The 72089-nt window shown below is 38.9% G+C and overlaps 1 non-coding gene across 1 annotated transcript; it reads right to left on the bottom strand.

Annotated features, from left to right (window-relative positions):
* Positions 1-38886: 38886 nt before the first annotated feature.
* Positions 38887-39017, bottom strand: LOC115031816 (small nucleolar RNA SNORA17). The gene has a single exon (XR_003837476.1). It is a non-coding gene; the product is annotated as a small nucleolar RNA SNORA17 (small nucleolar RNA).
* Between the last annotated feature and the right edge of the window lie 33072 nt (positions 39018-72089).

The following is a 72089-nucleotide window of genomic DNA, read 5'->3' on the forward strand; positions in this document are numbered from 1 at the left end:
AAAGACTCTACAGCAAAACCCTTTTAGCAAGGTAGTGTTTTATAGTGAAATGTGCTCTCCAAAGAGAGGTGGCCTCTCATCCTTGTCACTTTGTTAGACACAAATCACTGTTTCTGCCCATCATCACCTGGAAGGACTTATGTCAAGGTATGAATGCTAGTAGATAGGGGTTGTAGGTTGTGTCCTTGTTATAGTCTGTATACCACCGGGATTATGTTTGGGCCTGTCACAGAGAGCACTAGGATATATACATATGTATGTATATATCATATGTATGTGTGTATATACATTCTAGTTTCCCACTGTTGTGTGGCAAAACTTTCCTGGGAGGAAAAAACCCATACATATATCCACATCAGATAGGAAACCCACAACAAGTCAAAGTCCACTTTACTGAGCCAGTGAATTTTACTGGAGTTACTTAATGGATGAGAGGTTATTTATTAGAGCAGGCATGGCCCAAAGACAACTGTATCACCAAAGCCCACCCTAACATGAGTGACAGCTCACAAAAGCTGGCAAACCTGGAACTCACTGCCCAGCCTACAGGCAGCACAGCAGGTAATGTTGTAGCCCCTAATTACTGAGGCTAACTTTCTGCTGTTAATTGTTCTGTTTCTTGGAAGCCTCACCAAAGAGACTTTAATGTTGTGTGCAGACAGTTTGTCTCTGCGCTTTTCCCGAGGAAGCTCCTAATTTTCCCTCCTGTCTGTGACAAGCACAGTGAGTATGCAGGCAGGCTGTTGGCTTCTGCACTGCGCCCTCCTGCAGCAAGCACAGAGCTCCCTCCCCTTCCCTGGCCACTTTGAGGGAACCCAGTCTGTCATTAGAATGGCACTGCCCATAAAGCCCCTCTAATGAAAACACCCCGAGGAGCCACAAATGTTAGCTTGAGACAGCCTCCCTCGCCTCTGCTGCACGATAAACTAGCACTCTCTCTAATAAATGGCCAAAATCTCCAGGTGCGGCTGCTGCCTGTCCTTGGCACTTTGAGAAAGAAATAACAAACTCAAAAAAGATTAGGGTCCCACGATTGAAACATAAAAAGGAGGTGATCAGAGGTCACAGATAGTCATAAAACTGGACTCTGATAGCGCCATAAAGATAACCCTTAAGATCAGGAGTATTCCCCTCTCAGCTGCGCCATTCTGCCTGAACAAATGATATCCTGTTAAAATTATGGCTTGCTTTATCCACCTGATATTCAAAGAATTCCTAACTGTGCTGTATAGAAACACAATGCTTTCTGGACTCAGGGTCGCACTCCATCTTGCATTGTGGGAAGGTTTGCAATCCACTCTGACTCGTTTTCAACAAAAAGACTTTCATGCCCACTTGCCGCAGACTTTGCACTTCCTGAGCTCTCTCCTAGACTTCCTGCAGGACTAGGGTATAACAGTTGGAGAGTGTCCTTTCCAGGTGCCTAAGTTGGTCTAAACTTCCAGCTGGTTTCTGCTTCTTCCAGGCAGCTGGTCTGATCTCAGTTTTCTTCTTTGAAGTTTGGCTTGTCTAAGAGTCTTTGAAGCTTAGCTTCCTTTAGTATGAGGGGAACTCTCAGCTTTTATTGCTTATTCTAGAGAACCTGGTCAGTTTCAGGGACTTCCTGGAGCTATTTTAAGTTGTTTATCTACTGCTTAAGGAGCTTCCCACAGGGTGGAATTTTTTGTTTGTTTGTTTGTTTTTGAGACAGGGTTTCTCTGTATAGCCCTGGCTGTCCTGGAACTCACTCTATAGACCAGGCTGGACTCGAACTCAGAAATCCACCTGCCTCTGCCTCCCAAGTGCTGGGATTAAAGGTGTGCACCACCACTGCCAGGCTAGGGTGGAATGTTTTAATCCTGGAGAAAACTGTTACACAATACCCACATAAACATACACTTTTTTTTTTTTTTTTTTTTTGGTTTTTCGAGACAGGGCTTCTCTGTATAGCTCTGGCTGTCCTGGAACTCACTTTGTAGACCAGGCTGGCCTCGAACTCAGAAATCCGCCTGCCTCTGCCTCCCGAGTGTTGGGATTAAAGGCGTGCGCCACCATGCCCGGCTAACATACACTTTTATATTTATTTATTATTCTCTTACTGAGAATCAAGGTTTCCTGTTGAAATTCTAAAAAACAAAGTAAACTTAATGTACTTCTTGGCTAATATGAATGTAAAAAGGGACTCAGCCCAGAGAGAAGTGAGTAGGAACCCAAAAAGGTAACCTTGCCTGAGGTGCTTGTTTAGTTAGGGCAGCTTGACATAGCATTCTCAGCCTTAGGGTCAAGGGTCAGAATGAATAGCCTAGGGCTTGGCTGGAATGAAGTCTAATATAGATCCTTTCAATAAAGTTGCGCTACTCTCTCAATAGAGCCATAACCTAAAAATAAGTTCCTACTGACCTCAGCCCCTGGAAGTAACTATAGTCCTGAACTTGGGAGACAAAACAAATAATCTAGAATGTGTAATTTAAAACTAAGCCTTTATTCAGATTTCAGCTGGAATCTGTAATAATGGGAAAGTATAAAGACGTGAGTTGTAGTTTTCCTTTTGTTGTAAGAACACCTTCATCTCCGGCTCATGCATTTACCACAGGTACAGTTCTGAAGGAAATAAATGAGTAGTTAGTTCACACAACAACTCTCGGCCCACGTGCGATACTTGTGGTTCCAGCAGAAACAGCTACAGCAGCATCTAGAATATGCAGTGAGTGCCTATGAAGGAGAGGATTTGAGGATTCCTAAGATGGTGAAGGAAAACAGTGAATCCCAGAAAAGCACGCACCGTGTGTCTTCACTGAGATAAATAGGCCTGCTGTAGATAAACCAAATTCTAGATATGCAATGGTGGGGCCTGAATAGTGTAGAGAAAAGCCCAGATGCTCACGCCTTACGCACGTGACCAAGCTATGTCTAAGGAAGCTGATTACTGCTGGCAGTGGTGGCGCACGCCTTTAATCCCAGCACTTGGGAGGCAGAGCCAGGCAGATTTCTGAGTTCAAGGCCAGCCTGCTCTACAAAGTGAGTTCCAGGACAGCCAGGGCTACACAGAGAAATCCTGCCTGAAGAAAAAAAAAAAAGAAAGGAAATTGATTACTAGAAAATTTCTTTTTATAGGAAATAATTAGCTTGGAATTATTATTGCTAGCCTTGCTTTTTCTTTTCTTTTGCAGGAAGATGAGAAGATGAAGTCGGTTGAGTTTGTAAATGAAGAAGTCTTCTTTTTTGTTTTGTTTTTTTGAGATTTTTTTGATTATTGCTAGATCTATGTGCATAAAATAGTTATATTTTAGATAATAAACTTTAAAAAAAAAACCTTGGTCATCACATAACTTGATTTAAACTTCTATCAAAATCATATAACCAAGCAACTATTCTTATAACCAAGTAAAATGTATCCGTACTTTTGCATTGGTTATCGTGTATATCAGGCTATCTTGTCTTTTGCTTTTGAGCCATTCAGTTATATGAAGATCATAGAGTATTTGAAAATCATCTCTTGTCCGAGCCATTCTGCCTATGTTAGAAACAGTTGTTAGACAGCAGCCTCTCTCAGTTACAAGGTGATGGGGATGACTGAGACAGAGGTAGCTGTCTTGGTCTACAGAATTTAGGGTCACATAGGACATACACTCTAGGCATGTTGAGAGTAGCTTTCCAGATTAATGAAGGTAGGAAGAGCAGCACCATCCCACAGACTGGGGCCATAAAAGATGGAAACAGAGAAGACAGGGTGGTCACCAATATTGATCTTTTCTAACCTGGTGAAATGTCATTAGCCACCTCACATTCCTACTGCCATACTTCCTCCACCATGATGGATTTTATCCCTTCAAACTGTAAACTTACTCCCTTCAATTACTTTTTATCAGGTATTTGTCCCTGCAACCAGAAAATTAGCTAATACCTCAGCTTTCCAGACATTTAAATATTATATATATATATATATTTTTTTTCTATGTGAATGACTGCCATGGGGGCAGAGAGGATACTGCCTGGGAAGGTAAGAAAGAGCCACAGGAGCCGTTGGAACCAAACTCAGGTCCACTGGAAGAGTAGCAACTGCTCTTAACCACTGAGCTGGCACTCCCAGATGCACAGGTGAATGGAGGATCCTGAGGAGTCCACAAGAGTGCACTGAATCCTCTAGAGCTGGAGTTATAAGAAGTTGTGAGCCATCTGGCATGGTTGTTAGGAACTGAACTTGGGTCCTCTGTAAGACCATGAACTGAGCTGTTTTTTAGTCTATTTCATTATTATTATTATTATTATTATTATTAGTAGTAGTAGTAGTAGTAGTAGTAGTAGTAGTCTTCCTTGTGTCTGAGCCCATTACATAGTTTACCACAGTCACACAATTAGGCAAACTTTAGCTGATGGAGTTATGTATAAACACTTTCTGAGATAATTTCTGGCTAATAAAGGTAGACCCACCAATCTGTTGGTGAGCACTTGAAGTAGTCCTTGAGATGTCTTAGGCTGACAGGTTTGAAACCTGTTTACTGTAGAAGAATAAGGCACAGAATTCTTCCTAACATTGAGGCTGCCATCTTTGCTGCTAAAACACAAGAACACACCACCCTGCCTGTGCAGTGGAGCCTGGAGGCCTTGTTAAAGGAGCATTTACACTGTGGGGAGAGTTGCCTCTCACAGTCTCTCATGCTCCAGGAATACTGTTTAAGACTCCTGACCCCCAGGGATTCCTCTGACAGTATACTTTTTGTTTCTTTTTCTCCCCTACCTTTAATGATGATTTTCCTTTATTTCTCTCTCCCATGCAAATTACTTCATATTTTATAGCTAGTCTTTTTCTTTTACTATTGGTAGAGTTTGATCACGCTAAAAAAATAAAAAAATAAAAAAAGTTTCCAGGTTATAAAAGTACCCATGGTTTAATTTAAAAGAAAAATTAAATTGTATGTGTGTACACATACATACAAGGGAACATGTGGAGGGTTTGCTCGCTCCTTTCCTCATGAGGATCCCAGGGATGGAGCTCCAGTAATCTGCTTTGCTTTTTGCCTATTGAGTCATCTTCGTGAGTCCTTCATTTAAATTTCAGACTAATACAGAGTTTGTTGTATGCTGTGAAGTATACCTGTAATATTTTACTATTTTCAAGTGACTTATTGACTTAAGAGCTCAAATCTATTTACTGATTTGAAAGTTTTAGGGGCTGGTGAGATGGCTCAGTGGGTAAGAGCACTGACTGCTCTTCCAAAGGTCAAGACTTCAAATTCCAGCAAGCACATGGTGGCTCACAATCACCAGTAATGAGATCTGACACCCTCTTCTGGTGTGTCTGAAGTCAGATACAGTGTACTTATTTATAATAATAAATAAATCTTTGGGCCAGAGCAAGCAGGGACTGAGCAAGCAGCGTTGACCAGGGCAAATGAGCAGGACCGACCAGAGTGAGTGGGGTTGAAAAGAGCAAGCAGAGGTCCTAAAAATTCAATTCCCAGCAACCACATGAAGGCTCACAACCATCTGTACAGCTACAGTGTACTCACATACATAAAATAAATAAATCTTAAAAAAAATTAGTGTTGTATTTCCATGTGTGTCAATTGTTAATTTTCCTGTCTTCTATTCATTTATGTATCATTTTATGAGTAATTCTCTTTACAATGTCAGTGTTTTCCTCATAGGTTTTGCAAATCTTTTAATAAATTTACCATTCGGTATTTTGTCCTTCTGGGGGTTGGCACAAGAGAGGCTTTCTCTTCGGTTCTCTTAATTTACTGTTTGCATATATGAAGATTACTGATTTTTGTATGTTGATTAAAAACCCTTTTATAGCTTATAATAATATTTTTTCAGACATACTTCTTGAACCAAGCTGTCTGACCCTATTTTTGTGACTCTATGATTAATACAAGTTCCTTGCTCAAAAGCCATGAGTTGGTGGGAAAGACGTTTCCTCAAGGTCAGAAACTTTGGAAGGTGATAGAACAAAAGCATTCATCTTCCAAGACAAAGACCGTCTTTGGGGACTTAGCTTTGTAGGGAGGTAAGAGAGGGCAGGGTGGGAAGGAAGGGACAGGAGCAGAGGAGGCAGGGGGACTCCTATATTCTGGGCAGTCTTCATCTTGAATATGTTTTCCCTTTGCCAGAAGATTTTGATAAAGCATCTAAGTTTCATCTCTTAGGCCAGTTCCTATATTCTTAAAAGAAATGTTAGTTTCTTTTTCACCATTAATAGCCAAATACCTGGTAGAGCACCTTAAACGTGGAAAGAGGGCTGATCTGTGGTGGCTTGTTCCTGCCAGGCAGATGAGTATGAGTACTGGGACATGTGGCAGAGAAAGTTAGTTCATCTCAAAAAGGAAGCAAGCAGATTAGGGTCCTGTGACCCACTTTGTCCAGCTAGACTCACCTGCCAAGATAGGGCCACCAGCTATGGGAACCAAATATTGAAGATGTAAGCTTATGGCAGGGGGCATTCATATCCGAATGATTACATGTATACACTTCACTGCAAGTTAACCACTATTCCACCTGTAATTAACAAGACTGGCAAATGGTTGGCCCTCAGTTTGACAGGTCTGAGGGTGGGATAACATAGACTCTCTAAATCTAGAGAAAAGTTACTCATTAGTGAGTTTGAGACCCTTTTTCCAAGAAGTTAACCTACAGTTAGCCATTAACAAAAGTATCTTTTGCTGGAGAACAGGGAGAAACAAGAAAAGATATAATTTTAAAACACCAGGCAGCTTCATCTACAGCTAAGCCATATGAAGTCAAATCAAGTGAAGCTGAGGAGTTTATTTTCCTTGATTACAATTCTTCAGGCTTTTCTGGCTTTTCTTATCTTAGTCATGTCTGTTTCGTGAAAATGTTTGGTAGTGTTGGAAACAGCATCTTTGTCTTTTTCCTCAGTTCTATGAGAATGCCTCTCCTGAAAATGATGGTGTTTTTTATGGCCGGAAAACCTGTACTACAATCACATTGCAGCATAAGCTATTATTATTTGAGTGGTTTTTTGAAAAGTCGGTTTGTACCGACTTTTGTCATTTGTCAAATGCTGCTTGGCACTGATAGAAATTAGATTTAGCACCCGACCAAGAGATAAAAACCTGTAATTACTGTTTGCTGTATCTAAAGAACTGATAAGACAAGAGGAAGGGGACCCTGTAGTACTACAGAAGGGGCTCCAGGAAGTAAAAGGATGGGATTAAAATGCTTGAGCCCCAGGCCTCTCTTGTTGATGGTGTCCATGAAGGAGTGTGAGGACAGTGCTACTGTGGAGCCAGCAATTGCTGCTGGAGCCTGGTGCTGCCAGGGTGACTGCTCTGTGCCCAGAACAATATGCCACATTTTGCTCATTGCCTTCCATACTTCTAAGACCCTGCATTGCTGTAGATTAAAAGGACCTGGCAAGAAAAAGATGATTTGCAAAATCCTGGCCATAAGGCAGAGTAGAGAAGTATGGGTGGGAGTCTGAGTAACACTAATAGCATGAACGTGTGTGCATGCACACACATACACACACACACACACACAGGTCAGCTGTGCTCACAGTTGTCACACGGATGCTCACAGTCAGCTATTGGAACACCGATGGCAATTTTTAATTTTCATTCATCTCTCACAATACAATATAGAACTACACTTCAGATACTAACTACAAAACCTGCCATTGAACCTTGCTGGCTGTGAGTTAACTGTATAAAACCTACTGCTGAGAACTGTTGACTAGAAGTAACTATCAAAAAATGACCATTGAGCTCTGTTGACTATGAGTTACTACCACAGAACCTACGAATGCACAACGAGGTAGGATTACAGGACAAACTGTTCTACACACTCAAGGCTGTAGAATCCTCCTTTAATCTTACATTGCTCTTAGAAACCAGATGTTTTCTGTTCTTGTGTAAAGACAGGCTGTGGCCTCTGACAGAGATGCCCAACTGCAGATGTGAGTATTAGGTGGATTCTGGGAGTAATGATGCTAGCTGGCAACTACAACCAACTGGCACTGTTGGGCAAAATGCAATTACTAAGGTGAAACCCACAGAAAGTGTAAGCAGTGAGGGGAGGCCCTTTCTTTATCTGTACTTCTCTCCTCTAGTGCCCTCTAAACAGGAGTTCAGCTAGCAAAGAACAGAAAATTTCAGTCTTGGTATCATACAAATGTCACGTGACAATTGAGGCAATGGCTGCCATGCATTTAAAAAGTGGACTTTAGCTAGTCATGCTGGCTCACATTTGTAATTCCAGGTTCTGGAAGCCAAGATAGGAATATCATGTGTTTGGAGTCAGCAGATTTTAAACCACCCTAGTACACGGTAATACCCTCTTTCAAAGCAAAAGGCTAAAACACCACAAGGTTTCAGGATCCATAGCTGTTTACTTATCAGTGCAGTGACAAATATTCCTAGACCATTGTTTGTCTGGCATAGTGTCACAAGAGACAGCTATATCAGGGTCCTTAGCTATTGGATGGAACACAGGGCCCCCAAAGGAGGAGCTACAGAAAGTACCCAAGGAGTTGAAGGGGTCTGCAACATATAGAAGTGGATGCTTACAGTCATCTATTGGATGGAACACAGGGCCCCCAATGGAGGAGCTAGAGAAAGTACCCAAGGAGCTGAAGGGGTCTGCAACCCTATAGGTGGAACAACAATATGAACTAACCAGTACCCCCAGAGCTCGTGTCTCTAGCTGCATATGTAGCAGGAGATGGCCTAGTCGGCCATCATTGGAAAGAGAGGCCCCTTAGTCTTACAACCTTTATCTGCCTCAGTACAGGGGAACACCAGGGCCAAGAAGTAGGAGGGGAGGGGAGTGGTGGGGAGGATATAGGGGACTTTTGGGATAGCATTGGAAATGTAAATGAGGAAAATACCTAATAAAAATTGGAAAGCGGGAAAAAATTTCCATCTGTATCTATAGCAAACTGCTTTATTAAGTGTTGATATTGTAATACTATTTTCAAAAATGTAACTACTACCTAATCATCACCTTTCTCGATGTGATCTGTCCTGTTCTTGTCTGATCTTCCTGACATATAATAAATCAGGATATACTGTCCTGAGCATTTACTTTTTCTATGGCTGGCAAGTCTAACAGAATGAGAGTTCAGAAAAAGAGCAATGGGAACACTTTACTTTTGCCAAATCCTGTGGATTTATTTAGACTCACCTAAAGAAAAATTAAGAAAACCACGTTACGATTAACTTACAACTATAACTAAATAAGGATGTAATTTAGCCATATAAATCCAACTGTGTAAAACATAAAAGGAGAATATTGAAAATCCCAAATAGCATAGTAGTGTGGAAATTCTGACTGAATCATGTATTTAAGTTTGAATGTTTTCTCAACAATTGGAAGTTCTTTTGCATTTTCTCAGTCTGTCATATTGTTTGGACGCTGCTTCTTTCTGTCACATATTAGCTGCTTTCAAGTGTCTCCCTGTAAGTGAACCTATAACTCAAAATACGACACATAGAGCTTTGTAAGGAATCAATAAGTGAGTAAGGATTTACAATCAACAACTCTTTAAAAATGCACTAACGGGAAACTTATGGAGACAAAAATAAATGATAATGTTTATTTAGATGAAGGGCAAGATTTGCTAATGGGGTCTGTAATAAAGGTAAGAGCCAATATAGTTTAAAACTTCTCAATCCTTCAAATATCAGTGGCATTAGTATTTTACCCTAGAGATCTTGTTAGTATGTTTATAAAAAATAAGTGTGATGCTAGTCTAAGTCACACACATCTAAGACTTGCTCTTATGGATACATGCACTGTGCATTTGATACTAAATAAATGAACTGAAATAAGAGTAACCAAAAACAGATTATATGAAAATCAAAAAGTAATGAAAAGTGCATATGAAAGGCATTATGGATGTTTGCACAAATTAGACAACCCATTTAGTTTTCAGATGTTTTCTAGGTCAGCACAAATGAAATATAGGGATTCTTTTTGCCTTAAGGAAATGTTGCTCTAAATATATCAGCTGACCTAATAAGCTATACTTTACTATAACAAATCATTAGTTAGATATGCCCAATTGTGTTCTTTTCACCAGGGGGACTAATAGTTTCTGCAAAATAAGATTGTTGATTTATCATGCTATTATCAATCTATTACTGGTGATATTATAATTTAAAAAGCTTATTAGTGATATATTTTTAGTTTACTCCTTTTATATTTTAATGAAGATCTACTCTCTCCTGTGTACCTTTTAAATTTTCTTATATTGTAGCTCTTATAATAACAATCTCAATGTGTGATGAATCGATGGGAAAATAAAATTAATGTCATCAGTATTCAAGTCCAGCAAGAGTTCCTCTTCAAGGCTTCTTGTAGATGAGTCAATAGTAGTTCAGAATACCACGACGACATATTCTATTATCCATTGCTCTACTGTCATGCCTTCCTTTCAAAGCAGTATGACAATAATACAGAAATGTATATTGGTGACCATTCAGACCCACAATCTAGATCTACAAATGCAAAAGAAAACTTCTGCAGAATATAAAATTGAGCTTTCCCATACTTAGGCAGAATCTGATCTCCTAACTAAACCTCCCAAGTGCAGACCTTGTCAAACATTCTTTAACATTTGTATAAACACTGTGATGTAGTAAAGTTAAACAGACCCAAGGGAGTTCAGAGAACAAACATGGATTAGCGATGTTAGAAACAGACCCCGTAGAATCTGGGAATAGTGATTTCTTGCAGCAGAATTTTGGACTTTCTTGAACTCTCATGTTAAAACACAAAATATCAGGAGGGTCAAACACATGAGCAGGTGGGAATATTTTCAATAAGGCTAAGTGAAAAGATATCTTCCTAGTATTAGTGGGGAGCAGAATTCTACTTGTAATGATTGCCTCTTGATCATCTACTGTAAAGGAAGCAACGGGAAATAATTGGGTACCTGACAAGCAAGAAAAGAGGAGAGCCCCAAAATACAAAGCATGTATTCATTCCCTGGAGAATCTCACCTAATAATCCAAGTTTACAAGAACTGCTGAAGCTAGAGGGTAAGTCCACTGTACTTGCAGAATAACATGTGTGTTACAGTAAGACCTATTGGGATAACTGGAGTCTAGGGTAATGAGACTACTGAATGGGATTAAACACATATATGTGTTTCCAGATCAGGACATGCCCACTGAGGATCAGTGAGGGAGACAGTCTAGAGCAGATTATGAAGCTAGGGAACTGCAGAAAGCAAGATTTCATATTTGAACTGTATGCATATTTGTATGTATGTGTATATATAATATATAACTATATATTATGCATTAAGTACATAACCTATTAAAGTTTTTTCAGTAACCAAATATTAAAGCAGAAAAATAGATTTCTATGGAAAATGTAAACTCCAAACAATATTCAGACCAATCTACTAAAGATGTCACAGAAAAATAATAGAGCAAATTACTGTAGGAAAATTCAAGATGGAATTAGGAATGAAAAAAAGTAACAACAACAACAACAACAAAAAAAGTAGAAGAGACTTCTCTACCTAGACAAAGAAAAAAAGCAGGGTTACCAAAATAATAAATACTACTACAGATGATTGTGAGATTACAAGGACTTGTCCTGAAAAGAAAGGAAATCTGACCTCATGGAACACTAATGTAAGAAACACTTCATCCTGTAAAATGACCAGAATGCAAAGAAAACTCAATATGCATACTATGTGCATCTGAGTAAAATAAGTAATTCATAAGGAAACAAAATAAAATTATAATAATACTTCTCAACAGCATTGATTTATAGCATGAAATGAGATTACAGTTTCAAATGAAGTCAATGGAAGCAAAAGTTTTATAGTCAACCAAACTAGTTCCTGGATTAATAAAAGGAGCACTATTAATGAAAAATAACTAAAAATAGTTTCTTTTTGGTTTGTATGAATGCTTTTATTTTATTTTATTTTATTTATTTTTCTAATTCCTTTTTTTTAACCTCTGGGCTTAGCACATTCTAGGCAATCTCTCTGTACTCATCTATATTGCAGCCTTTATATTATTTAAGTTGTATACAATTACAACAGTTGTGTTTACTTTTTATCAGTATATAGACTTAATTGAAAAAATTATGAAAAGAAAATTTATTTCCATTTGATAATAAAACTGGAGAAGTTTATATTGTATTACTGTATTTAGATGAATTTCTTTCCTCCTTCCCCCTCAACCAACCAATCTGTCCTGTGTTCTTCCCACTACCCCTCAAACCCATGATCTCTTTGTTAATGATGTGTGTGTCTGTGTGTGTGTTTTGTGTGTGTGTGTGTAAATACAGCCCGATGGGTTCATTTAGTGTTGCTCATATGTACATAATCTGTACATATGTTGAGGGCTAAATAACTTGGACTAAATAACCTACCAGAGGATCATCCTTTGATAAAGCTAATTCTCTCTCTCAGAAGGCTTTGACTGCCTATAAGTCTTCAATGATAGGGGTGATATTGAGAGATTTCCCTCATCCAGGCTGACATGTCAGCCTGTGTCTAGGTGCTGTTTAGGCCACCATCTTGGTCGAACTTCCTGGGTGTAACTTTTATGCCATATACAGAAAACACTATCTCATAGGAGGATTCTTGTTCCTTTATATTTTAGAAATTTTCAATTGTAAAATTTCAACATTTGTAAAATGTAACATGTTTTCTGCCATTTTCCTTGAGCCTCAGTTGTAGGGGTTGAATTGTACATGCATTATTAGTTGATTTTGGAACTCTACAATCCGTTTGAGCAATTTTGGCTTCTTGTAACAGTCACCATGTCAGGCAAAAGGAAGTGTCTTTGATGAGAGATGGGACACTCATTGTGGGTTTAGGGATAGGTATTTATAATGCAGTAGGAATTACAATGGTTTTAGAAAGTGGCAGTACTAGATTCTCCCTGAGGATCCATGACCTGCCCAGCCTCAAGTAGTTGGCTAGATTTGCTATTCCAAGGGTGAATTCCATCCTAGTCAGTGGGCTGAAAGCTCAGTTAGGCGTGTGCTGGTACATGCCACAAGCACATACTTAGAGGTGTCTTGGCCTTTCTATGGAAACTACTATATAACTCCAAAGCACAGAGTTTACAAACTTCCACTAGTAGTTAGAAGAGCTTTTTTGATAGCCTTTTGTAGACTTAAAGATGAATAAGGGGCAATGTGAGACATTGTGAGAAATGATAGCAGTAACTAATGATGGAGACAGAAAATAAACAGCAATTAGAGAAATGAGGAAAAAGTAACTGCTTTCACTAATCTAAATGAGAATATTAGGATGGCTATCTGGAGTGTTCTACAGGTAGTACACTCTGAAGCAAATTAATGCACACGCAATATATGAATCATGCAATTCCCCGTGTGTGTTTGTGTAATATGACTGTGCACACATGTGTGCAGGTGTGTTTATGTGTGTATTCAGCTCAGAGGCTGAACCAATCCACTAGACTAGACTTGCTGGCCAGTGAGTGCAGGATTCTTTCTCAATTCTGATGTTCTCTGACCATTAGCCATGGCCTTAGAGGTGTTTGCTGCAACAGCTTTGTTTTCTTAATGTGGGTGCTGGGTGTCCTGATGCAGATCTTAATGCTTGCCTATGTGTCAGGCAATTAACTGACTGAAGTACTTCCTAAGCCTCCTTTGTTCTTACCAGGGATCCCTAGTGCCAGTACCAATTAAAGAGAATATATTACACAACAGGTCTGGTTAAAGCTACCTTTACATGTTGTACTACTAAATTTGAATTAGAAATAAGTATACTTCACAATATTTTTATTAATTCTTTGAGAATTTTATACATGCATATGTATTTTGATCATATTTGCCCTCACTTCTCCTCCTAAGGACTCCTAGATCTGATCCAATTTGTGCTGTCTGTCCTGTTTAGATTATTATCGACTTGACACAGTGTAGAATTATCTGCAAAGAGGAACCTCAACTGAGAACAAAAATCCTTCCATCAAATTGCCTGTAGTGAATTTCCTTGATTAATGATTGATGTTAGAGAATACAGCCTGGTGGAGGAATTTGGTTCTGTGTGAGATAAGAAATCAAGGTGATCAAGCTGTAGAGGAAAGTTCAGCAAGCAGCACTCTTTTACTCTGGTTCAGTTCCTGTCTTTCGATGCCTGCCTTGAGCTGTTTTCAGAATGGACTATGATCTGAACCTGGAAGCCAGATAAACTTTTCCCTCTCCAAGTTGCCTTTATTTTATCTCAACAATGAAAAGCACAATGTGATGTTATCCACACAGTTACAGGTTTGGAGCCATACACTGGAGGATAGTCTGGCTACCAGGGGTCACACCTTTACAAAAAATTGACTCTTCCTTTTTCAGAAGCCATTGTCTGTCAGTTGCTTCTCAGTTAGGGCTGAAGACTTGTGAGTCCCTCCTGCCTCAGTTCTACAATATTGACTGGCTTAGTAAATTACTATTTGATGTAGTCCATTAAAAATCCTTAGAAATCATAAACTGACAGAGTTGTAGTCAGTGAATTATGTACTTTAAACACTATTTCATAAAATTAAAATAAAAGATCTCTAATAATTCTTAGATAAATATTTGTTTCCGTTGCTGAACTGGATAGAACAAGATAAAAACAGAATCATTTTTGGTACGTGAGATATAAGGAAGGAACTGAAAAACCACTAAGACCATTTCAAATTGCAGGAGTCACTATGAGCATGTGAATTGAGACAATTTAATTTTCATTAGCAATAGAAAAATGTGATGAATTGAAACACAAGGTATCCTTAAATCAATGAGCTTTCAGTATGGATTATTTTGGGGGAAGACCTGAAGCAAAGTTATTAGTTTGATAAATTGTTATATGAAGGCAAAGAATTAAGACTTTCACTATTTTTTTTCTCTAAATTAACAAGACTGCCATTGTACAGCTGATGTATATGACCAGTGTGATGGAATTAATGTATCACTGTTTTGATACATAATATATTTCATATAAAGGGACTTTGAGAAACAATGCTTGTTAACACCAGTATCATATGAAGTAGTCAATACATGACTGGTAGAAAGAACAGCCTGGGAGTCTTCTTGCCAAAGTAATAGACCATACAAACATTTAATGCTGTGCATCTGTTAATACAGTTAGAGGCACTCCAAAGAGCAGGGGAACATGTTGGCTAACCAGCAAAACCCCTCCAATATTGTCAATAATGGAGATGGTATGGAAGGAAGGGCAGTCTAGATGTCACAGTCATTTCATTTTTTTTTAAACTTAAAACTTCTCAAAAATAAAACTCGTTATTCCTGTGTTCAAGGTTGGGAAAAGGATGCCTTGAAGAAGAGGAGGAGTACTGAGATAGTGGAGAGGAAGGCTTTCTGGGATGCTGGCTAAGTTGACATTCTGACTGAGTGTTGGTGCAAAAACACTAAAATCGTGCATGATACATGTTTTCTGTGACTTTAAAAACTATTTTAAATTATTTTCTTTTATTGAAAATAGTTTTTCCCATATTATATCCTGATTACAGTTTCTCCTTGATTTTAAAGGCAGTTACATCAGGCTTTTCCTAGGGATCTAGCAATTACTTGCCTCTGGGGACAGTTGCACCAGGTACTGGTTCTCTCTCTCTCTCTCTCTCTCTCTCTCTCTCTCTCTCTCTCTGTGTGTGTTTCCAGTGGCCCCTCGCTTCCCATTTCTGTCCTTCTCTATTCCCCTTTTCTCTGTCCTCATGGCTCTGCCAATATCTGTCTGCCTCTATCTACCCTTTCCCAAGTCCTCATTACTTTCCTCTCAGTTCCTCTCTCTCTCTGCCTTTAGCTCACTCCTCTGTCTTTACCCTTTCCCGGGTCCTCGCTCCTCTCCTGTCCCCCAATATACCGTCTTTATACAAGATCTGTTGCATAACATAATTACTTAGGGCCAGGAAGGTATCCCCTCATCCCTTTATAGTTCATAACATTGGTACAGAGACTCATTAGGCTGTCCTGGTCTTGTACTCCTTCCTGTGGGACTAAGTCACACACTGGGACCCTGTTTCTTCCCATTGCCACCAGCAACACATCTGCTTTCCAGTTCACTGATTGCTCAGCACCCCATCCACCATTGACAATTAAGTAAGTTTCCCTTTTGGTTTGTGTAAACATTTCCCTGAGTCCCAGGAAGTGACCTTTGAATGTCCAGCACTCCTATGATACTCTTGAAGGCAGAAGTACTCCCAGCCAGGGCCTTTAAGGCCAAGGTGGGTCATCTTCACCTGACACCATTGCAAAATTCTTGGTTCTACAAACCTGCAGCTTCCTTAGACCTGACTGGGCTATGGGATCCTTCTTTACCTTTCCTGCCACCTGTTCTCTGGAGGTGCTTATATACCCCACAGTGTCTCTAGGCCCACTTAGCTTTTGCAGCTCTGTTCTTTAACCCCTTACTGTGGATGAGACCCTATTACTGGAGCTCAATTTTCTTCCTTGCATTCTGGGCTCTACAAAAGCCCTGATACAGGATACCAAGTCTCCTCTGGCTTATCCAAGGTAGGCCTCTGACTCTGTTGACTATGGGGATGACCCACTGAATGAACAGCGTGGTCCTAGTTTGCACCTCCCTGAGTCCTGGATACCCACAGCTGCAGGCTGCAGTGAGATTTTCCTTTTCCTCATCCACGTGAACTGTGTCTTCCTCTCATTTCCACTTTAGATTCCTCTTAGAAAACCTCCAGCCACTATACCTGAAACCCAACAGAAGGGCCCTAAATTTATTCACCTTTCCAATAAAACTTCTAATATCTCTTGGGAACTTTACAAACACTATGCAAGATTAATGAAATGGAAAAAGATTTCCTATTTCTTATTTCTCTTTTCCCCAGTGTCTTCCTGTCTGTTTTCCCTTCCTGTATTCCTTAAATATCTTTTCTGTAAGTTACAACAGGTCAGGGCAAGGTAGGACCAAGGACTGCAGTGCATACAAACACATTTTCTGCTGTAGCAAGCAGCTGCTCTCAAATTTGCTCTTGAGGTACATGCATACCATTGTCTGTGAATTTCATTCTAAATTCTAGCTAGAGTCTGATACCTCCCATCACCCTCCTGCATCTGGCCTTCACTAAGCTAAGCACACAATCTCTTTCTTCCTTCATGGACTCATATTTTATTATAAATTGGTACACCTTACTTGCAACTTCTCACTGCCATGGACAAATGATTCCCAGATGTCTAATTTGTTCTATTCTATATTCCCAAAGACTCCTACGTCTAAGGCTCTACTTCCACTTCACTTTCTTGAAAGTCTTTTATCTATTGTCTCCACCAGGCCCTCTGCACAACTAACATCCCTTTGCCAATACCCATCCCCCCACACCCAAATTTCCATGCCCACAGAATTTTCCTGGGCAGGCACATATGCCCTGAACTGCTTCCTGTCCTTCAGAGCTTCTTTGACTGAGCACTATCACCAGAGCTGCTATGCCAAAAACATCTAGGTTAGACCCTTTCCCCAGATCTGAATCCCTCTCTACCAAACCCAGCTGCTTTGAGACAAACACTGCACCCTGAGTTACATTGTCCTGCCCAAGGCTACCCACCAAAGACTTGCTATACTGGGAACTTTCAGATTAGGCCCACCATCCCAATACCTGCTATACCAGTAAAACCTAAGGACAACCAGAGGACTTAAAACCAGCTTAAGAATACAGTCAACAAGAGTCAGTCCAATATGGCAACTTTGTTCCAAAGCTACCCCACTTCAGCAAGCCCTGGATATCTTAACTCAACTGAAAGACAAGAAAATGATCTTAAATCCAATCTTTAAAAGATGATAGATGTTTTTAAAAAGTAAATAAATAAAACCCTTAAAGATTTTCAGCAAAATACAATGAAATATATAGAAACCTTTAAAGAGAAAATAAATAAATGCTTTAAAGAATTACAGGGGAATACAATTATACTGGTGAAGTAAATGGATAAAACAGTTCAAGACATGAAATTGGAAATAAAAGCAATAAAGGAAACACAATATGAGGGAGTTTTGGAGATGGAAAACCTAGTAAAAAGAACAGCAACAACCAAGTGAATACAAGAGATAGAAGAGAAAATCTCAGGCTGAGAAAATACAATAGAAGAAATTGATATGTCAGTCAAGAAAAATGTTAAATCTAAAAAATTCCTGATGCAAAGATCCAGGAAATTTGAGGTACTATGAAAATCCAAACCTAAGAATAATAGGAATATTAAAAGGGTCAAAGTCCCAGCTCCAAGGACCAGAAAATATTTTCAACAAAATCATAGAAGAAACTTTACCAGCCTAAAGAAATTGATGCCTATAAACATAGAAGAAGTTTAGAGAATACCAGTTAGACTGGACTAGAAAAGAAAATTCTCCAGCCACATAATAATTAAAACATTAAACTTACAGAACAAAGAAAGAATATTAAAAGTTGCAAGGGGAAAAGGCCAAGTAGCATACAAAGACAGACCTATCAGAATTACCCCTGACTTCTCAACAGAAACTCTAAAGACTTTAGGGTGTGATAGATGTCTTTTAGCCTCTAAGAAACCACAAATCCCACCTGAGACTACTATACCCAGCAAAACTCTCAATAGCCATACATGGGGAAGTCAAGATATTCCAAGACAAAACCAACTAAAACAATATCTATTAACAACCCAGCCCTACAGAAAACACATGAAGGAAATCTCAAACAAAAAAGGATAACTACACAAAAACACGGGGGTAGAAATAATTCTACACAAGCAAAAACAAAATAAGGAAGCACACAAAAAGTAATACATATACCCACATGCACATACAGTAACATCACCAACATCAAAATAATAGGAATTTAAAATCATTGTTCACCTTTCAATATTAATGTACTCAATTACCCAATAAACAGATGTAGGCTAACAGGATCCATTATTCTACTGCATACAATAAAAAGAGAAAAGATAGACATTATCCCAGAGTAACAGAGAGGAAAATAATTTCCAAGCAAATGGACCCAAGAAACACGGTGCTACAGCTATTAATTATCTAATAAGATATACTTCCATCATAATTAATCAAAAGAGATGGGAAAGGACACTTTATATTCATTAAAAAATGCACAAAGATGAAGTTTCATTTCTGAACACCTATATCCCAAATGCAAGGGTATTCAAAGAAACATTACTAAAGCTTAAACTGCACATCATCCCCATACATTATTACTGAGAAACTGAGAAGGAAGGAAGGAAGGAAGGAAAGAAGGAAGGAAGGAAGGAAGGAAGGAAGGAAGGAAGGAAGGAAGGAAGGGAGGGAGGGAGGGAGGGAGGGAGGGAGGGAGGGAGGGAGGAAGGGAGAAGAAAGAAAGATATTAAAGACTTCCATGAATTAAAACCAAACTAAATACAAGGCAAAAAGACAGTTTCCAAATTAACAAAATCAGAAATGAAAAGGAAGACATAACCCCAGACACTGAGGAAATTAAAAGTTACTTCAAAGGCCTGTACTCCAAAATTGGAAAAACTAAACAAAATGGATGATTTTCTAAACAGACATCACTTACCAAAGTTAAATCAAGACCAAGTAAACTACACACATAGTCCTATAACCCCTCAGAACACAGAAGCTGCCTTTAAAACTCTCCCAACTAGAAAAAACCCAGGACCAGATGGTTTTTGTGCAAAATTCTACCAAACTTTCAAAGAAGAGAAAATACCAATACTCCCCAAACTATTCCACAAAATAGAAACAGAAGGAACGGTCCCAAATTCATTCTAGGAGGCCACAGTCACCCTGATATGTAAACCACAAAGGAAGGAAAAAATTAAAAAAACCTCAACAAAGAAAGAGACTATCAGACAAATTTTCGTTACCAACATTGATGCAAAACTTCTCAATAAAATATTCTCAAACCAAATCCAAGAACACATACCAGGGATGCATGGATGGTTCAATATATGAAAATCAACATAATCTGCCATACAAACAAACTGAAAGAAAAAAAAAACGCACATAATCATCTCATTAGATACTGAAAAATCTCTGACCAAATCTAACACCTCTTCATGTTAAAGTCTTTGAGAGATCAGGGATACAAGGTACATACCTAAACACAAAAAGGCAATATACAGCAAGGCAATAGTCAATATAAAATTAAATGGAGATCAGGGACAAGACAAGGCTGTCTTTTCTCTATCTATTCAACATAATACTTGAAGTTCTAGATAGAGCAATAAAACATTTAAAGAAAATCAAGTTGATGCAAATTGGAAATGAAATCAAAATATCATTGTTCACAGATGATATGATAGAATAAATAGGTGACCCCAAAAAATCTACCAGAGAACTTATATGGCTGATAAACACCTTTAGAGTGTTGTCTCCCTGACTTCTTTCTCAGCCAGGTGTATAGAGACCAACTGATCATATTTTTTGAGTTAATTTTGTATCTGGCCACTTTGCTAAAGGTGTTTATCAGCTGTAGGAGTTCTCTGTGAATACTGATACTTTGTTTCTTTCTTTCCAAATTGTATCCTCTTGGTCTCCTTTAGCTGTCATATTGCTCTATTTAGGACTTCAAGTACTACATTGAAGAGATAGGGAGAGAATGGACAGCCTTGTCTTGTCCCTGATTTTAGTAGAATTGCTTTAAGTTTCTATACATTTAATTTGATGTTGACTTTGGGGTTGCTATAAACTTCCTTTGTTGTGTTTTCAGGTATCCACCTTGTATCCCTGTTCTCTCTAAGACATTTACCATGAGAAGGGGAGGAGGGTATGGAGGGAAGAGCTATGTGAGGGAGGGACTGTGAGATATAAATTGAATAAATAAATAAATAAATGATTAAAAATAACTTCCAGAGGTATTACCATGCCTGATTTCAAGTTACAATATGAAGTAATAAAAACCACATGGTATTGGTATAAAAACAGATTGATCAGTAGAATTCAGAAATAAACACACACACACACACACACACACCTATGGACACTTGATTTTTGTCAAAAAAGCCAAAACTATGCAATGGAAAAAAGAAACTATCTTCAATAAAGATAGGTGCTAGTCTAACAGATGTCTGCATGTAGATGAATGGAACTAGAATGAACTTTATTACCCTGAACAAAACTCAAGTCCAAGTGGATCAAAGACCTCCACATAAAACTAGACAAAGTAAATCTAATAGAGTAGATAATGGGGAACTGCCTTGAAAACATTGGTGCAGGAGAAAAATTCTTGAACAGAATGCCAATAACTCAGGCACTAAGATCAACAATTGAACCTCATAAAACAGAATAGCTTTTGCAAAGCTAGGCACACCATCATTAGGTCAATAGGATAAAATAGCAGCCTACAGAATGGAAAAAGATTTTTACCAACCCTACATCTGACAGACAGCTAATACCCAAAGTATATAAAGAACTCAAGAAATTAAACATCAACAAACCAAGCAATCCTACTTAAAAATGTTGTATAGAGCTAAACAGAAATTCTCAACAGAGGACTCTTTGCTGGCCAAGAAACAAAGAAATGTTCAATGTCCTTAGTCATCATTGAAATGCTAACCAAAATTACTCTGAGATTCCACCTGGCTAAGTTTAAAAACTCAAGAAGTCACAGCACATGTTGGTGAGAATGTGGAACAAGGGGAACATTCCTCCACTGCTGGTGGGAGTGTATACTGGCAGAACCACGTTGGAAATCAATTTGACCATTTCTCAGAAAATTGGGAAAGGTTGTGCCACAAGACCAAGCTGTACCACTCCTGGGAATGTACCCAAAAGATGCCCCACTAGACCACAAGGACACTTGCTCAACTCTGTTCATAATAACTGAATTTGTAATAGCCAGAAACAGGAAACTACCTAGATGTCCCTCAACTGAAAAGTGGATAAAGAAAATTTGATACACCTACGCAGTAGAATTCTATTCAGCTATTTAAAAACAAGAAATTTTTAGGCAAGCAGAATCTCATCCTGAGTGAGATAACCCAAACCCAGAAAGATACACATGGTATGTACTCACTTATAATTGAATGATAGTCAAAAGTATGCTAGCATAACCATGCTACAATCCACAGACCCAAAGAAACTAAGTAATAAGGAAGGCCTAAGGGAGGATTCAAGAAACTCACTTAGAAGGGGAAACAAAATAGTCATTAAAGGTGGGATGAGGGTGGGAACTAGGTGACAGAAGGGGTGAGGGGGGTAACATGGATGGGGATCAAGTGTGAGAGAGGGCTGGTAGTGAGAAGAGCAATCAGTGGGGAGCACCTTTGTGAATAGCTAGAGACACATGACAGGGGAGGCTCCCAGAAGTCTGTGTGGGTGACCCTAGCTGAAACTCCTACCAGGGCAGATATGGAGAATGAAGTGTTCATCTCCAGTCAGGGCAGGGAGACATCAATCCACCCACAAAAACTTCAGCCTAAAATTTTCCTGCCTACAAGGGGAGCAGGAATAAAGAGGGAGAAGAGTGGAGAATGGTTGACTAAAGAGATTGAGAGAATGCCCAAATTGAGACATGTAAGAGAACCAGTCCATGACACTATTAATAATACTCTGCTGTGCCTGCACACAAGAGTCTAGCATAACTGTCTCCTGAGAGGCTTCATCCAGCAGAGAATGGAAACAGAAGCAGAGAGCCACAGCCACACATCAGGTCCCACTTGGAGAGTCTTATGGAAGAGTGAGCTATAGGACTGAATGATCTTAAGGGGTCAATAAGACCTACAGAGTCAAGTAATCTGGGCCCATGGGGCTCCCAGATACTGAACCACCAACTAAAAACATCCAGGGCAAGGAGTGGCGGGCACCATCTTGGTTCCAGGACTCCGCCGAAATTAGGAACTTAGTCTGCACAGGTGAGAGTGTGCACCACAGAAACTGGCATCTTCTGGACAGGCGGGAGCCAAGGAGCCTCTGAGGCAGCACCCTTTTCGGGCCCCAGACATCTGCCCACCCTCCAGGCCAGAGGACAGGTGTCCACCAGGCCCGGGAGCCATTTGCCTCAGGAGCTATGGACGCCAACTTGATTCCTGGACTCGGCCGAAATTAGGAACATAGTCTGCACAGGTGAGAGTGTGCACCACAGAAGCTGACAGCTTCTGTGACCTGCCAAAGCAACACAGCTTCTGAGAAAGGTCCTGTTTTGGGCCTTCATCTTCAGCCAGGAGGAGGTCCAAACGCCAGATATCTGTGCACCTTCCCTGTAAGAGGAGAGCTTGCCAGCAGAGAATGCTCTGACAACTGAAACCCAGAGGAGAGAGCCTGTCTACCAGGTCTGCTGATAGAGGGTAACAGAATCACCAGAGGAACAATCTCTAAACAGAGACAACTATAACAACTAACTCCAGAGATTACCAGATGGCGAAAGGTAAACGTAAGAATCTTACTAACAGAAACCAACCATCATCAGAACCTAGCACTCCCACTTCGCCCAGTCCAGGGCACCCCAACACACCCTAAAAGCTAGACCTGGATTTAAAAGCATATCTCATGATGATGGTAGAGGACATCAAGAAGGACTTTAATAACACACTTAAAGAAATACAGGAGAACACTGCTAAAGAGTTATAAGTCCTTAAAGAAAAACTGGAAAACACAACCAAACAGGTAGAAGTCCTTAAAGAAAAACAGGAAAACACATCCAAACAGGTGATGTAAATGAACAAAACCATACTAGACCTAAAAAGGGAAGTAGACACAAATAAAGAAAACACAAGGTGAGACAACTGTGGAGAAAGAAACTCTAGGAAAGAAATCTGGAACCATAGATGCGATCATCAGCAACAGAATACAAGAGAGGGAAGAGAGAATCTCAGGTGCAGAAGATTTTATAGAGAACATTGGCACAACAATCAAAGAAAATGAAAAATGCAAAAAGATCCTAACTCAAAACACCCAGGAAATCCAAGACAAAACGAGAAGACCAAACCTACGGATAATAGGAGTGGATGAGAATGAAGATTTTCAACTCAAAGGACCAGCAAATATCTTCAACAAAATTATAGAGGAAAACTTCCCAAATCTAAAGAAAGAGATGCCCATGAACATACAAGAAGCCTACAGAACTCCAAGTAGACTGGACCAGAAAAGAAATTCCTCCCGACACTTAATAATCAGGACAACAAATGCACTAAATAAAGATAGAATACTAAAAGCAGTAAGGGAAAAAGGTCAAATAACATATAAAGGCAAGCCTATCAGAATTACACCAGATTTTTTACCAGAGACTATGAAAGCCAGAAGAGCCTGGATAGATGTTATACAGACACTGAGAGAACACAAATTCCAGCCCAGGCTACTATACCCAGCCAAACTCTCAATTACCATAGATGGAGAAACCAAAGTATTTCACGACAAAACCAAATTCACACATTATCTTTCCAGGAATCCAGCCCTATAAAGGATAATAACAGAAAAAAACCAATACAAGGAAAGGAACCACGCCCTAGAAAAAACAAGAAGTTAATCCCTCAACAAACCTAAAAGAAGACAGCCAAAAGAACAGAATGCCAACTTTAACAACAAAAATAACAGGAAGCAACAATTACTTTTCCTTAATATCTCTTAATATCAATGAACTCAACTCCCCAATAAAAAGACATAGACTAACAAACTGGCTACACAAACAAGACCCAACATTTTGCAGCTTGCAGGAAACTCAACTCAGAGAAAAAGATAGACACTACCTCAGAATGAAAGGCTGGAAAACAATTTTCCAAGCAAATGGTAGGAAGAAACAAGCTGGAGTAGCCATTCTAATATCTAATAAGATTGACTTCCAACCCAACGTCATCAAAAAAGACAAGGAGGGGCACTTCATACTCATCAAAGGTAAAATCCTCCAAGAGGAACTATTAATTCTGAATATCTATGCTTCAAATACAAGGGCAGCCACATTCATTAAAGAAACTTTAGTAAAGCTCAAAGCACATATTCCACCTCACACAATAATAGTGGGAGACTTTAACACACCACTTTCAATACTGGACAGATCATGGAAACAGAAACTAAACAGGGACACAGTGAAACTAATAGAAGTTATGAAACAAATGGACTTAACAGATACCTACAGAACATTTTATCCTAAAACAAAAGGATATACCTTCTTCTCAGCACCTCATGGTACCTTCTCCAAAACTGTCCACATAATTGATCACAAAACAAGCCTCAACACATACAAAAATATTGAAATTGCCCTATGCACCCTATCAGATAACCATGGACTAAGGCTGATCTTCAATAACAAAATAAATAATAGAAAGCCAAAATTCACGTGGAAACTGAACAACACTCTTATCAATGATACCTTGGTCAAGGAAGGAATAAAGAAAGAAATTAAGGACTTTTTAGAGTTCAATAATAATGAAGCCACAACATACCCAAACATATGGGACATGATGAAAACATTTCTAAGAGGAAAACTCATAGCTCTGAGTGCCTCCAAAAGGAAACTAGAGAGAGGCACACACTAGCAGCTTGACAACACACCTAAAAGCCCTAGAACAAAAGGAAGCAAATTCACCCAAGAGGAGTAGATGGCAGGAAATAATCAAACTCAAGGGCGAAATCAACCAAGTGGAAACAAGAAGAACTATTCAAAGAATCAATCAATCAAGGAGCTGGTTCTTTGAGAAAATCAACAAGAAAGACAAACCCTTAGCCAGACTCACTAGAGGGCACAGGGAAAGCATTCTAATTAACAAAATCAGAAATAAAAAGGGAGACATAACAACAGATCCTGAAGAAATCCAAAACACCATCAGATCCTTCTACAAAAGGCTATACTCAACAAAACTGGAGAACCTCGATGTAATGGAGAAGTTTCTAGACAGATACCAGGTACCAAAGTTGAATCAAGATCAGGTTAATGATCTAAACAGCCTTATATCCCCCAAAGAAATAAAAGCAGTCATTAATAGTCTCCCAACCTAAAAAAGCCCAGGAACAGATGGGTTTAGTGCAGAGTTCTATCAGAATTTCAAAGAAGATTTAATCCCATTCTTCACAAACTATTCCAGAAAATAGAAACAGAAGGCACTCTACCCAACTCATTCTATGAAGCCACAATTAATCTGATACCTAAACCACAAAAAGACCCAACAAAATAGAGAACTTCAGACCAATATCCCTTATGAATATTGATGCAAAAATCCTTAATAAAGTTCTTGCTAACTGAATCCAAGAACACATCAAAACGATCATCCATCCTGACCAAGTTGGTTTCATCCCAGGGATGCAGGGATGGTTCAATATAAGGAATTCCATCAACGTAATCCAGTATATAAACAAACTCAAAGACAAAAACCATATGATCATCTCGTTAGATGCTTAGAAGCATTTGACAAAAATCCAACACCCATTCATGATAAAAGTCTTGGAAAAATCAGGAATTCAAGGCCCATACCTAAACATGATAAAAGCAATCTACAGCAAACCAGTAGCCAACATCAAAGTAAATGGTGAGAATCTGGAAGCAATCCCACTAAAATCAGGGACTAGACAAGGCTGTCCACTCTCTCCCTACCTATTCAACATTGTACTTGAATTCCTAGCCAGAGCAATTAGACAACAAAAGGAGATCAAGGGGATACAAATTGGAAAGGAAGAAGTCAAAATATCACTTTTTGCAGATGATATGATAGTATATATAAGTGACCCTAAAAATTCCACCAGAGAATTCCTAAGCCTGATAAACAGCTTCAGTGAAGTAGCTGGATATAAAATTAACTCAAATAAGTCAATGGCCTTTCTGTACACAAAGGATAAATAGGCTGAGAAAGAAATTAGGGAAACAATACCCTTCTCAATAGTCACAAATAATATAAAATAACTTAGCGTGACTCTAACTAAGGAAGTGAAAGATCTGTATGATAAGAACTTCATGTCTCTGAAGAAAGAAATTAAAGAAGATCTCAGAAGATGGAAAGATCTCCCATGCTCATGGATTGTCAGGATCAATATAGTAAAAATGGCTATCTTGCCAAAAGCAATCCACAGATTCAATGCAATCCCCATCAAAATTCCAACTCAATTCTTCAACAAATTAGGAAGGGCAATCAGCAGATTCATCTGGAATAACAAAAAACCTTTGATAGCAAAGCTCTTCTCAAGGATAAAAGAACCTCTGGTGGAATCACCATGCCCGACCTAAAGCTGTACTACAGAGCAATTGTGATAAAAACTGCATGGTACTGGTATAGTGACAGACAAGTAGACCAATGGAACAGAATTGAAGACCCAGAGACAAATCCACACATCTATGGTCACTTGATCTTTGACAAGGGAGCTAAACCATCCAGTGGAAACATTTTCAACAAATGGTACTGGCACAACTGGCTGTTATCATGTAGAAGATTGTGAATTGATCCATTTCTATCTCCTTGTACTAAGGTCAAATCTAAGAGGATTAAGGAACTCCACAGAAAACTGAAGACACTGAAACTTATGGAGGAGAAAGTAGGGAAAAGCCTCAAGATATGGGTACAGGGGGAAATTCCTGAATAGAACATCAATGGCTTGTGCTGTAAGATCGAGAATTGATAAATGGGACCTCATAAAATTGCAAAGCTTCTGCAAGGCAAAAGACACCGTCAATAAGACAAAAAGACCACCAACAGATTGGGAAAGGATCTTTACCTATCCTAAATCAGATAGGGGACTAATATCCAATATATATAAAGACCTCAAGAAGGTGGACTCTAAAAAATCAAATAACCCCATTAAAAATTGGGCTCAGAACTGAACAAAGAATTCTCACCTGAGGAATACCGAATGGCAGAGAAGCACCTGAAAAAAATGTTCAGCATCCTTAATCATCAGGGAAATGCTAATCAAAACAACCCTGAGATTTCACCTCATACCAGTCAGAATCGCTAAGATCAAAAATTCAGGTGACAGCAGATGCTGGCGAGGATGTGGAGAAAGAGTAACACTCCTTCACTGTTGGTGGGATTGCAAGCTTGTACAACCACTCTGGAAATCAGTCTGGTGGTTCCTCAGAAAATTGGATATAGTACTACCAGAGGATCCAGCAACACCTCTCCTGGGCATATATCCAGAAGATGTCCCAACCTGTAAGAAGGACACATGCTCCACTATGTTCATAGCAGCCTTTTTTATAATATCCAGAAGTTGGAAAGAACCCAGATGCCCCTCAACAGAGGAATGGATACAGAAAATGTGGTACATTTACACAATTGAGTGCTTCTCAGCTATTAAAAATAATTAATTTATGAAATTCCTAGGCAAATGGATGGACTTGGAGGGCATCATCCTGAGTCAGGTAATCCAATCACAAAGAACTCACACAATATGTACTCACTGATAAGTGGATATTAGCCCAGAAACTTAGGATACCCAAGATATAAGATACAATTTGCTAAACACATGAAACTCAAGAAGAACGAAGACCAAAGTGTGGATACTTTGCCCCTTCATAGAATTGGGAACAAAACACCCATGGAAAGAGTTACAGAGACAAAATTTGGAGCTGTGACGAAAGGATGGACCATCTAGTAATTGCCGTATCCAGGGATCCATTCCATGATCAGCTTCTAAACACTGACACCATTGCATACACTAGTAAGATTTTGCTGAAAGGACTCAGATATAGCTGTCTCTTGTGATACTATGCCGGGGCCTAGCAAACACAGAAGTGGATGCTCACAGTCAGCTATTGAATGGATCACAGGGCCCCCAATGGAGGAGCTAGAGAAAGCACCCAAGGAACTAAAGGGAACTGTAACCCTATAGGGGGAACAACAATATGAACTAACCAGTACCCCGGAGCTCTTGTCTCTAACTGCATATGTATCAAAAAATGGCCTAGTAGGCAATCACTGGAAAGAGAGGACCATTGGACTTGCAAACTTTATATGCCCCAGTACAGGGGAACACCAGGGCCAAAAAGGGGGAGTGGGTGGGTAGGGTAGTGGGGGGGGGTATGGGGGACTTTTGGGATAGCATTGGAAATGTAAATGAGGAAAATACCTAATAAAAAAAATGAAAAAAAAAAAAAAACATCCAGGGCTGGACTTAGGTTCCCTACATATTTGTAAGAGATGCACAGCTTCATCTTCCTGTAGGTTCTCTAACAATTGGAATCAGGGCTGTCTCTGACTCTGTTGTGTGTCCCTTTCCCCCACCTGTACTGCCTGGTTGGGCCTCGATGAGAGGATATGCTCAGTTGTGCTGTGATTGGATGTCCCAGGGTAGGGTGGTAATCGAGGGGAACTTCCCCTTCTCTGAGATAAATGGGAGGGAGTAAGTGAGACATGGTTGCAAATGCAGCTCCTTGACATGCTTTCAGCTTTGAGAGCACTGTGAAATTGAACGATGCATCTCTGGCTTTCTCTTCCTTGTCTGCTTGTCTTTATTTGCCTTTTCTACATTATATTGTTCTCAAATACAACTTTGGTAAAATGTTCTGGGAAAGGAATTGAGAACATTACTAGAGAAGGAAATGGCTTCAATATCTATAGGAAGAAACCGCTCTGGCCCTGTTCACTCAAGCAGTCAACCCAGGCATATTGGGTCAAGATGTTCTGGATGTGGAGCCTGAATTAATTGTTCTCCTGGAAGTTTTAGCCAATCATGATGGTTACGTTGTATTAGGAGATAGTTGAAGCAGGAAACGTTTTTGAGAAACCTGAAGTTTTAGTAGTTAAGAGAATTGAAAACTCGAGGAAAAGGAACACTGGTCCTGGGTCACTAAGGATAGGGATGTTAGTAGAAATACAAAGGAGAAGATAGAGGAAGAAATAGCTGGAACTATTGGATTAGTGGGCAATGTTGAGAGCATTCATGATGGGAGATTGTTAATAATAAAAAGTTTTATTCAGAAATAATAACTGGGGATAATTGGAAGATAACTGTATAATAAAAAAAAATAGTTAGAAAAGTTTGGACCCCTCAAGAGGGCATTAGTGAACTGATCTTCCTGGAGAGATTGGAACATACTGATTTGAGCCCCTGGCATTGCCTGCCAAAGGAAATTAGGGTACAAGCTCTAAGAGACAGAATCCAGGGTTGTGATGGAGCCCTGGGGGAAACGGCAAAAGGAGTTACTATTGCATATGGAAAGGAGTTTGAAAAGCCTTGTGGAAATAGATATTTGGATAAGCCTAATAAAGAGATTTTACAAATTTAACACAAGTAAAACATATTAACATTATCCCAACCTGCTTATCACCTTTCTAGTCTCATGCTAATTCTGTAACCACAAGTGTATGCCTGGATGACCTGTAATATAGAGGTTTTTCTGAGAGATAAATATAATGTATAAGTTGCTCTAGCAGATACTGAACTGTGACTTTGTGTGTGATTCAGGTTTTCTGGTGGCATAGTTACATGGGGTTTCCAGGAAAAATAATGGACTTGAGGAAAATAATGAAAAGGTTCTTGATAGTGTATTATTGTATAACAAGAGAGTATGTAATCAATAAAAGACTGAGGTGAATTGAGACAGAGAGACAGAGAGAGAGAGAGAGAGAGAGAGAGAGAGAGAGAGAGAGAGAGAGAGAGAGTCCAAGCTGTCTCTAAGCACAGCTTCAGATCAGCAATGAGTCACCTGTCAGCTTGCACCTGCACTTTTGCCTACAACTCTGATTTTGCAGTCCTCCCATTCTTGAGAATTCCTGAGATGACTGAGGCTGGTCCTCAGCAGGGAAGGACTTAAAAGTGTGGGACTGGAAGGGGAGGAGGAAGGAGGAGAGCTGAGATCAATATGTAAAGTGAATAAATAAATTAACTAAAAAACCTTTATCTCTGATTTCTTTGCACTCTGCTCTCAAAAAAAAAAAAAAACCTTAAAATTATGCTGTAAACTCTTATGAAAGGATTTTTAATTTGTTCATTGGGTATGGTTTAAAAATCTATATTAACTGAAATAATATTTGAGTTTAAACTTATATAAATAAGAGCTATAATTAAAATACACACACACACACACACACACACACACACACACACACACACACACACTGAACTAGATATGGATGGAACTAGAAAATAGCATCCCGAGTGCAATTATCCAAATTCAGAAAGACATTCATGATATGTACTCATTTATAAGTGGATATTATGTAACATAAGTGGATATACTATATAATATATAGGTGGATATACTATATTACACACTATACACTAAATTATATAATAAACATCACATAACACATAACACAATGCTTAACACATAACACATAATATCTATTATATATGTGATATATGATGTGTGATATGTGTTGTGTGATATATGATATATAATATATAATTAATATATAATGTATAACATGTAGTGTATAGTGTATAACATATAACGTATAAGACATAGTGTGTGACATGTGTTATGTGACATGTGACATATAACCTATAATATATATGTATTTATATATGATTCTGGTCTTGTTTAGGGTGTGTGTGTGTGTAACTTGAATATAAGTCTCATTTAAAATATGTAAATATATCTATAGAAAAACAAATGTTTTAAAACAGCAACCATGTGCCTCTCCTTCATCTTGTCTGGTGACCTTTCCAGGGTGTAAGTGGCTACATGGCTTGCAATCTGCAATACAATTTAACCATCCAGAGATGAGCACAAGTTATAAAGCAACAATTATAAATCCTCTGAGTTCTAATGAGCTCTCTGTTTATGAATGTATCTCTTTTTGAATAATAAAGCAACTAGTCTCTTATTTTAAGTTGATATGGATTTTTATATGATAGAAATTCAGTTACATTCTTATACTGTATATGTGATGTAGAACTATTAAATGTGCTTGTGTATTTAATTTCATCGGCACAACTGCAACATATTATATATACAATATATGTAATATATTGTAACTAACCACTATATGTACATGTACATATGTGCATGCACATATACAAACATATGCATTATAAGTAACCACATTCTCACTTTACCTGCTGTGTTGGTTTTTCCACTTTCTGCTCTGAATAGTTTAACTGTAGAGTGATATATTCCTTCTCTGTCCCTTTAACGATCTGTGTACCGACTCTACAGTCCTGGAATGCCTAACTTCCATCATTTATGTATATTATATAGGCAAGTGAGTGCTTTGCACTATAGACCTTTGGATGTACTTACTGTAAAGCTTCCATGGTCATTTTATAAATGAAAAATCTAATTATAACTAATTAAGTCTATTCTATTACAGCTGACATTAAATATTAAAAGGCTACTGTGTCTGACTACAGTGTCCCAAAGTGTAAATGCTAGATGAAAATTATTAGTCACATAACATGGTTAGACACAGAAGTTGCTTATCTTTCCCCTGTATCAATCTGGTGGTGTAAAAGCTCAAATAGTGTGTTAAGATTCTTTCATGAAGTTTGCATTTCAATTCTCAGATCTACAAAGTTCCAATTTTATTAGTATTTTTTTCACAGTAGCCCTTTTCTGATTCATTTGTAGGAGTTGCATTTTGTAATAAATGGCTAAAAAAAATGCGAGCTCCTGAAGAAGAAACTTTCTTTGTGAGGTCAGTTGTGTTGGATGGTGTTTTGCTAAGGCAAACATGTGAAGGGACATTTATTTGAAAAAGAGATGGGTGAAAGACTAAGACAGACTCATGAAGGAATGCATTGCTTCAGCACACATAGGATAAAGGATGCTCTGCTAAAGCAAACATGTCAAAGGACACGTGATGAAGGATTCTTTGCTAATGACATGCATGTATTGGTCTGCCATTGTGTTGATCTCAGTTTGTTGGGACTCCATAGAGAGAAATGCACCAAAAAACTTCTGGCGGTGTATTGCAGTTTTTTACTACCTTGTCAGACTTGGGTGATTGGCAGAGTGATGTCAGCTAAGATAGACCTACATGCTGAAGCAGACACATGTGCTGAGGCAAGACCTGTGGAAGACGAATTTGGAGGAAGTATAAAAAGGACTCGACAGACAGTGATGGAGTCTGAGCTTGGCTTGCTTATAGAGCTACCTGTGCAATGTTTGTTCATCTCTCATCTTCACTGATCTTCGAGTAGCTGAGAGAGGCACAGATGAGAACTTTTCTTGGCACTCTTGTTGGCCCTGATCTCTCCTGCTGAATTGTGCTGAGCCTGAGACCTGGATGTTCCTGCTAGGTAGTGCCACCCTTGCTGATTTGTGTCTGCTATCCCTACTCTCTACTAAACTGGACTGCTGTTATATCCATGATATGTTTGCAAGTGGGTTGAGCTGCCTTTGTTGACCTTTGAACTGGACTGCTGATTTCCTGACAAGGCAGATGGGACTTGATCCAAAGAACCGTTTCTAAACAGGTTCACTTCCCTTGTATTCTTTCTTTTCTACTACCTCTGGTAGGTGGTTGGCTAGAAGGGAGGTTAAAGCATTTAGGAACCGTCATTAAAGAAGGCTTTGAAAAAATTAAGTTACAGGCTCCATCCATCTAATTTTAGGTATGAGCAAATTAATTATTGTGTTATGAGTCCTAGTTTGCCCATGATACTCCAGTCTTATAGCTAGAACCTGTCCATTGTCTACTGTACATCACACTCTTTGAACCTTCAGTTTGCCCTAGGGAAAATGGGAATGTTAAGGATTATTCTACTATCTCAGCTTCTTGAGAGAATGAAATGGAATTTGGGATCCTGGGGAAAGAGTGGCTTCTAGTGACAATTCTAAGAACATTAATATTCAAAGCTGGGGGTGTTTTAGATTTTCTTCCACAACTTTAAGCAGTATATATAAAGTCAAGATAAGTAAAATAAAATATAGTTTTTGGATAATTAGGTTTAAAGTTGATAGCTGAATATACAAGGTAATAGTAACTTAGAGGTTCAAGTCCTATTGCATATATAATAGACACTTGGTTTTCCAGAATGTAATAATGTCTGTTCCAGTAGAATTTCAGTGAATTCAGCTCCATGTCAATAGATGCTTCTGTCTGTTGCTAATCTTTCATACCAATTCATTACTGGTTTTCTTTAGATAATATTATAATCAATACATAGAATGTTCCTTGTCATTTTCTTAGTATTAAAACTTTTACCATTAGCCTCCAACTGATTCTCTAATGGTGTACTAAAGACTCTCAGAAGGCAAAAGAACCATATCATGTTGTAGTTCTAGGGCAGTGGTTCTCAACATGTGGGTTATGACTCCTGTGGAGGTGAAGTGATGCTATCACAGGAGTTGCCTAAGACTATCAGAAAACACATATATTTACATTACAATTCATAACATTAGCAAATTTGCAGTTGTAAAGTAGCAACAAAAATAATTATATGGTTAGGGATCACCACCACATTAGGAACTATAGTAAAAGGTCACAGCATTAAAAATATCAGGAACCAGTGTTCAGCACTGAAACTGAAACTTGAAAGCCCAAGCACATATGCTTGAATCCCACAGATTGATTTTATACTTGTTTATTGCAAGCTCCTGGTTGGCCACCTACAGCCTATTCTGTTCCTTGGCTTGTGGGTGTGTTTCTGCCCTTGGTACTGTATTATTTGCTGTTCTTTGTTTGGTACCTTGTGGCTCTTTTATGCTTACATGGACACAGTAACACTAGTTAAGGGTCTGTCAATGGTCATATAACTTCATTCCAGCTCATAACTACTCCTACTTCCCTATCGCGGACACTTATATTCAGAATTACTAGAGATCAGAATATTGGAAGAAACAATAGAACAATGACAATGGCAATTTTCTTTCGTGACCACAGCCCCAGATCCACAGGTTTGTACATACAATGGCCCCTCCAGCAAACCGATGTAGACAATTAAGATTTGATTGACAAGTTATACAGCTGATCAGAAATCCTCATTTGTATTCTTAGATGCTCAAAGCTGCTACATGTCAGGCTAGTTTTTGAACCTTATTTCCTTGGAAGTTATATAGAAATTGATAAAAGTTGTACTTAACAGTTGAAAATTAAGCACACCAGGGTCCCCAGTGAAGGAGCTAGAGAAAGTACCCAAGGAGCTGAAGGTGTTTGCAGCCCCATAGGAGGAACAACAATATGTACTAACCAGTACCCCCAGGGCTCCCTGGGACTAAACCACCAATCAAAGAAAACACATGGTGGGACTCGTGTCTCTAGCTGCACATGTAGCAGAGGATGGCATAGTCGGCCATCAATGGGAGGAGAGGCCCTTGGTCTTGTGAAGGTTCTATGCCCCAGTATAGGGGAATGCCAGGGCCAGAAAGTGGCAGTGGGCAGGTTGGGGAGCGGGATGGGGGTGAGGGGATAGGGGATAAAGAAAATATTTACAAAACAATAACAATAATAATATAAATAAAAGTATTTAATAAATAAATACTATAAACCATGAAAAAAAGAAAAAAATTAAGCACAGAGCTGTTATATTTTCCATATATGAAAAATACAATAGACAATTTCTAATGATTTAAGTGTAAATTTCACATTTACAGATTTTTGTTTAAACATTAAAAAGTCTATTGTTAAACATTATTTTAGAGAGAGATTGCACAATTTATCTTCAAACACCTTTAGCTTGCTAATCTTGCCTAAAAGGAGCTGACCATTGTTTAGAATAAATAATGAAATTTGGCTTGAGGTCATCTTTAGTTTCTCATTAAATCTGTCAAGTCCCATTTAATCAGTGAATAGTTATTTCAAAATACAAAGCTTGAACCTATGATTCTGTTTGTGCTTTGTGGTTAACTTCATTTGAATACGAAGGTGTACAAGTTTATTTTGTTTCATGAAGAAATGGCCACTCAGTACCAAGCAGATCCAGTGAAGTGTCCATCCTACTTCCTGGATTCCATTCTTTTAAAAAAAAATCATCACTGAATTTGTGAGGTTGGACATAAATGTGAAGTCAATTCAGACATTTACAAGTATATTTCTCCTGCCTCCTGAGAAAATAGTTCACATGAAATTTAACATTCTCTCTATTTTAATCTCAAAAATTTCTCCTGTTTGGTGAGATGTTTTCTCACTGTATTGTGTGTAGTATATCTGTGCATGTATGCATATGGGAGTGGGTGCAACTATGTGTGTATGTGTATATGTAGACCAGATGTTGTGTGTATGTGTGTGTGTCTATGTGTGTATGTGTGTCTGTAGGCAAGATGTTGTGTGTGTCTGTATGTGTATTGCATGTGTATGTCGGGTGTTGTATGTGTGTGGTGTGTTTATGTATGTATGTTTGTGTATGTCTATGTGTGCCTGTGATGTGTGTGTGTGTGTCTTTGTGTGTGTGTGCCTGTATGTGTGCATGTGTATGTCGCTGTTGTATGTTTGGTGTGTGTGTGTGTGTTTGTGTATGTCTGTGTGTACCTGTGTGGTGTGTGTGTTTGTGTATGTCTGATGTGTGTGTGTTTGTGTGTATGTCTGATGTGTATGTGTGTATGTCTGGTATGTGTGTGTGTGTGTCTGTATGTGTGTTTGTGTGTGTGTGTATATGTGTTTGTGTGTATGTCTGGTGTGTGTGTGTGTCTGTATGTGTTTTTGTGTGTATGTCTGGTGTTTGTGTGTGTAGGCCTGATGTTGATGGTGCCATTTACTCTATCACCATTCTCTTTCTTTTTAGAAGTTAGGTTTCTCATGGAATCTGAAGATTACCAATTTGGATAGGCTGGCTAGCACGCCTCAGAGATGCTCTCCCTCCCAGCACTGGGACACAGGATTGAAGCAATGTAGCTCCATAGCTTGCTCTTCTGTGGGTGCTGCATATCTGACCTCAAGATGTGAGGCTTGCTGAACCAGCACTTTACTGCCTGAGGAATTTTGTCACAGTGAAATTGTCATACTGTGTGTATGCGTGTACGTGTGTGCATGTATATGTGCATATGTGTTTATAGATTTGTGTTTCTTCTTATCTTTGTAATTTTCCTAACACATTTCTCTGAAAGTATACTCATTGCAGTGGCCTACATGTCATCCAGTTGGCTGGATACATACATTGCTCCTTATGTTTTGCTTTATTCTACAAAAGAGAACATCTTTTAAAATGATCATTCTTTTGACTGAGACAACACACATCTTTTATATTAAACAACAACAGCCTTTCTTATTGTTGTTGAAAGAATTGACTACTGCTTCTAACTCAATTGTGAGGCCAATGCTAATGTCACTTTTATGTCGACATGGTAACCGAGTTGTAGCAAGGTGAAATATTTGTGATGTACTGGAAACAGAGTAACAAAAATTCATCCAGTGAGGCAATCTCAGAATAGGAGACTGTTCCTTTTCTTTCTGTCCTTTCTAACTCTCTACCTAGCTTCTGTTCTTCCTTCTCCATCATTTTTGGTTCTTTGTGAATTTTACATCATGCACACAAACCCCTCTCATACCCCAGCCCCCTTTACTCTTGTAACTTCCTCCCCAACAGAGATAAAATAAAAATCTTGTTGTGGAAGCAGTTCTGAGTCACAGTGTGTCCCATGGTATACCCTACATTTGTCTACATTTCTTCACTTGCAAATGTTCATTGCAATGACTCCAGATTTGGTTAGGTATGAGACCTCTGACTTCTGTTACTTTGTCAGTACTGGAGCCTCCAGACTCCTCTCAGATATACTGATGTTTCCCTGTGTCAAGAAGATCCTGCAGTTTTGGAATTATAGGATCAGTCCCTTCATGCACTACTGCAGTTAATTGACCAACGGGGTTGATGTTGAGTGGGCCAATTCAAAGCTCTAGATTAGGGTCTGAGAGGTATCTGAGCTGGTCAGCCAGATGGATCTCCTGCTTTTAGATCCTTATGGCCAGATCACCAGCAACCCCTGCTACCAGGGACAGCTCTACCTTGTGTGCAGGGGAGGTAGAGGGTCCATTTTCCCAAGTGTTGTCGCTGGCAAGGGACATGGCCAGTTCTACTATCATGACCCAAAGTTGTATTTCTCACTTCTCTTAGATGGCAAGGGATGCCGGAGGAGAGAAGGTGATCCCTCCCTCATCTGTCGTTGCCACAACCCAGAAGATAATGGGCCTGGTAGGTTCTCCTGCACTTATACCCTCAGGAACAGATCACCTGCAGCCCCCATATCCAGGGCCAGCTCTGCTGTACTGGCCAGGTGAAATACAGGATCTGCTCTCCCGCTGCAGCAGGTGAGGGGCAGGGTCAGTCTTCTGCTCTGCTGCCCTGCTCTAGGTGGTAAGGATGGAGGAGGGGGGAAGGGAATCTCTCTCATATTCACATCATCTCAAAGGAGATGAATGGTAGGGCCAGCTCTCCTCTGCTCCTATGCTCAGGTCCAGCTCACCCACAGCTCTGGCAATGTTCAAGTCCCACTCTCCCAGGATGAGAACTGGCTAGGTGCAGGGTCAGCTCTGCTACCTATAGGGTCATTTTCCCCAAGATGCACAGGTGAGGGCTGGGGCCCATTCTGCACAGCCCTCAGAAATTAACATGTCCTTGGGTGGCAACCCAAACCATGGGTGTCTGCCTAGCCTTTGGTAGTAACAGACCCCTGGTTGTTGCATGGCCGTGAATCCATATGTGGTCCCCAGTAACAGCACAGGCAAGAAACCTACCATGTTCCCAGGTAGCATCACTGACAACTCACATCAGGCTTAAGCTGTTCCTCACTAAGCTCCAGTTCTGCCTCTCTTCAACCATATCCCTTGGTTTCTCTTTTTCTTCCATTTCTTTACTTACCAGCTCCTCTTAGTGGCACCAGTTATCTTTGAGTATCTGGGATAATCTCTAGAATTGTCACAGGAGTGTTCTGCCTTGCTCATGTTTAATGGTGCTGTGTAGGGGTCATCTGGATCATGGTCTGCCTGCCCCAGGACTGCACAGTACTGGACTGGTTAACTCCCTGTACAGTCCAGGCTAGCTCCTTGTACAGCCCCCGTGTTGCTGTTTATTGGTATCTTAGTCTCTGTACTCACTTAGCCTGTAGGAGTGGCCCCTTGGGAGGGTTGTCCATCTGAATCTCACTCCAGCCTAAGGTCCTTGGTGGGGTTCTTCTAGCCTTTGACTTGTTCCCCATTCTGGGAGACCTCACTGGTACTGAACTGGTGGTCATCTCAGACTCTTCCCCCTCTCCAAGGAGTATTAGGCTGCTAATCATTCAGATGTTCCAAGTCAGAACATCTAGTGTAGACATAAGCTCTTTCCTCTCTGTCACCTACTGACACACATGTGACACAACAGCCACACCTGCATCCCCTCTAGTGGCAGGGCTCTCTTACCATTTACTATCCTCAGATCCTAGCCTTCCAGCTGCTAGGATTATAGGTATGAACCTCCATTCTCCACTACTTGATAGCTATGAAAAGGATTGAAAACTACCTTTATACTTTTCTGCCAAAGACAAATTTTCTATACCTGTGGTACCAATGATATATATATATATATATATATATATATATATATATATATATATATTCCTGAACAGAGGGTTCTTTACCTCACTATACAGAAACTATTTATAAATAGAAGTGTGGATAGTGATGAAGAATAATAAAGTTGGTTTGCTTGATAATGTAGCCATAATATCAAACTTGATCTGAAAGAAGAAAACTGTGTGAGAGAAGAAAGCCTTTTATTTTACATGATAAAATAAATAAAATCCACAACAAAAAGTACCAAAAACTCCCCAGTATGGAGGCATTTGACGCATTTGTTTCATAAAAGTATCTCATTTGTCATTTGATTGCGAGGGCCCTCAGTGATATCCATATGTTTTTATATCCCTGTTTCCTCAGACATGTGTGCAGTGTTTATAAAGGGAAACATCATCCTGCTCTTATAACTTATGGCCACCAGGTGGCAGCATCGCTCCTTTTTCTTCTACAGAAAACAGGAGCTTAGAGAATGATGTCATAGCTTCCTATTCAGAGTACACTGCAGACCTAAGAGTCAAGTCACGGAAATTCTACTGAGTTAGTGCTTAGCGAGTACTGGTCAGTTCGCCACGTTGTGACTGTTGGCTAGAATAAACATGGTTAACATTTCCCCTTAGGCCAATACCAGTATTTTTGTGAAGAAATTAAAAGAAGATAAAACGGAAAAATTAGTATCCCACCAAAACCTTGCATTAGTGATGGTTTGTGATTCAGCTCACAGTAGTCATTTGAAATATAACTAAAACTACCAATGGTTTTTGAAAACAGTGTGAGGAATCAGAAGGTATGTTGCAATTACCAAGATTGCAGAGATCATTCCGTGCTCAGGCTTGATCATTCCGGGCTCGGGCTTGTCATCCCAGCCCCTGTCCACCTGGGGAAAGACAACTGCATAAAGATTAAGCCTACCCTAGGCCCAGTGCAAAACCTTGTCCCTCAAACCAAATAAACGGTAGCAATAGCAACAAGAAGGCATTCTGTAACACATATCTGAAAACTGTTCATATAGCTTTGTCTCTGTTATTTGTGAAAATACCGTATCTTTAAGGCAGCCATGCATCAGAAGGAAATGCCTAAGCAGCTTTGTCTGTGACAGGAATTCTGGAAACACAGTTTTACCACACCTTTTATGACAAGCTCTCATTCACTGCCAACTGTCTTATGTGACCTTTCACATTGTCATTGGCTTCCTTGATGATTTGGGTTCATACAGTTCACATTTCACTCTGTCCTATGCAGTGTTCTAGGATGTGAGCTTCTGTGATAAACAGGACAAGCAATAGAACGGTTTTCATTATAACTGTTATTTTACAAAACATTTGATGGTAATGAAAGACTCCAAAACTCCCAAAGGGAGGCACTTACTCAAGCCTCGGGTCAGCCGCGCACCCAAGAAGACACTGAGACCGAACTTAAGATGTATAGAGAGTAAGATTTAATACAGCAATGACAAGAAAGAACATAAAAAGCACATATACCAGATATCTGGGGTCGAAACTCGCAGAGGAGATTCGGCAATTAGCCCAAACTTTTCACAAGCTTTTATAGGAAATAGCCAGGTAAAAAGTACAAGTTTTACGTCACCAAGGTGTTCTGCCAAGGGGCTTTACATAACCAAGGGGTCGTGTCCTATATTTTGGCAATGTACTCGATCTATTGGAACATTACCAGGAGGCCCCTATCTCAAAAATGTTCTTGGCATAGTCTTCAGTTGGGAGGGGTAGGACTAGGTTTTTTCCAGGAGACCCCTTATCTAAAAAATGTTCCTGGAGCAGTTTCCAATTGGGAGGGGGTACCTTGGGGTAAAAAGTTCAGGAGTGCTCCGGGAACTATCTCTGGATGGGAGGGGTAAGAGAACTCTGAGCTGAAGAGTTCATGGAGAGTTCAGGTGTCCAGTAATTAACTCTTTCATTCCCCCCTTCTTTTAGGGACAAGCTCTAATCTTAGAGCTGGGTACCGGCTTCCTGAAGGACCCGATATTGTTGCCTTAATACCATAACTTGCACTGTATTTATTCTTTCTCTGACAAAAGCCACTAACTTATTAAGAATGCAGGGGCCGAGAGTGAGCAAAAGCATAAGTATAATTAAGGGTCCTGCTATGGAGGAGAGGAGAGTGGTAAGCCAAGGGGACTTATTAAACCAGCTTTCGAACCATCCTTGTTGGCTTTCTCTCTCTCTTTTACGCATATCTAGGCGTTCTCTAAGTCTGGCCATAGAGTCTTTGATTACTCCTGAATGATCAACATAAAAACAACATTCTTCTTTTAGGGCAGCACAAAGTCCTCCTTCTTTAAGGAACAATAAGTCTAATCCCCTCCTATTTTGCAGCACTACTTCAGACAGGGAAGTTAAAGATTCTTCTAATTTAGTTATAGACTGTTCTATAGTTCTAATATCAATGTCCATAGCTGTACGTAATTCTTCATAGTATTGGGGGGTCTGAATTAAGGCAGCGGTCCCTGTACCTACTCCTGCTGCTACTCCCAATCCCAAAAGTACTGCCAGGGTTAAGGTAATGGGCTCTCTTCTCCAACGGACCCGATGATCAAACTTATTTAAAAAGGAGTTATCATCATGATACAGGAGTCTAGGAATAAGCTGAACTAAAATGCAGAAGTCTTTGGAACTATTAAAAACAGATAGAGATACACAAGGAGTGAGACCGGTATTGCAAGCCCATACTGTGTCTATGGGAGGCACCAGATACTGACCACTTTTGCCAGGCTGAATGTTCTGGGTCTGATTACAAAGGTGCCGTTTATCCTGAGGTGCCTGGCCTAAACAGAGTCCACTTCCTGAAACTGCTTCCAGAGTCAGCTTTCTGTTTTCTCCCCAAAGGCATTGAGAATGATCTGAAGTAGTATTATAAGTCCTGATCTGAGCAATTCCTTCATAATAAGGGGGCCTAGAGTCATAGCATAACCAACATGATTGAGTCATCTTATCTTTTTTGAAAATTTTCTGGCTCCCTATTTCTTACAGATCATCTCTAAGTGCTAGTATTATTAGCAAGTATCACTGTGCTAAGTTCTAATCTTTGTCATTTATCTCTCTTTGCTCCTGTTTCTTAACTGCAATGGATCTAATTATTACATCTATATTCTGTCACTTAACTTTTTCATAGTTTACCTCTTTTTACTGTTAACCTATTTCTTTTGAGTCTGCTGAAGCTTTGCTCTCAATTCTTCTTTGCAGACCTCTATCTTTCTCTTAACTTTTGTAACTTTTCATAACCTAGGTCAGATTGATGGGACATTTTCTAGTCCCACAGACATGAGACCCTCAACAGAGCCTGGCAGTCAGGTGCTCCTTACCTTGTATGTCTCCCTCACCGGAGCTTAGAACAAACTCACACAGCTCAGGGCAGTGCCTGAGAAGAGAAAACACATGGGGCAGAGAAGGGAGTGCAGTTTTCACATCAGACCACTGATATTTCAAAATGAACACAATTTTTTTGTTACCAAGAGACAGGATACAGGGGGCAGGAGAATGAACCTTTTTCCCACCCAAGAGGCAGGCAAAGGCTGAAAACAAATCCTTTGACGTGAAGAGCCCAGCGCCGAGTCTCCGCTGCGCGCCGGAATGCAGCGTAAACTCCTGGGAGTGGCAAACAAACGCTGGCAGGCAGGCAGAGGCAGCAATTTAACTATTTAACTACCTGATAGACGCCCTGTGCTCTCTGCACTGTCTTTGGGGAGGGAGCACGCAGTCAGGCAGGCACAAGGGAGTGCGGGTAGACTCTGGGGGGGCCAAAGGAGGGACGGCGGCTGTAGTCGGCCCCTCCCCAGCTGTGGCAGGCTTCACGGCCACTCCGGGACCGGCAGGCGGCCGCACTCACCACCAGCATAACTGCGCCGCCAAAGCCGGCTTTGCATCTAGATTCTCTTTTGAACAGCCTGGGGCTCCCCAGCCGAGTGCGGACCGTGCGCTGCCCCTGTCGGCCGGTGGCAGCCGGTCTTGCCCCACGATGGCCCCGCAGCAAGGCCGGCCTGATGGTTCTTTTTCTCTTTTTTTTTTTTTTCCTTTTTAAAACCATTGCTGACTAATTCTGTCCTGACGTCAGTCCAAGTCTACAGTCGACAAAGGGTTAACACACACACACACACACAGTCTTGTCATGTGGCCACAAACAAGCACACTCGTCCACGCCTGGACTTACACAACCAGCCAAACACTTTTTTCTGACGGGGTCGGATTTCACATTGACTCTCTTTCCTGATAGGGGTGGGATTCTACATCCACTCCCGCTCTGGCAGAGAGAACATTCTCTCTCTTTTTCACTCTGCCAGGCAACAGCCAGGTCTTTTTGACTGTTCTGTACCCTGGGCACTCCTTCCAGGGTCTCCCTTGGAACATCTCTTTTGGGGTGCCGACCGTGAGGCCATAGACAGTCGTCCTCTCACAGCCACTGCCAGAATAAACCCACAATCTCAGAATACACAAATGCAGCAGTTCCACACCTACACACCCAGCAGATTGTCCCATTTCTAGATTAATAGCAGACACAACAAGAGTGGACACGACAAAAGCAGACACGAGACTGAGACAAAAAGAAAAAACCAAAGCACGAGGTGGGACTCTAACCCACGATCTCGCGACCTGAAGCACGAGGTGGGACTCTAACCCACGATCTCGCACAGAGGGGTCCACTAAGCGTCCTTAGTCCTCCCCTTGTCCTCCTGGGACGTCTCCCAGGGCGCACAGACGGTGGACACCTCCTGGACACGTCTGTCTTTTGTCCACACCCTACGCTCCTACCCGGAGCGCGGTCTCACTGTGCACATTGCACACTGAGCGTCTGCAAAACCGAAACAGCGATCGCTCATACAGAATGGCCTTCCTGGCCTTTCAGAAATTAACAGAACACAGACACCAGACCAAAGCAGAACAGTAAATCTTACTTCTGAGTGGGTCCAGGACCTCTGGGTAGACGCGCTGATTCCCGGCCAACGCACCAAATGAAAGACTCCAAAACTCCCAAAGGGAGGCACTTACTCAAGCCTCGGGTCAGCCGCGCACCCAAGAAGACACTGAGACTGAACTTAAGATGTATAGAGAGTAAGATTTAATACAGCAATGACAAGAAAGAACATAAAAAGCACATATACCAGATATCTGGGGTCGAAACTCGCAGAGGAGATTCGGCAATTAGCCCAAACTTTTCACAAGCTTTTATAGGAAATAGCCAGGTAAAAAGTACAAGTTTTACGTCACCAAGGTGTTCTGCCAAGGGGCTTTACATAACCAAGGGGTCGTGTCCTATATTTTGGCAATGTACTCGATCTATTGGAACATTACCAGGAGGCCCCTATCTCAAAAATGTTCTTGGCATAGTCTTCAGTTGGGAGGGGTAGGACTAGGTTTTTTCCAGGAGACCCCTTATCTAAAAAATGTTCCTGGAGCAGTTTCCAATTGGGAGGGGGTACCTTGGGGTAAAAAGTTCAGGAGTGCTCCGGGAACTATCTCTGGATGGGAGGGGTAAGAGAACTCTGAGCTGAAGAGTTCATGGAGAGTTCAGGTGTCCAGTAATTAACTCTTTCAGTAACAATGCCACTGATAAGATATATGACAATTACTGCTGATCTCCATGTGCTATGCCCATGCATATGTACATGCACACACACAAACAATACATAAATCTAACCATAAAATCAATAGAAGGGGCAAGAATAGCAGTACCGTCATCCCTCGGTTCTACCTTAAACTCACCCTTTTCTGTCTGTTTATTGGATAGCTATATCTCTTACAAACGTGGAACTTGAAAAGTGTTGGCATTACAATTGATTATTTCCTTGACATCTCTCTCTTGTTTATTGAGTCTCTTTTATTTCATCCAATGTCATATATAACATGTCTGTGCTTCATTTCTCATGCTGCGTTAAATTCCCCTGATAAGAAGCAACTTGGAAGAGAAGGGATTCACTTGGTTGATAATTACAAGCAGTCCATTCTTTCAGGAATGCCAGTGTTGTAGGAATGTGAATCAGCTAGTCACAGCATAGGCAGTCAGGAGCTGGAGAAAGGAATTCACAGATGATCTCCTGATCCTCACTTGTGCTCAGCTGACTTTCTCCACTCTTATGCACTTAAGCTTCCTGGGCCTAGGAAATAGAGCCACCCATAGGTGGCTGGGTCTTCCCACACTAATTCACCTAATAAAGAAACTCCTTCTACCCCAGACATGGCCACAGGCCTATCCAAGGTAAAACTTTCCTTTAATGAGATTCTCTTCCTAGATTATATATTATTTTAGCTTGACAATTAAATAACCAGCCCAACAAATATAAACCAAAGTATATATTCACAACTAACTAAATATTTAATTTTTCACATATATCCATACATTGATTTCTCTACATTTTAGAAATAGGTTCCATCATCTGAAGGTTCATGACCCAAGTGGAGTCAACTAAAAGATTTTATTTTCCTTTGTAAGAATGAAGTGAAGATGTTTCTGTCCTTATATTAACCCACTTTTATGGGCTTTGGTTTGGGTCACTGTAGTTAACTGTGTGAGCAGTTTGCCTTGTGCAGCACTGGAAGCCAAAAAGGGCCATTGCAATAGAATAAAAATTATAGCATGGACTATCTGTTTTGTTTTGTTTTGGAATCTTAAACTCACTTTTGCTGTTACAATTCCTTTTTCTTTTATGTTTTATATAAAACACAAAGCAAAAGATAATGAATATTCAGGGATAATAAAAATCATTTCATGGAAAACTATCCAACATAAAGAAATAAGAATACATATGTTAAAATGTATATCATTCTAAATAGTTTGACTCAATGTCTGTTAGTTATCATCTTTAGAATTATGGATTAAGATTCTTTCTATCAATATCTTGATTATACCTTCTTCTGGGTCATATGTGAGTTTTGTCTCATGTTAAAATCTGTATTGTTTTTCATTTCCCTCGAAGTGTCATTCCAAGGCAGTTAATCCTGAGGAAGGGTGTAGGTATCACAGGCGGGATGAAAGAAGAGGATGCTGACAGTCTTCTCAGGGAAATCAAACTGGAAAACTATGTTTTCCACAAAGTCTCAGAAGTCATTGTCTAAAGCAAGTTCATCCTAGATGTATTTAGTGTGTCTGCAAGAATTTTCATTCTGGAATATTATAATGACAGCTCATGGTAACGTTATTTTGTTTTGTTTGTTTTGTTTTTGTTTTTTGTCTTTTGGGTTCTTTTTGCTTCTGCTTCATTTTGTTTGTTTGTTTGAATAAATGTGTAAAGAACATTTTTTTGTGGGGTGAGTAACTTCTTCAGATGGCCCTGACCCTTGCTGAGCTTGCTAGAGTACAAGTCCTGGGCTTGCCTGTGTGCAGTTCAGGCACCTTTTTTTGTGGAACCTCTGCAGTCCCTCAGCTAGACCTTTGCTTTGCCCAGTCATCCAGAACAACAAGGAACACACACACACGGCAATTACTGCATTCTGTTAAGGTAACAGTAGTTCATCTCTACCATACACATAAGCCACTTCTTAGAAAAGATAGTTCTACTCTACAAACTCCCTGCAAAGAAAGTTTCTGGGCCTTTGCCCAGTTGAAGAACACTCATAGATTGGAAATAGATTCTATGAAGATTAGTTTATTGCTTTTATAGCAATAGTGTGGAAGACTGAGAACAGGAAACAAGCATCAAGTAGAGGATTTTACAAACCCTTTAAAAAGCTCATATCTGGAGGTCCGATGGGATTGGAAACATTACTTTTAAGATAAAGTTAAACATTCAAAGTCTGAACCATCTTCAGGAATGTGATAGTACCTGGTTCTGCTACCTGCTGTCCTATTTAGGTGGGATTTTTCTAGCTCCCTATGTATATTGGAAAGATCAATACTCTTCAAAGAGATTCTTTTATTTTTAAACTTTGTTCTCTTCAGAGTGTGTTTGTGTTGTTGTCCTGTTTTTAAACATGCTGCTTTTTCTTCTCATTATTTATTGCCAGTTTTCTTAATTCCACCAAGCAGTTTATTTTATATAGACTACTGGATTATTCAATTCCTGGACCCCTGCGAGCTCAGAATCTGAGCCACCAACCAAAAAACATGCAGGGATTGTAGACCCGGGACGCCTCCCCTTGTCCCCTGCTGCATGGTCTCAGTGGAAGAGGATGCTGTCAATCTGGCAGTGACTTGATGTGCCAGGGTGGGGAGATACCCTGGGACAGCCCTACCCTTTCAAAGGAGAAGGAAAGAGGTGGGGGAGGGATGCAGGAGAGGAACTCAGTGAGGAGGGACCTGGAGGAGGAGCAGTATTTGAGATGTCAATAAATAAATAATTACATTTTTAAAAAAGATCAGACCTACCTTCTGGGTGGTTGGTACCATTATATGGGCTGGGATCGTGAACCAAATAAAAAAGGAAAGAGCAGAAATCCAGCTAAGTAGGAGCATCCCTCTCTCTGCTTCCGCAAAAGATAACACAAAGTGTGCAGCTGTCTCCTGTCCCTACCCACATTCTTTTCCACTATGCTGCACTACATCTTTTCTTAAACCATGACTGAAAATAAACCCTTTCTTTCTTAAATTCCTTTGGTTTGCTTTTGATCACATGAATGGGAAACATAGCAAACACAACTGCCTTTAGTAGAATCTCTCTTTTTTTCTATATGTGTTCCTGCTGACTTCTGGAAGCTACTTCTTTGCTGTCTTTCACTAACCCGTAGTCAGCATCCATTCTCTTTTCCTACCCTGGTTTTCCAAAGGAGCAGAGAACCTCGTGAAAGCAGGTTCTTTGGAGATACAGCTAATTCAGGTGCTTGCCACAGAGCAATTGGCCAATAAGAATGAAATATGCAATGTATTTAAAAGCATTGGCTTCCCCTGGAATTAGATTTCAACCTCAGTCAAACTGATACAATCCAGATTTATTTTTTTCCACTGAATTCCCTTTTCATAGAGTCTTACAATATATTTAATATGAGGTCTACCACCCTTTTCCTCCTGGCTATGAAAGTCACTATACATGCGAATTTTTTGTGGGCCTTTTATTCATGAACATAAACCAGAATATGAACTAATTCCAGGTATGTATTTTTATATCCATAAAGAGCAGTTCATTAGACAGGCAACTTTGTTGTTGGTGTTGGTGTTGTTGCTAAGATCTGTATGGAGACTATGTTGGATGTTGACAGTCTCTCATTTCCAGGTTGTAATTAGTAATGTAATCAAGAGACCACCTGCTTACACATTAATCATCAGGCTACCGTATAGGATGACAAATACCATTGCAGTTTTTCAATGATTTTTATGAAGTAAAGCTTTACAAGTGGTTTCTTTTTCCATTAATTATTGTTACTGGCATATATATTCCAACATATAACCTTTTCAGTCTGTATAGTAGTACTACTGGCATGTATATACACGTTCAGGGTTTACTATTCAGTATTGAACAAACCATTAATGTGCTCTTCCTGGGAAAGGCTTTTTCTCCTATTCTCAGAATTCCTCTATTGCCTGTAGTTCTGTGCACCATGGAGACCATGTGTTTGAGAGAGGTAATAGACAGGTTTGTGGGGGAATTTAGAGGGAGGAAAGGGGAAAAGAAAATAATGTAATCATATTATAGTCTCATAAGAAAAAGTAATAAAATTCTTTACAAATGACTCCCATGGCCCCTGATAGTTACTATATCATATGGAAGTGAACCAGTGGAGAGTTATTATCATACATTAAATTTCAGTTTCCTTCAGTAATATTTAACTTTACAATGTTGCATTAAAAATACTTTGTGAAAAAAAATTAAAATCTAGCAATGAGAATGTACAGTGATACCTTCACATTCCAAGTAGACAGAAAAACACAAACTATCAGGGGAAGATTATTAAGAGGTATATTATTGGCATTGCAACTTGTATATTCTTAGGCTTTTATTAAAAATATAAATATTAATGGTATCAGTCAGAGTCTGTATAGGAACAGACTCTCTCTCTATATCTATCTATCTATCTATCTATCTATCTATCTATCTATCTATCTATCTATCTATATCTATATCCATATCTATATCCATATATATATATACTGGAGATTTATTAGAGTGACTGATGGATGTGGTCCAGCTCATCTAACAATGGGTAATTTAAGAATTCAGTACTTTTTCAGTCCACAGGGCTGGCTATCTTAGCTTGTCTTCAGTATTTATCCTTTTTTTTTTTTTTTAAAGATTTATTTATTATATGTAAGTACACTGTAGCTGTCCTCAGACACTCCAGAAGAGGGCGCCAGATCTCGTTACGGATGGTTGTGAGCCACCATGTGGTTGCTGGGATTTGAACTCTGGACCTTCAGAAGAGCAATCGGGTGCTCTTACCCACTGAGCCATCTCACCAGCCCCTTCAGTATTTATCCTAATGCCAAAGAAGTAGGCTCTAATGCCAGTGAAGATTCTAATAGACTTGCTAGCAACAGTGGGATCAAGCTGGCACAAAGACCAAGCTTCTTTGTTGTGTTCTTTATAGAGGCTGCCAGGAAATAAAAGTTGGATCTTCCCCTCTCAAAATATCTGAATTAAAGGTATATCTTCCTACCTTAAAGATCCAAATTAAAAGTGGGTGTCCAACTTCAAATGATTAAATTAACCAAAACTCTTGCACAGGTACGCTCAGTCATTTTTGTTTTTTAGTTAAATCCAAGTTGACAGACAAGAATAGCCATCACAGTAATATTGTCTGAAAATATGGACCATAAAAGATTTCTTGCCTTATTTCCAAAGTACTGGATGCATTAGTTTGGAGGATTTGTGTAAAATCTTCGGAGTGCAACTGGATGAGACCACAGATTTTTAAAATATCTCCTTTGGATTTGTTTTGTATGGTTTATTCTGGCAGGAGTACAGGAGGAAGAATTATTACATTTTATATCACCTGTCACATAAATGTAACAGGATAATAGAGGAGTCTAAACTTTTATCTCTTCCAATCACATCTTTGTACAGTGCTCTGACAAATCTCTAATGTGAGCCTTTTAATGTCATTCCAGCAACGCTCATAGGCTTCTTTCCATTTCTAGTTATAAGGCATTCAATCCAGTTGCAAAATGCCAACTTCATGGTTTCTGCTGTGCTCATTTAACATTGATAGAGGGATCTATACAAAGAGGTGTCTGCTTTCTATGCCTCCTTCACCATTCCTTGACTCTAAGACAGCATTGGAGAAGGCAAGTAAAAGTCTTTCCAAAGTTCACTTCAGGGGTTTTCCTTACCCATTCTTCATCTTGGTCTTTTGAGACTATGTCTTTCATTTTAACTTGGAGCTGATTTAGTTAGATGTGATGGCTAGCTGGCCTAGGGACCCTCCTGTATCTGGCTCCCCAGCTTTGAGATTATAATCATCTTTCCAGATCAATGTTTCAAAATTCTGATTAAGGAGATTAACTCAGTAGGATAAAGATGATTGAATGTATCTAACTGAATTTCAGACTTTATTGTAAATAAAGTGTGAATTCCTTGCCACTTAGTGGTATGTCTTTTATTTGTGCAGAAACTGGGTTAAATAGGGTGGTCTTCCATGCTTGTATGACCCAATATTTTGGGTTGAGAAAATCAATGTGCAAAAGCAGTAGTGTAAAGATGCCTTGCACAGAAGTGTGGGCTCTGAGCCAGTCAAAGATTTGAGTGGTAACATTTTTATAAGGTAGTTGACCTTGGGTCTGTTATTACTTTAACTCTCTGTGGTTTACTTCATTCTGAAAAATAGTGATGGTAGTAAGTGCAGCATAATTGATTTACTTTAATTTTCTTTTAATATAAATAAGTAATTAAATGATCTAAATGAGTTCCACATGCAAAACAATTAAACATCAACATAGGAGAAACATTCACATGCAGTAGCTATGAGTATCAAAAGTTTTTCCTTGAGTTTAGTTAATTAATGGTAATTTTATAGAGGAATAAAAGTAAACACGTTATGCAATTGTGTCAGAGGACAGCTGTTCACAGAAATAAATCATGCTCTATATATTTCAGAAAAATGTAAACATTTCTAAAGGGAATTTGTAAGTGATTTTTAAATTATAGCACATCTATGAAAATGAATTCAATGAAATCTATAATCTGTAAATGACTGCAAATAAAATTATTTTAAACGGAATTAAGGCTTGGGGAAATGAAGCAGAAGTTAAGAACTTTTGCTGCCCCTTCAGAGGTCAGAAGGCGCATACTACTCATGTGCAGCAGCTCATAGCTATGTACAATGCCAGCTCCAGGGTATGCAGCTCTTTACCCTGGCCTCTGAGCATGCCTGCATCCACATGTGCATATTCACACACATACACAAAATTAAAGGTAATACAATGGATCTTTTAGAACCGAGTTCCATCTAAATATCTCTCGATTTTTCACTTAAATCTAAGTCAGTACTCATTATCTGGAGGAACAGTTCATGTGAGGATGGCAAGCTGAGAAAATCTGAGTGAGTTTCTAGTGGCATGTATTAGTCTCTACAGAGCCACAGGGGTACACTTGCCCCAGCTGCTCTAAGTTTCAGCTACTTTTCTCTGGGTGACCTTCAAAGCTCTGTTAGAATGGCCCTTCCTTCCCTCTGTCTCTCCTCATAGCCTTCTATATTTACCTTCTGTGGCTGGCTGCTCTCCTGTGTTTAAATGACATCAAATAATTGTCAGCTGGTAGGCTTCTAACCTTTTCAGTTACTATGTATTTATTACTGTAAGTTGTTCAATGAACTGGCATATAACTGGCAAATAAACTAACATATATGACAATTAATTCCACTTTTCTCATGAGCTTCAGGTTTGTCTGGATAGTAAAGTACCATTGCATGCCTGTCCAGGGCTCTGAGTGAAGGCTATCCATTCCTGTTTTAATTTAACAATGCTGTTTAATGTTAAGGTATCACCTGAGCTTGGAAAGACATTCAATACAAAAACCACTAAGCCATCGCAATGAATGCCATCAATGTGGTCAGCATAAGATAAGGGATATTATGGTATTTGTATGTGGATGTTGATACTGATTTTTTTCTGTTGGATACAAAACAGAATGTTTAGAATTTTAGAATATATGGAAACTTATAAGAAAAATATTTAGGCTTTAAATAAATAAAGGGCTTGCTTCTTCGTAATATATTGTTAAGATATTTAGCTTAGATTTCTCTTCACAGCAATTAACTCTTTAATTTGGATTTCTTCTCTCTCTCTCTCTCTCTCTCTCTCTCTCTCTCTCTCTGTGTGTGTGTGTGTGTGTGTGTGTGTGTGTAACCAGATTGGTAAGGTGGTTTTCTTTCTCACTGAAAGAGATAAGGTAGGGGATTGTATTCCTTGTGAGAAACCAACAGTTCTCTCCTTCTCTGCATGCATGAACCTCTGAAAGGTATCATTGTTCTGCCACAATTATTTTGAACACTGAGTAGCATTAGTGAATTAGATCCACTTTTCCTTGTTCCTACTGGCACTTAGCTGCGTGTCAGCCGTGCCTGGAGAATGCCTTGTTTAAAGCAGCTGGGCCATCTCACAAAGTATTCAAGTCAGAGTACACTTTCCTAAGATTTCTCTTTTTCCCCCTTTCTTTGCCAGGTGTCACTTTGTGACTTATCCTTTGTAGTTACCTGAGAAGCATAATAACGACAATTTGTACAATTCTGGTAAGAAATCCACTGAGGAAAAGGTCATCTCTGAATGTCCCAGTTTGTGATTTCTCCTCAGGAACCATGGTTTGAGACAACACAGCAGGCTCTAATATCCATGAAATAAGAATCCTGGGAGCAGAGGAAACCCATTTCTAAGGACAGTTGGAAACCGTTTGTCCGAGATATACCCACTCGTAATAAAAGATGCCATGTGGAGGCACAGTTAAGAGAAGGGGATCCTTCTTTCTGCTGAACATCACACGGGCTGACAATCTTTTCATTCCAAAAGATACAAAATTGAAGATAGAAGATGGTTTGTGTATAAACTGAGGACATGGCTGCTCCATGGAATGGGGAACTTTCATTGTGGCTCTGAGAGAGAAAACAGACAAAAAAAGAAGTAGACTGAACATGGCCATCAGACTCAACAGGGCCAGGGACATCTGTGTGAGAGGTGAAAATATCAGGGAAAAGAGTATCAGGAGAGAATAATGCAAGTAGGGAAATCAGAAGCAGGAGAGAGGAACAGTAAGGCTAGTGATATGTAGAAGAATCTGGAGACTCCTGTGTGGGCTTTGGAATGTATAACAAGTACTGGGGGAGCCTGGAGCCCAACATGGACTTTGATATGCTAATAGGCAGCAAAGGTGTATGTTAATTGGAGAGACAAGTGTCCCTTTGGGGGTAGGTCAGAGAGGTGACTCCTTTTAGATACCTGAAAACTGGCTTCTCAATTTTCTGAAGATTTTTATCTAGTCACCGGAAATACTCCATTAGATCTGGTTGCACTTATTTCTGGATATTTGGATTGCTTTGGAGTTTAAGGAACTGGAGTTTTATTTGGACCTGACAGTTTGATCTCATAATCTAGCACTGTCCTTCAGAAGTATTGTACCCTTGTCATCTGGGATTCTGAAACAAATCCATAAGGTGGGTCAGAATGATAGAGGAGCCTCATTATTAAACTTCTTGTTAGGAGATAGTTTCCTGAGTTCGGTCATCTCAAGAACAAAATCCACCGTGCTGGCAGGATCAAAACTGAGTTTATGTTCCCAGCCCTGGAACTCAGAACCTATCCTGCTTCTTCAGATGTCTCATGATTGTCTGTTAACCAATAAAGGTTGCAAAGAGGGAAATTGCAGTTATCCTGTTATCTAAAGCACACAAGTCATAAATCTGCTGCTTGTCTTGACTTGACTCTAATATCGCCTGCCCACTCCTTTGTTTCTCATCATTCTGAATTGCTGGGCTCATGGTTTAATTGACTACATGCAAAAGCTGACTCAAGGACACTGAATCCAGGTGACCCAGATAAGGCACAGTCACCAACGTTAACTCTCTTGTTTAACCCCTTGCATCGAAATATGATTGGCTAATGCAACAGCCCATCCTGCTTTCCATTGCTTTCTGCTCCCATCCTTTGAAAAGTATTGTCTCTTTTCAGGGATGAGGTTCAGATCCCGAACTGGCTGCCTCCCTGTGCATGCAGAAAATGAGCTTTCATTTCAGTCTTCTGTCTCTGAAGTGAGTTTTCTCGACTTCCACCCTGAATACAACATTCACACTAAGAAATCAGATGGTGCTTAAATTCAGTTTCTACTCGTCTCAGCTGTACTAACATACAATGGTGATGCAGAAATTACCAGAATGCACTCTCTCTCTCTCTCTCTCTCTCTCTCTCTCTCTCTCTGTCTTTGTCAATCTGTCTCTCTGTCTGTCTCCCTTTGTCTCCGTCTCTCTGTCTCTCTGTCTCTGTCTGTCTGTCTGTCTGTCTGTCTGTCTCTGTCTCTGTCTCTGTCTCTGTCTGTCTCTCTCTCTCTCTACTTTGCTAACTAAGGTCCAGCCTCAGTGTGAGGAGGGATCCAGAAGAAGGCAGAAATGGGAGCAATGCTGATTCAATAATGACTCAGCTCAGGTACTGTCTCTGTTCCCTGAAGATTCTCATCATTCTTTCTTCCCCTTTCTGACCAGAGAGCCCAAACCCAGTTTTTTATTTACTAAAATTAGGTCATCAAGCCTTTGATCATTGTTAGTAATCATTGGAAAATTCTTTAATGTACTTAAATTCTATGAATCCCAGATCAATAGTCCCAACCCCTGCTTCCTTAGAGCAGAATCTAAACACAATGCAAAAGCAAGTTTCCTCATTGGTTTACATAGCCTGTTCTTCACGGGTAGCTGGCACAGCTCTATGGTTTCCTAGTACAGCAGACAGCAGTCTTGAGTAACTATTTTCATTTTAAGAACAGAAAAGTGTCAGACTACTAAAGTTGAAATGACTTCTTACAGAGTAGTAAAATTTATGCAAGTAAAGCACCTAGCTCTCTCTTTCTTTTTAGACATTATCTCCAAATAGCTAAGAGAACAAAGAACTAACTTTTTACATGCTTGCCCATCATCTTTTAATTCTATAATCTTTGTTTTCTCATCCTAGCCATTCCATGGCCTGGTGTGCTCTTCTTCTAATACTATTCATTCCTAAATCATATATAAATTCCTAGTTTTTCAATCCATACTTTTTCTTCTTGAGGCCACTTTACCTCTCTATCCATGATGTCCCCAAGTTCACCCTGGCTAATTAATGCAGCAGTCATTGGTCCAGAGGGTACATGTGTCTCCTCATGATGCCATATTCAAGGCCAAGACTGGCAATGCATTATTTCTACAACGGACTATGTAGGCTCTCATGGCTTCTGGGGTTGTTATCTAGATCCTTTCCCATGGCCCTAAAGACCAAGCAGAAGGCCTGTTCCTCACCCTCCTCAGCCTCATGACCACCTCCAGCCCTCATTCCTGAAAACCACAGCTGATTCATTTATTATGGAGTGATTAGCTCTAATGAGGGGGAGTATATTTCTCATAACAAGCAATTGGAGGTAAAGTAGTAAACACAGCAGATCAGCTTCAGGACATAGCATACACGGGGATCACAGGGATCAACTGCCTGGTGATGCTCCAGGAGAAGGGACTGTGTCATACCTCCCCTTATACAGCCATGCCTGACTCAGCATCATTTCTTGTGTATGTGTGTGTGTGTGTGTGTTTGTGTGTGTGAAAATATGCAAGCAGGGGCCAGAAATTAGCACATAGCATCATCTTCAGTCTTTTGTACCCTCTTTTTTGAGGTGGCGTTTCTCAAAGAACCTGGAGCTCACTGATTCAGTTAGACCAGCTGACAAGTAACAAACTGTCTTCCCCATTTTCTGGCATTGAGGTTATAGGCATATGCCACCATGGTTCTCATATGATGGGTAGGTTTTCATGGCCCAGATTCTGGATTATGCTGTTCACTTGTTTTGTTCTTTGAAAAAATATTTCACTATATAGTTCTGGCTGTCCTGGAACTCACCATGACTACAATATATTATAAATTGTTTGTCATAAGCATATTTTATGCCTATGTATTCATAATATAGAGTTTAGAGTTATAAGCATATAATTATGGATATGTGTATACACCGGGGTATCATCAACTAAATACACATACAGTCCATAATAAGCAGGCAGACAGACCTTGGATTTTTATGTTCAAAAGTAGCTACATTGGCCATGTGACTTGGAAAAGTCACCATGAAAGATAGTTTGAAGTGTAATTGGAATGTAGAAGATGAGACAGAAGAAAACCATCAAAAAATTATAAAAATCTTAAGTGATCCTAAAAGATAGCAAGAGCTGAGAAACTGATTCATACGAGATCTTTGAAGAATAAATTATTGATATTGACCATTGGTTGAAAATCATATGCAGGATGGAAGACAAGGAAGAAAAAAATGAAGCCTATTATTTTGTTTCACAGTTTGAAGGTATTCACTTGAATATTGTATGTATTTATGTGGTATAGAATAAAGAGGAATCATAGGAATACATATTGATAAAATGTTAATTAACTTTCTTCTCCAGCTTATCTTTAATCTGTATGGTTATATAAAGTGCACCATTATCAAAAGTCATAATGGGTTGGGTAGTAATAGCACACTTGAGTGATAATATTCAGCAGATTGTTGGGTATATATTTATCTAAAAGAGATCCTTAAACCTTTGTTAACTGAAGCATGATGCTTCAATAGCAGCATGGACATGTTCCGAAAATATATTACAAATAGAGAAGCCCTCATCCCTATTAACTTGTACAAACTCATACTAGTTAATTAATTATGAATTAATTATTAATGTTTGCAGTCCTATAGTTCAAACCAAGTGCCTCAAACAAATGTATCAACAGTTGTGTGACTGGACTATACTAATAGTTCCTACTAAAATCTTTAAGTATTAAATCAAAATGCTATGTAATTTAAATGAAATCTAAACATCATGAAATGCTGACCGGAGGAGCACAGCACAATGAACACATGATATTGACATTTACTACACTGTATAAACAGTAGAAATCTATTTACAGCCACAAGAAATTAAAAAAGAAAACTACCCAAACAACAATACTTAAAAGAGCATAGATAATAAATCATAAGAATGAATAAATATATTTCCTCTGAGGGTAAACAAGGAGAGTAGTTCACCAAAGAAAATCCAAAATTAAACAAATCTAAGTATATAGGATTGGTGTTGAGTTTAAATGTTATAGAGGTGAATATTAAATTCATTAATTCATTGAGCATAATGACTTTTGAGAATTCCTTTAACTCTGATATCTTTGGTTAGGATACATATCAGTGGGTTATTAAATTAATGATGATAAAGGAATACAGTGAAAAAGAAATGATAAGAACATAGTAGGTAGATGGACAGATAGAAAGCAATATTTTTAATTATTAGCCTATGAAATATTTATTTTATATACATACAGAGAGGAATGCATGAAGGCACATTGAGGCAGAAGGTAATGAGCAAAGTTTCCGAGGACACTTTTGTCTAGGGAGGGAAAAAGAAAACCTCTTCTTAACTTGGGCTACATATTAGAATTACTATGAATTTCTCCCATGTAGAAATGTCTGACCCAGCACAAGATGTATAAATATTGTAGTATGACCTCCTGCTGGAATATTCTTAAAAAATAAGGTAATTTTTACATTCAGTCACACACACACAGAAAACTACTTGTTTAACAGTGAAAAGATAATACCTGAATATGCAGTAAAAGAGAAATATTTGTGATGTACCAAGTAACACAAATTTCATAAGGATTCCCAAATTGTAAATAAACAAATGCATAGTTTTCTTTTCAATCAAATGTGTTAATAAGAGAGACATGAAAATACAATCGACCACAGCTGAGTTTGTAATTTAGAATTTGGTGTTTTATCACATGCTTTCTTTTCTGTTTTGGGTTGGAAATCAAGCCACCTGGGAAAGGAATTCCAGTATGAAGCCCTTAGTGAGGTGTATAACTCCTGTGGTTTTAGAGAAGGAAAGAAGTCAGCAGGGGACAGTCCTGGTGATTTTAGGGATCATGAGAGGTCTGTATTGAAATTTCGAATTGTGAAGTATGCAGTGGGAATAATCCTTCTAGATATAATTTCTTTTCTTGATGCTTAGTTATGTGGGCATGCAGGAAACCAAACTAGGACAGAAAAGCATCAACAGGAGAATCACTGAAGTGAAGAGAGTTGGAGCAAAAATTTATAAATAGAGTGAATTTGGTAGAATTATGGATCAATGTAAACTGGACATCAATATGACTCAAGAACTGATTTGAGAATAAGTGAACTAGGGAAATATGGGAAATTGAAAATTAAGATATTTTATTAACATGATTGGCTGATGGTGTTTGGAAGCACTTGTGGAATAGTGCTTGATGGCACAATGTCCACTTTACCAAAAGGTATGTATGCTTAAGCAAATTTGGAGTGCAGTTAATGTTAAATTAAACTATTGGGAATGTTCTATGTAAACTCATGGGACACCAGCTTGACTGGACCGAAGAGGAAGGTCAACTGTCAACTTTCATGATAACATGCACAAGGGAGTATGAATTGAGATGATCCCAATATAGTAAACAATGACCTCAAACCAGATCGTGAAGACAAATAGACATAAAGGTCCCATGTGTTAATGGGAAACAGATGGAAGGTAGAGTTTACCACTTGGGCGGATTTTCTTTTCTAGTGCTAGTATTAAACCACTGGAATTGTGCATACGAGGCAGACTCTTTACACAGGGCTAACTCTCCACCTCAGTGCTCATACGGAGAGGGAAATAAGGATCAATTGAATGTAATCACCCAAGCATTTCTCCTCCCATGTAGATGCCCACAACCATCAAGCCATTTCTTTATCCAGATGTAGAGTATTGAAGGCACAGTGCTTAGGTAAATATCGTTGTGAAATTAAAGTGGTGTCCTAGATCATCATATTAAGTATGATGTTTTTCTCTTAGCTTTTAAATTCTTGGAATTCATATAAATCCTTACTGGTTTTAACATTATATGCTAACAACTTATTAGTCTCAATAATTACTATTGATTCAGTTTTTATTTACACGGAGTTGCATGTTGTGTGTGTGTGTGTGTGTGTGTGTGTGTGTGTGTGTGTGATATATGTTTTCAGGTAGGCATGCCTGTTCATCCTTGTGTGGAGGCCAGAGATCTACTTGGGAGTGTTTGCTTTTTGATGTGCATTGTATTGTTTAAGAAGCAGATAAATGTAAATAAATAAGATATCCAATTAAAAAAAAAAAAAGAAGCAGTGTATTTCACTGAACCCAGAGCTGGCTGATTCGGTAAGACTAAGTTATTGTGGAGCCACAGGGACCTGTCAGTCTTCAGCCTTCTGTACTGGTGTTCCCGTTATTACACAGCTGTTGAGGATTTGAACAGAGGATTTCAAGCTGGCACGGCTCTTTAAGCCATACATCATCATCATCATCATCATCATCATCGTTGTCCCCCTGTCATATGATTGAATGGTAGTTTGATGTTGACAATAAATGGATAAAGATACTTTCAGGTCTGTCTCTTACCAGCTTCAGCGTTTGGGAATGTGGACTATGTACCTCATCTGGGCAGCACAATATGGCTGACCCTGGTGATACAGTCATGGCTGAGCCAGCCCTGAGGGCATGAGAGTGGGAAATCTGGCTCTGCCCCTGTCTAACTACACATTGTATGGGCTAGCCTGGGGTAGGGTTGGAGAGCTTGTGATAGCATGGATGTGGCAGAGCGGGCAGGCTGACCAGCTCAGTTACCATCCAGGCCCAGATTCAGGGCTTGGAGTTGGCCCACCCCAACATCTACCCCATCTACAAACTGCTGTGTGAAGGGTCCAGTCTTACAAATCCAAAGATGCAGGATCTCCATTACACTGGGCAATTACAGGATGTCCCAGAGGCATCCTGTCAGGATCCAATATTGATAAGAGTAGCAGAAGCTGGAGGTCTTGCACCAGGCCAATGACTCATTGCAATGATCACTTACAAGCAAAGTAGTATGGACAAAAGAGAGTGCTGTGGGACACACTGAGACACACTTCAGCTTCCACAAGTTTTTTTCTTCCAGGAGAGGAGGTTGTAAGGGTAGGGGGTAGGTATGAGGGGTGGAGTTGAGTGGGATTTGGGTGTAAGATGTGAAATCCACAAAAAATCAATAAAAAGTTAAAACAAGACATTTGCAGAGATGAAGAATACACTGCGAGTAATAAAAGCTATAATTATGATATATTTATTTTAAGCCATGTTAGTTGTATGATTTTAAATTTTATTTTGTATCTAGAAGTAGTTTGGGATTAGTAAATAGCTTGGATCCCAGGTTACTAAGTCATGCAATTTTATGGATGAAACAAATATATGAGAAAATCAATGTTCTTGTTCATTCACAAAAGTAAAAGTATCGATCAGTATGAATATCTGTTTTATTTCAGACTTGGATCAATCTTTTAAAGCTAACTCTTCAGCCTTCAGTTCACCTCCTCACCAAAGGACCAAGATGCTTATATTTTCCTGAAAGCTCAAATTTTATTTATTATCCCTTTCCCAAAGTTACTTACTCTTAGTTCTTTCATCTTCTACATCCTTTCCTCCAAATTATGTCTTCTTACCTTATGGGCATCCTTTTCTTTTATTTATTTATTTTTTTATTTGTATTTTTTATTAGATGTTTTACATATTTGCATTTCAAATGTTATTCCCTCTCCCAGTTTGCTCTCCAGAAGCCCCCTATCCCATCCCCTCCCCCTGCTTGTATGAGAGTGCTCCCCATCCCACCCACCCACTCCTACCTCACCACCTGACATTCCTCTACACTGAGGAAGAGCCTTCACAGAACCAAGAGCTTCTCCTCCAATTGATGTCAGACAAGGCCATCCTCTGCTACATATGGTGCTGAAGCCATAGGCTCCTCCATGTACACTCTTTGGTTGTTGGTTTACTCCCTGGGAGCTCTGGGGGAGGGGTGGAGATCTGCACAGAGTGTTCAATGAAGCTTAGACTACAACAACCCCAAATTTGAAACAGCTTACATACCAGACCACTAAAGCAAAGATAAATAAGTTGTGACATCCTAATCCAGTGAGTATAGTAAATAAAAGGAAAAAATAAAATAAAACAGTGCAAGGACACAGTAGGATCTAAAAATAACCTCAAACAAAAGATGTTTGACACAGCCAACTGACCACAGCTGACCTTATTGTATTTATATAAAATCTCAAGTCTAGGCCACATAAAAATGAGTGGAATGTGAAATAAGAACACAATATATATGTGTGTGTGTGTGTGTGTGTGTGTGTGTGTGTGTGTGTGTGTGAGTGTGTGTGTGTGTGTGTGAGTGTGTGTGTGTGTGTGTGTGTGTGTGTGTGTGTGTGTGTGTGTGATAAAAAATAGAATGTGCTCTCTTTAGCAGCTATGATCAGTCATTTGAGATTGGGAACCATTTTTTTCTACTTTAGTATGTACTGCAAGCCATGTTCATAATAATTTCCATGGAATATCTGATATCTTCAACATGTTATTGAAACTTAATCATTGAATTCCCTATAATTTAAATGTTTCATGTTTGCAGGCAAGATGAGCACTAGACAAGGCTGTTATTCTTGTCATTAGCTCCATCTCCTGAGTGCCTGCTATTAGTGTTGAAGCTCTTTAAAGCAAAACTAATTATTTACTCAGTAGATAATAATAATGATGATGATTTACTCAGTAGATAATAATAATGACGATGAGCACAGAGTAACCACCTAATCTTGATACTTTTTTTTTTTTTGTATTACAGTGCAGTGCTAGCTTTACAAATTTGGCAAGGACAAAACAACTGTTAGAACATCCTGCTCCAATGAAGTTAGGAGAGGCTGGAATTCACGAGTATCTAATGAGACTAAGGCTGATACAAGTTAAGCTCTGAATACTTTAAATTTCAAAATAGTTTAAGATTACTGGTTTATCACAGTGAAACTTTGGAAAACTAAGTCTTGCACAGGTATCCATCTTGATATGTGTACATGGCTATAATGATATTTCTATACCTGGATGGCAGTGTTTCATAAGAATCTTACCCATTTTTCCTCCCGTAAACTCTGCTTACCCTGACTTCTGAATGTTCCCTGTGCATGGGGACTGGGGAATGAGAAAATATACCTAGTTAATAACTAATAGGAATGGCTGCCATAATTTTCTTAAAAGAACACAACAGACTGCCTACATATTAAAATTTCTAAAAGTTACTGCTGCTTCATTCCAGGGCAAAGAAGAGCTCCCTTAGCATAGGGATCCATTTCAGGCAGAGACTTATTTTGTCAAGGTGCTAAGAACAAGTGATTCTTACTCCACTTTGAATAAGGCATCTATAAACTAAGAATCTTGATTACAAAAATGCATCTAGTTAAAGTGCTAAAAATTTTGAAATGGTAAATGAGTATAGATAGTGTCTTGACTTAATACAATGATTTGGGCATATAGAAAAGGAAGCCTAACACTACTGATTTTTATGAATGTCTTCATTGTATTCTCAAAAAAATTTTTTATTATTTTATGCCTATTGTATCAGTTTTCTCATCACCCAGAAAAAAACTGGGATCATTACCAAATACTTTGGTTAACAACCAGTCACCAACTGCACATTGGGAGTGCTTACATACAATTTATATTACACAGACTCATCAAAAAACCTTTAAAAGTCATATTTAGTCTTGATGTTAAGAGAAAAACTCCTCAAAAATTTAATGTATAGAAAGTACTGCATTTCTACTTTGAAGACTGTTTTGTACTCTCAAGTGCTTTCTTAAGAAGCTTCGAGTCTGATCATAATGAAATCATATAGCAAATCTTAATGTAAAACTTAATGTTGCAAAGTTTTTCATTCCCCAAAGCTATTAAATATGGTACATTTAAAACCACCATTAAGTCCATTTTATACCCCAATAAAACAGCCTAGATAATCAAATGCGGTCAAATCATTACTTGCTCCCATTAACACTGGATGGTTAGTGAGCAAAATGTGGTTTGATTTTGCCATTTGAGAAGGTGGATAGGAATTAAAGATCTAACCAACTGGACAGACATATTTTTCTCCTAAACATGAAGTCAATGGGACTTCAGATTCTATGCAGAGCAGTTTGAAAGTTTATGTGGTATAGCCTTCATCAGAGATGCAGGAGACCTTTCTTTAGAAGGAAGGCCCACATTTGGGGGTGGAAAAAATGTACAATGGTATATATACATATTATATATATATATATATATATATATAATATATATATATATATGTATGTATGTATACTGTAATTGTTTCTATATACAGAAAGAGAAACGTATAAGAAGAAAGAAGGAAATATATATAATTAAATACAACATATTTATATAATTATAATTATATAGATTATGTAACATAATATATAATACATAATAATAGTAATATATTACATAATATACAGCATATTATTAGATATATTATTTATATAATATATGTGAAATATATTTACTTACTGAGAAAAAAAGGCATGTTATATACAGTTACTGATTTCAGCATTATTAGTGCCATTCAAATTTTTATTGATAAAAATTCTGGACAAATTAGGAATAGGAGGTATGTAGCAACATAATAAAAAATCAGTCAATATCATATCAATTGAGAAAAAACATTTTCTGTAAGGAATGGAACAATTTATAGATGCTTACTTTTACTCTCCTTATTAAAATGCCTTTAATTTTTAGCCAGAGTATACAGTGAAGAGAGAAAGAAAGAAAGATAGAAGGAAAGAATAGCAGGAGACAGGAAAGGAGGGAAGGAAGAAGAAAAAGAGGAAGAGAAAAGAGGCAGAAGGATAGGTAGATAAATAGACAGTTGATAGAAAGATTAGATAGATAGATAGATAGATAGATAGATAGATAGATAGATAGATAGATAGATAGATAGATAGATAGGTAGACAGACATATAGATTGGTAGATAGACAGAGAAAGAGAAAAGAAAGTACAGGCAGAGGAAAACCAGAAAAGGGGATAACATTTGAAATATAAATAAAGAAAATATGTAAGAAAAAAGAAAAAAATTGATTTGTTTTTAAGGATAGAAGAATGTATAATAGTAATTGTTTAAACATTGTTAAATATACAGAGATATTAAGCTCTGTAGAAGAGAGCAGTTAGGGATATTAAATTAAAAAATGAGGTCCCCAACACACATACAGTACAGAGTTCCAGATCTGTGTTCATTCAGAGATAATGCACCTAACTCTCATGAGACTGGAGGCCCCAGAGAATTTAGAGGTCAGGTGGGGTGTGGGTGGGGACAGCCATGTGAAGACAGGAGGGTGGGGAGGAGGTATGTGATGTGCAAGAGTTGGAGGGTGGATGTGTGTCGGGGGGATAGAATATGGAGTGTAAAAAATAAAAATAAAAATAAAAATAAAAATAAATGCTTTAAAGAAATTTAAAAGTCTTACTAAGGCCAACTTTCAAAATCTTTGAACATGGGATTTCTAGGATTACTTTTGCCTGGTATGCCATTATTAAGAGCCTAGAAATAGGCTCATACAGTAAGTAGACATAGATAATAAATATTGAGGCATCCAATCTTAAAAAAATCTTAGATTGAAAGCAGGGGATAGGAATATTATAATCGGCTACTGATAAAAATTAGCTCATTAAAAAGACAGTTGTCTTTCACCTGCTTGAACAAGAAGTAAAATTTTATCCTTAACTGATCCCTGCACAATCCATACACATACCTGTTGCTGCTGCTGTTGTTGTTGTTGTTTTATTCAAGACAGGGTTTCTCTGTGTAGCCCTGGCTCAGTCCTGGAACTCACTCTGTAGACCAGGCTGGCCTCAAACTCAGAAATCTGCCTGCCTCTGCCTCCTGAGTGCTGGGATTAAAGGTGTGTGCCACCACTGCCCAGCCATATACATATCTTAATGGTCCTAAAATTTTGGTTGTGAGAATAATACATTGGAGAATATACTGCTTTGGCAAGATTCATCCTCAGAGATCCTGAAATGACCTGCTGTTCCAGCCTTCTGCTTCTTGATGCTGTCCAGTGAACAGCTTCAGGAATGGCTACTGATTCCAGATGATCTTGCCTCATCCAACCTTTCAGATGGATCCAGTCAGAACTTCAGTCATGCCTTGAGCGTTCTAAGCATACAGAGACTTGATAATACATGCTAAAACTACTTTTCTTAAGTCTCACCAATTTTGCTAATTTTCCTATCCCACCCCACCCCTTTAAAGAATTGCTTATTGCCCCTATTCAGTGGGAAGAATTCCATGGAGTGTTGTTAGCCAGATTCCTTGGGATTGGGTGTTTGGTTACGGTTATTTTACAAATTATAGATAGGTTGTCATTTTAAAGGACATTTTGGTAATGGTTATAATTTTGAACAGGAAGGAAATAGATAGAATGGATTACCAAATTTACTCTCAAGAAAGCATTGTGTAGCCATAATCTTACATTGGTAGAAATCTTTGTAATCTATGTAAAATTGAAGTTATAATTTCTTATAGTGGTATAGAATTAACATATTGATGAAGAAATAAAATTTTCATTGGGATAAATCTTTATATTGATACAAAAATTAAAATTAAAATTGTTACTCTTAGATAGGCATTATGCCTATGCAACTCATTTAAGAATACCAGGCATTGACTCAGTCCTTCTAATAGCTGCTATTACAAATTGTTTAAGATGATTAAGTAGTACAAGTTAAGAGCCAGATACTAAACTCACTGTTAGGGTAGATTGTAATCTAATTATAATAAAATGCTTTAAATTTACTCAAACAGAAATTTCTAAGAGTAGCTAAAGTTTAACAGTTCAAATATACTTTACATAGATAGTCTTTGGATCATCAGAAATGTACAGAATGTGACATTTAATGTTATTTCATTGTTAAGGATCATTTGACAATGAGATATGTCTGCTCCTCACAGCTTCCACATTCTCCTTCAAAGAAGAATTGAATATCTTTACCTAGATAGGAGGCTGCTCATATTGGCAAGTTAGCCATGGGACAGAAATTGCCTATTTCATGTACAGACAGAATACTATCCAAAAGGACAAACAGATGTGCGATAGTTGACTACTAATCTCTGCCAAGACAGGGAAATAGTCCTTCACATTCCTACTTCATTTCTGGGTCTGTAAGATGGCTTTGAATGAAAAGACTGAAGCCAGATGCTCCAAAATTATAAGAAAAGTGAATACTGTCCAAGTAGTCAGTTGTCTCCACAATTTAAGTTTTCAAAGCTTTGTTTTTATGCTTCCAATTTATTCAGGTAATACTTAATTTGCTCTTGGATTTCTGACAGGGTTGAAGGCTAATTATAGTCTCATAAGCAAGCTTTAATTGTTTAGCATTGAGAGAAAGGATATAGAGTTGAAAACATGGTTTTCAGGTGGCGTTACATGCTAAAAACAAAACATACTTCAGGTATAACATAATAAACTCTTTAAATTCAGAATGATGGTAGAGTGCTTTATCTAACTGACAAATATGGTGGACTAGATATTAATTATGCCTCATAGTTTGTGATTTACAGAATTGTTATGGTTGTACTCAACTTATGTCTGAGAGAAGAGTGTTTTTTCTTTCTTAATTTTGACACAAATGCTGAGGCATTAGAAATTGGTTCTAATGCTTAGATTCAATTGAGAATTTGCTTGTCCAAACACTAAAGATCCTATTCACAAATAGTGTTTTTGATTGATCAATAAAGATGCCAATAGCTTTTGGTTGAGCACACACTCTTAGACTTTCACAGACTAGGATGCACAGAGGAATGACAGAATCACCATGACTCGATGAAGAAGGATGGGATGCAGGAGCAGCAAGAGATAAAGCCAACCAGCCATATTAGATTTCGGGTAAGTGGTCACTGGCCACTTCCCAAATCAGGCCTGGGGTAGCAGAGAAAGGTTTAGGAATGCTTAGACTTTAAAGTAAACTAATGTGTGTGTGTGTGTTTCATTTGCTGATCCAAAGATAGCTCCAGGGTGGGTGTACATGTGTGATCCACCAGGAGCACAAAGAAGTGTAGTCAAAACTCACCACCTTGAACTAGAAATAAGATATGGAAAATTTCTTGGAAGACCCTGCCCCTCATGTTACTTTAAATCTCAAATGACTATAGGAATTTTGAGTGAAGACAATAATAAAGAAGTCATTACCTCAAAGTATATTGTAAAGGTACAGATATGAAGCAGTGTGTGCTAGTAGAAAACCCTACGTGAATTCCAATGTCATAGTAGACGTGGAAATTACACACACTTGAGTGGCCCCTAATTCTCAACACAGATACTAACAAACTTTCTGGTGCCGTTTTGCTTGGAATTGCTTTCTTAATTTCGGTTTTGGATTGTTCATCGTGGTGAGAAGTATAGATAATTTTTGTGGAAGCATGATGTATCTTGCAACTTTCCTACTTCTGCTTTTGCAGTAAATGAAACTGTTTGAATTTTTCACAACATGAATAACGTCACTTGTGAATAAAAGGTTGGTGTTTTTTTTAAATATAGGTTTCTTTCATTTTCTTTTTTTTAAATTTTTTTTATTACGTATTTTCCTCAATTACATTTCCAATGCTATCCCAAAAGTCCCCCATACCGCCCCCCCTACATCCCTAACCACCCATTCCCATTTTTTGGCCCTGGCATTCCTCTGTACTGGGGCATATAAAGTTTGCATGTCCAATGGGCCTCTCTTTCCAGTGATGGCCAACTAGGCCATCTTTTGATACATATGCAGCTAGAGTCAAGAGCTCCGGGGTACTGGTTAGTTCATAATGTTGTTGCACCTACAGGGTTGCAGATCTCTTTAGCTCCTTGGATACTTTCTCTAGCTCCTCCATCGGGGGCCCTGTGATCCATCCAATAGCTGACTGTGAGCATCCACTTATGTGTTTGTTAGGCCTCGTCCTAGTCTCACAAGAGACAGCTATATCAAGGTCCTTTCAGCAAACGCTTGCTAGTGTATGCAATGGTGTCATCATTTGGAGGCTAATTATGGGATGGATCCCTGGATATGGCAGTCTCTAGATGGTCCATCCTTTTGTCTCAGCTCCAAACTTTGTCTCTGTAACTCCTTCCATAGGTGTTTTGTTCCCAGTTCTAAGAAGGGGCAAAGTGAATACACTTTGGTCTTCGTTCTTCTTGAGTTTCATGTGTTTTGCAAATTGTAACTTATATCTTGGGTATTCTACGTTTCTGGGCTAATATCCACTTATCAATGAGTACATATCATTTGAGTTCTTTTGTGATTGTGTTACCTCACTCAGGATGATGCCCCTCAGGTCCAACTATTTGCCTAGGAATTTCATAAATTCATTCTTTTTAATAGCTGAGTAGTACTCCATTGTGTAAATGTATCACATTTTTTTTTGAATCCATTCCTCTGTTGAGGGGCATCTGGGTTCTTTCCAGCTTTTGGCTATTATAAATAAGGCTGCTATGAACATAGTGGAGCATGTGTCCTTCTTACCAGTTGGGATATCTTCTGGATATATGCCCAGGAGAGGTATTGCTGGATCCTCCGGTAGTACTATGTCCAATTTTCTGAGGAATCGCCAGACTGATTTCCAGAGTGGTTGTACCAGCTTGCAATCCCACCAACAATGAAGGAGTGTTCCTCTTTCTCCACATCCTCCCCAGCATCTGCTGTCACCTGAATTTTTGATCTTAGCCATTCTGACTGGTGTGAGGTGGAATCTCAGGGTTGTTTTGATTTGCATTTCTCTGATGATTAAGGATGTTGAACATTTTTTCAGGTGCTTCTCAGCATTCGGTATTCCTCAGGTGAGAATTCTTTGTTTAGCTCTGAGCCCCATTTTCTAATGGGGTTATTTGATTTTCTGGAGTCCACCCTCTTGAGTTCTTTATATATATTGGATATTAGTCCCCTATCTGATTTAGGATAGGTAAAGATCCTTTCCCAATCTGTTGGCAGCCTTTTTGTCTTATTGAAGGTGTCTTTTGCCTTGCAGAAGCTTTTCAGTTTCATGAGGTCCCATTTGTCAATTCTCGATCTTACAGCACAAGCCATTGCTGTTCTATTCAGGAATTTTCCCCCTGTGCCCATATCTTTGTGGCTTTTCCCCACTTTCTTCTCTATAAGTTTCAGTGTCTCTGGTTTTATGTGAAGTTCCTTGATCCACTTAGATTTGACCTTAGTACAAGGAGATAGGAATGGATCGATTCGCATTCTTCTACATGATAACAACCAATTGTGCCAGCACCATTTGTTGAATATGCTGTCTTTCTTCCACTGGATGGTTTTAGCTCCCTTGTCTAAGATCAAGTGACCATAGGTGTGTGGGTTTATTTCTGGATCTTCAATTATATTCCATTGATCTACATGTCTGTCACTATACAGGTACCATGCAGTTTTTATCACAATTTCTCTGTAGTAAAGCTTTAGGTCAGGCATGGTGATTCCACCAGAGTTTCTTTTTATTCTTGAGAAGAGTTTTTGCTATTCTAGGTTTTTTTGTTATTCCAGATGAATTTGCAGTCTTTCATTTTCTTGCGGAACTATTCTAACCAGTACCTTCAGAGTAGGATTAAAGATTCCCCTGCTGTGTATTCTGATGTAAGATTGTATGCAAAGTATACAATGCATGTTAACTATCAGAATTTGATTAAAACCTATTTTCATTTGTTATTTGGAGTACAGTGACTTTCTTTAGGACAGAGGTTCTCAACCTTCCTAATCATGCAACCCCTTAATACAATTCATCATATTGTGGTGACCCTCTCTACCATAAAATTATTTTTGTTACTACCTCATAACTGCAACATTGCTGCTGTTATAAATTGTAATGCAAATATCTGTGTTTTCCAATGGTCTTAGATGACTCCTTTAAAGGGTCATTTTTTCCTCACACAAAGAAATTGAGACCCACAAGCTGAGAATCACTGCTTAAGACAAATGGTTTTAGTCGGGCGTGGTGGCGCATGCCTTTAATCCCAGCACTCGGGAGGCAGAGGCAGGCGGATTTCTGAGTTCGAGGCCAGCCTGGTCTACAAAGTGAGTGCCAGGACAGCCAGGACTACACAGAGAAACCCTGTCTCGAAAAACCAAAAAAAAAAAAAAAAAAAAAAAAAAAAGACAAATGGTTTTAAAAATATGAAAAGGAATCAAAGAAAAATATGTACCAACAAGATAGTCATATACTCATTACTCATATGCAGTTCTTTGTGTTGTCTCCCTGTATTTTATGTAGTTGTAAGTGTTGCATATATATAAATTACTTTTAAAATGTCTATTTAATTATTTTAATTTATGTGTATTGTAATGTGAAGGTATGCCATATATGTTCACACAGAGGTCAGACGAGGGCATTGGGTCTCCTGTAGTTGAAGTTACTTTTGGTTATGAGCCATTTATGCTAGTTACTGTCCCCTATATACATGCTACATATGACCTAGGCTGTTGAATATTCCCTGTAGCCAGAGTGACTTTTGGATATGTATTGGAGCAGCAAACTGATTTGAGTTTTCTTGAGCAATGACATTAACTGATGAGCCATTTTTTCTCATTGACTAAATTAATTGGTAGTCACAAATGCTTTTCCTGGCTGTGTATATGTTGTTTCTACTCTTTAACTTCACAATTGGGTCTTTAAGCAGTAAACTATTCATGTAAGATATTGACTCAATTTTAGGGGAAGTAGCATCAATTATTGTTTATATAAGGACACCTGTATTTCCTAGGTATGAAAAAAGGTATATGATTGTCATATATTTTTGTGTGTACATATATTTGCATGTATGAGAGTATATTCTAATATGGGTGTACATATCTGTATAATTTTGGAGACCAGAGAGCCACTTTAGTGTCCTTCCTGTTCAATGTCAAACTTCTTTGATCTTGACGACAGAGTTTTGTTGTTGTTGTTGTTTTGTTTTTTTGTTTGTTTGTTTGTTTTATTAGTCTGGAGTTCATTGATTAGCATAGACTGGCTAGACAATGAACCTCATGATTCTCTCTGTGTCTGCTTCCCCAGGCCTTGGATTACAAGTACCTGCCAAGACAACTGAGATTTTTATGTGGGTTCTGGGCATCAAATTCTGATTCCCATGTTTATACAGCTGCATTTGACTACCTTGCTGTAAATTAGCAAGAGTAAGCACACATTTTACTCTCTCCGTGTTCCAGTATGTGTACTACAATAGCAGATGTGCAGAATGGTCATTACTACTTGTGTGTCAGCTCCTCACAAACCTCTCTCCCTTATTCAATGTGTAGACTTTAGGCAACTCTTGTGATATCCCTGAGGCATCTGAGTAAATGTGGTGCACATAGTGTACTCAGGAATGAAGATGTAACCATTTCATACACAAATAAATAAATAAATAAATAAATGTTAAAAAATAAATTGCACTGTTATCAGTGCTAGAGTGTTATTTTGTACTTATTCCATTCACAATGTTCTGCAATAATTGGTTTAAAAATGCATTGCTCATGCAAGCTATATTTTGACTTTTTCTTTATAAAATTGGGATTTATTGCAGTTATTTTACTTTCTAGGTAAATAGAAATTTGGAGATAAACACATGCATTTGTGCATATGTTTGCATGTGCACGCAAATATGTGTGTGTGTATGTGTGTGTGTGTGTGTGTGTATTGTATGTTTTCACAGGAGTGTGTTAACAGGAGGATGTAAACACATATATGCACAGAGGTAGATTGATTTCAGACACCTACTTCACTCCCTATGACCATTATTTTTCAAGAGAAATTCATTCACTAAAACTGTATCTTCTTTTTTTTAAACTAGGCTGAGAGCCCGAGGTCTTCTTCTAAGTTATCTGCAAATTCATCTGGAACAAAAAACCTAGGATAGCAAAAACTCTTCTCAAGGATAAAAGAACCTCTGGAGGAATCACCATGCCTGACCTAAAGCTGTACTACAGAGCAATTGTGATAAAAACAGCATGGTAC

This window comes from Mus caroli, unplaced genomic scaffold (genome assembly GCF_978045245.1).
Source record: "Mus caroli unplaced genomic scaffold, Mus_caroli_1 scaffold_10, whole genome shotgun sequence".
NCBI lineage: Eukaryota > Metazoa > Chordata > Mammalia > Rodentia > Muridae > Mus > Mus caroli.